This window comes from Quercus lobata, chromosome 3 (assembly GCF_001633185.2).
Source record: "Quercus lobata isolate SW786 chromosome 3, ValleyOak3.0 Primary Assembly, whole genome shotgun sequence".
Classification (NCBI taxonomy): domain Eukaryota; kingdom Viridiplantae; phylum Streptophyta; class Magnoliopsida; order Fagales; family Fagaceae; genus Quercus; species Quercus lobata.
In genome coordinates, this window is record NC_044906.1 from 60,063,184 (window position 1) to 60,135,025 (window position 71,842).

Consider the following 71,842-nt stretch of genomic DNA (forward strand, 5'->3'; position numbering starts at 1 on the left):
TGCTCAGTATTTGGGACTGCAAGCCATGGCATATACGATAACACCTCATGGAATGTCCCATAATCAAATCTTGAACTGTACACAACCTCGAATTCGCCTCTCGGAGAGAACTCATTGTAGGTTTCTACTAAATTAAGAAAATATTGTTGATGCTGATAAGGAGGTGAGAAAGAGCCACATAAAATGGCAATGATCTTTCCACTCAAGCTGTCAATTTTAACCTGTGAGTTTCAAAATTGGGTTAATTACTAAAATATTGTCCATGTGTGCATCATTCTAAGGTGTAGAATCCTACAAATATGAACAAGGAAGAGTGTTAAACATAAAATAATGTTTGTGATGGACCTGATGGTACAAGGTTTTTGAACATACAAAGTACAGACTTTTTCTTAAATTTGCAAGATTGTCATTCTCAAATAATAATAATAATAATATCAATAATATTGCATCAAAATTTTATTTGAGAAGCAAAGTAATAAAGAATTAGTACCTGTTCTCCATTGTTTCGGATGAGGAAGTCCCTTTGGGGAGTAGCAAGGAGCGATTTGATGTCACACTGAAAATCACTATCTAGTACTGCTACTCCTTCACCCGCCATGACCCTTTGTTTGGCTACTTCCAAAATGGAAAAACTGTCTTTCCAGTTGATTATTTACTTGAGTGACTGTGTGTGCATGTACCAAATGATAAACTCAAATGCTCAATTTAGTTGCAAGCCCTGTTTACCCATGAACAGAATTTGATGCAATCAATTAGTTTTAGCTCAATTTATAGAGGATCTTCCATATGAGCAGCACATGGTATATATGGGAACAAAAATCCTCAATTCTATTTTATGCTTTTTGCCTGATTTTGTTTTCCTTTTACTAGTGACTGCACCCTTTTTTTTTTGGTAGAATATTATATTAGGTAAAAGTAACAGTTTAACAAAAAAAGCATAATCATAAATCATAAACCTGGAAAAAAAAAAAAAGTTGTTTTTGCCTCCATTTGTTGCTAATCAATACTTTCTCCAAAAAAAAATTATTGCTAATCAATAGACATTATTAGTAAAATAATGAATAAAATTTTATTTATTTTATTTTAATTAATGATATTACATAAAATACCTATAAAAATATCTTAATATATCAATGACAAATTTTAGCTACAAAATTGGTAGTAGTCTAAAGGTTACAACTTTACTCAATAAAATAAACATTATTACATATCTTGAAAATCTAACCGTTGAATTGCATTTTCTTTACGTTCTCAATACACTTGTCAAATTTTGTGTCAATCGGATATTATTTACTATATGATCTACAAGCTTATATTTTATGCATAATTTTAAACTACAAAAACTTACAATTTAAATAATTTATTGATGACATAGCTATTGATATTTAATTTTCTAGAAATTTTGCAAATATGGAGGATATAAGAAGAAGATGTAATCCAATGGTGGATTTATTAAAATTCATCTCCAATAAAAATATATTGAGTAAGGTTGTAACCTAAAATTACAACCAATTTTATAGCTAAACTTTGTCCATATATTAATATCATTTATATAACACTCAAAAAGATTGTTATATAAAATTTGAGATTATACTACTTTATATAAAAGTTTAATATTACAATATTTATATTATTCTTAATGTGACCAAAGAAAAAGATATGATACTTAAAAAAGAAAAAAGAAAAAAGAAAAAAGAAAAAAAAAGATACAAATTATGGGAAAAGATGAAAAACACACACACGCATACAGGTTTGCTTTAAATTTAGAGTGTTAGTTTTTACCATGTATGTTAGTCGTTAGTTTCAATAAGAATATATAAAACAATATATAACCATTTTTAGGAGGTTGCTCTTGCAGAAAACATAAATAAAATTTCTTATTCGAAACATGAAAGGAAAAATATGTGTAATTTAGAGATGAACATAAAAAATTCTAACCAAATATTGGATACAAAAATTTTGACAAAGCTATTAGAAACTTTCATATACATAGTAAATTCCACAATCATGCGGATGCACATGCACGTGCACACACACTTGAACCACAATTGGACAAAAGCTATATTAAATAACAAAAGTGAATATCACCCACTAATTGAGTCTCCAAAAAAAAAAAAAAAAAACCCCACAAATCAAAACACTAGGGAAAAAAAAAAAATTGCATTAACTTCAAAATAATAACTACAATTTTTGAACAATAAAAATACATAAATCAATCTTTTGCCTCAAATATTGTTAAATCCTGAATTCTATTACATTAATTCTTAAGTTTACACATTCCATAATTCACCAATGAAAAAATGAAAATAATACTAAATGTAGACGTGGCAAAACGGGCGGGTCGGGTCGGGTTCGGGTCGGGTCAATCGGGTTCGCGGGTCAAACGGGTCACGGGTCAAAACGGGTCATTTTTAAACGGGTCAATCGGGTTGCGGGTCAATCGGGTTGCGGGTTGAGTCGGGTCGGGTCGGGTTGACCCGTATTTTTCAAACAATTTTTTTTTTTTTTTTTCACTTACAAAAAGACTAATATCAAACTTAAAAGACTAAGAAAGAAAAGCAACTCACATTGAAAGTGCAAAAGTTCTAAATTTATATTCAACTTCCAACAAAAGCAAAACAACTACATCTTGATTTAATGCATGGAACTTAAGCTGCTAAGCACATATTTTTTCATATACAACTTACAAGCCTTCCACCACCTTTGTCATCAAGTAACCAACTCAAAATTTCTAACAAAGCATCTTTTTTTTTTTTTTTTGATACCAAAAACAGTACAAAACAAATGACATTAAGAATTTAAGAGTTCATATACAAAACTGGATTCAACCAGGGCTAGTTCAAAGGCACTAGAGTTGCTTGCTTAGTTACAATACTTATATGATTAACTAGCAAAGAGTGAAAGAGGGCACTAAGATCATTTTGTAGAGTAAGCCACCTTGAAACAGTAGAGGGCACTAAGATCATTAACTAGCAAAGAGGGCACTAGTAGAATCCTGCCAATCCGAAGCTCTCTTACTGTTAAGGGTTGTAAAAAGTCCTCCACAATCACTTAAAAACAAAATACTTTGGAAGTTATAAATAGTTGCAGTGAGACTAGCTTCCACCATAGCTTCCAAAAGGCACCCTGTTGCAGTCCTAGCTAAACAAAAAAAGTTAGATTACTTAGAAAGATAAACTAAACAAAAAAATATTTAAAAATAAACATAATATATTAAGTAAAGAATAATAAGTAAATATTTTATAAAAATTATACCTCAATCTCAATTTACTCAACATTAGTAGTAGATTCAGCACTGCAAATATTCATACTTGCAAATTGTAGCTCAAGTTGGCCAATTTCGTTAGCATCTTCATCTACAATACAATATTTTAATATTACTTAATATACCATGAAAGCAAATCAATAAAGAATTAAAATTATATAATTATGACTATAAAAAAATTAAATTACCTTCAAATCCATATAGCCAACTTTTAGTACATAACGTAGCTTCCACATTCTCAGGTAAAAGACGTGATCGATATGGAGTAAGAATTTTTTTCCCAGTGCTAAAACTTGATTCAGAAGCAACAGTGGTTATCGGAATGCTCAAGAGATCCCGTGCCATTAAAGAGAGCTCTGGAAACCGACTGTAATGCTCTTTCCACCAAGAGAGAACTTCCAACTTTGAATTTTGCTTTTTGTCAAGTCTAGGCTCTTCTAAATACAAGTCTAACTGAGATTTTTTTGTTTTGGTACCACGACCACTTTCATAATGATCAAATTCCTAATCATTAAAAAAAATTGCAATGAAAAATAATATCACACAACATTACAATCTTTATCATTAAAAAAACATAGCACAATATATACCAAATAAAATACAATTCACTTACATCATCTTCCTTATCTTCATCATCATCATCACCAGGATCATCTACAGCACCACTAGTATGACTAGAACTCCCAACACAAGATGAAGCATTTGTAGTGGCCATAGGCTTGGGATGTTCATATTCTGAAAAAAGCTTATACAATGTAGTCTCAATGCTCTCCACCTTCATTTCAGCAATGTGCTCAATTGGCTCTATTTTCTTGAAAATATAGTCCACATAATCCAACTTATACCTTGGATCAAGAACAATGGCACAAGCTAGCACCACACTATAACAATCCCAATATTTGTCAAATTTAACTTTCATCTGTTCTGCCATATTACTGATAAATGAATCTTGGCTCTCCATTTCTTCAAGTAAGAGCAATTCAATTCGAGACACTCCTTGAAAATATAGATTTGCTGTAGGGTAATCAGTTCCAGAAAATAGAGTTGTAATGTCATTGAAAGGTTTCAAAAACCGAGTTATCCTTTCAACTCTATTCCATTCATCCCCTGATGGACAATGCTTGAAATTAGCATCTTCCTCTCCTAAACGGTTCAACACAGAACGATATCTCATAGCACTGTCAATCATATCATATGTTGCATTCCATCTTGTACACACATCTAAACGTAAACCCTTTGTTCTCTTCATACCAACTATCTTGACACATTCATCAAATCTACACATTCTACTCTCTGATCCTTTAAGATATTTCATAGTTTCTCGGATCTTAATCACAGAGTCATCTATTACTTTCAATCCTTCTTGAACAATAAGATTCAATATATGAGCACCACAACGCACATGGAAAAAGATACCATCACATAACAATAAACCCTGCTCATTAAGCTTTTGCTTTATGAAATCTTGGCAATTATCATTATTAGATGCATTATCTAAAGTAATAGAAAATATTTTCTTCTCAATCCCCCATTCTTCCAAGAAACTTAAAATTTTTTCCGATAAAAGAGTTCCCGTGTGTGGAGGTGGCATATGACAAAAATTCAAGATAATATTTTTTAATTGCCAATTCTCATCCACATAATGTGCCGTAAGACAAATATATCCCTCACTTGTAATAGAGGTCCATAAATCCGAAGTCAAACATATTCTACCAGGAATTGATTTCAACTTTTTTTTAACATCATCCTTTTCATTCTTGTAAAGTTTTAGAACATCAGCTTTTGAAGTATTCCTAGAAATGTATTTAACATCTGAATTTAGATAGCTGAAAATTTTTCTAATGCCCTCATACTCAACAAAGCTAAATGGTAAATTATGTTTAACAATAGCCTCCGCTAACATCTCACGAAACTCTTCTTGAGTTATCTTGTTTTGTAACACTGACACACTACCCTCTCCTTCACCATCTTGTTTTGCTTGTTTTCGTTTTAAACATTTAAGAAGATGGCGATGCAAGTTTGATGTTCCATGATGACTATCCGCCAAAAACATTTTCCCACACCATTGACAAGTAGCCTTAATTATCCCATTTTCATCCATAGGCAATTTCACAAATTCATTCCAAACTATAGAAGTGTGTAGTTTCTGGTTTTCCTTTGTTTTTTTTCCTGGAACACTTTTTGGTTTCTTAAACATTGATTTTGAATTAACTCTTAAAGATGGTGAAGGGCTAGGAGAAGTATCCATTATTACGGCATCATCATCGCTTTCCAAATTTACAGTCGGAGAAGCCGCTGTACTCTAATTATCAAAGCAAAATATATAATTAAAATTAAAATTCTAATCTATTTAAGACATCTAAAGAAATTGTAAACGGTTAAAATTAACATAGCTACATAAGACATTCATACATTCATCCAAACGACACAGAGGCAGAGCAGAGGCAGAGTCAGAGGCAGAGCAGTATACTATATTTGATGACACATTCATCCAAGATTCCAAATGACACAAACATTCAACAATCAAACACACATATAATTAAATATAATGTTGGCAGAGGCAGAGCAGTAATGTATTCTATATTATTATTGCTAAATCATAAATTCATAATATTAAAAAATAAATCCAAAAACTAAAAACATTTAGGGATTTAAGAGAATGATGAAAAGATTTAACTAACCTTCACCATAGTTGATGATTTGTGGTTGTCTTGTGCACCTCTTAAATGGGTCGGCAGCTGTGTGGGTGGCGAGAGACAGAGAGAAAGCAGAGGCTGAATGTGTTGCCAGTGTAGAAGGGCAGAGGCTGAATGTGTGAAGATTGAAGACTGATTCAATCAAGAAGGGCAGAGGCTGCCAGGCCAGACTGAGGACGGCGCAAGAGATGAGAAGTGGAGGAATGAGGAGAGGAACTCAACTTTCAGCTTTAGCCTTTAGGTTTCAGTGTTTTTTTTTTTTTTTTTGACTGAAGGTTTCCGTTTCACTGTTTTAGCCTTTTAGTTTTAGGTTTGTACCGTTTGTAACTTTGTTTGTATAATTAATTAATTCATTTTTGTGGCTTTGGACAATGGAGAATCGGAGTGGACTACAGCTAGCAGCCTAGCAGCAAGCATAAATGATAAAACATTGAAATTGGATGAGATTTTTTAACTTTTAATGGTTGTGAGACAGCCTTCTAAGCCATTGGCCGGTTGGTCCTTGACTAATTGACTAACCTTGTTACTTGTGTTGTGTTTGTAGTGAGTCTAGTGAGTAGTGACTTCACTGACTTAGTGACTTGTCTTGTCTTAGCCTTAGTTGTTTACTGTCAAGCATTGATTTTTTTTTTTTTTTTTGGGTAAACTGTCCAGCATTGATGGACGGTTGTGTACTGATGCTTTATTACTAATTTATTAGTTTTGATACTTATGCATAATTGCATAAAGTATCAGGACGTAATTAAAAAAAAAAAAAAAATTGCGAATTTTTTAACGGGTCGGGTCACGGGTTATTCGGGTCGGGTCGGGTTGACCCGCAAAAAAATCGGGTCGGGTCACGGGTCAACTCGTTTTTGCTTCGGGTCAAAAAAATCGGGTTCGGGTCAGGTATTTTTCGGGTCGGGTCGGGTCGGGTCAGAAATTTCTGACCCGTATTGCCATGTCTAACTAAATGTCCTTAACCATTATTTTTTTAGGTACAGTATATCATGACCACAAATTTTAGGTTTTAGATTTTGTTATTAAATTTTTATAATGGTTTTGAGCTCGTGTACAGGTGTGGTATAGGTTGTTCGTGTGAAATTGTGAAGAATGACTATATTGTATTGTCCCATCCTAATCTGATATGTTAAATAAAAAAAATAAAAAAAAATCACATTAAAAAAAGATTTAGTCCAAAACAGGTACGGATTAACACGTTTTTGCTTCAAGCCCAAAAACCTTGAGTTGGATTGGGTACTTTCCTTCGGGTTGGGTTATTGAGTTCGGATCCAATTTCAATAGATATACCAAGAAGTATTCTACTTTATGCTCCAAAGTCATAGTATACTGTGTAAACTAGTTGAGTATGTTGAAAAGTATGTAATAAGGTGGTGTTCTCACTGTGGGGACGCAAGTCTAAATATATATTGGGCCTTGGACTATGTCCGAGGAGGCACAGTGGTCCAAGAATAGATCAACAGTGAGAAAGGAGTAAGACTTTGAACTTCACAAGCAAGCTATGACTATAAAAGCTGGGAGAGGTAGGCCGAGGAGGAATATCTCCTCAGCTAAACGAAGAAGACGTCAGAAGGTGAGTTCTATTATCCAGAGTGGCGTTCTAGAAAGTTCTGTTAATAAGGATATGCACTATAAACATACAGGATAAAATGGGAGCTGAGAAATTTCCAAGAAAAAACTACTACTACCGCATTGAATGCTCTGCAGCTAACTCTCTGGCTGTATTTATGTGGAGAAGACCCTTGAACAGTGTTATCTTGGTCGCCCCAACTCACATAGGGCTTGTGAGTGTCCAATGGGACAAGCACTCAAATAGTGGCTTGGACGAACGATAAGTGGAGGATCAAGATTATTCAAAGAGAGATATATAATGTAAGAAACCCCTAATGAAAGGGAGATCGAGAAATTAAGAGAAAAATATTGTAGCAATCAAGAATTGAACTTGTAATCAAACTTGAGAGAAATATATAAGAACTGATCTTCTTGGACTGTGCTGAGGACGATTTTATTGAGAATAAACCAGTCTATCTTCATTTTCTTGTCATCCAAATCCACTTTGCTTGTTGTCTGATTTATTAAAACCCAGTTTTCCAACTCACTCTCTACAAATTCATTGTATTGGGTTTTTTGGGCCTAAGTTCATTTATCCTTTGGGCTAGGGATCCAAATTGTGTCCTTACACTCACAATTTGAAATAATATATAAATAAGGCTTAAATAAATTTTTGTAATAAATAACTAAACATCAAAATCATGTTAAATTGTTAATAATACGTAAATCTAAAAATGTCAACAGTCTTGTAGTTTAATTTAATGGCTTTATTTGGTTCTCCCATTTGAAAGAGAAAGTAAGTTTCTCACACGTGATGCACGGATAATATTATAATATTTTATGTAAGATGGTTTTGGAATATATTGTATATGTATTATAGCATAATTCTTATAAAACTTTATTAATAATGAGTTCATCATAAAAAGTAACAATTATAAATTGCATACACATATTCATTATAATTATTCAATTGAAGGAATGAGAAATTTTAAATTAAAAAAAATACAACTTCGGAGGAATGTTATAGAATAAAAATTAATATAGAATGTGTCTCTCTCTTTCTCCTTAATTCTAAAACAAAATACATATCCTAAACATCCACTGTCAATCATATCATTTACAAGTCCGGCTCCAAGGTATAACTTCAAAAAGATTCTCTCTTTTATTTTATTTTGTTTCCATCTTTATCATTTCAATTCAAATTATATAGCACAGAAAACAGTACATCAATCCATCATACATGGTCTTCCATTTCCTGGGCCATACATATAATTTTTACAAGGCAACTCAAATTTTTGAGCACCAATGTCTTCCCCTATAGCACAATTAGGATGGTATTTATAATTACACCCTTGACAACAGTAAGTCCACAAAACTCCCCCAAAACTGCACTTTCTGCAAGCGTATAGCTTAATGTTTTGGAGAACTAGATCATAATTCACATGGAGAGGATGCTTCACCTTCCTAGGCCAGTCCATTGCCATTTCCTCAGTTTGTGTTTCAACTTCTAGTATATGCTCATCAGTAAAAGGATATGCATCAGCATCATATAGCAAAATGACATCTTTTGCTTTCCTTTTTATGAGGTTGCCAGTTGGTCCAAGAGCTATGACAGCAGGGAAATCCCTACGCTCGATTTGGAAAGCAAGTTGTGCAAGATTTATCCTCCTGTCACCACATGGGAGTCCTAGCCATGGGACTCTAGAAAATAATTCATGAAAATTGTAGCCCCTTTCATCTAAGATGTGTGTTACTTCAAATGCATCATCCTTTGCCTTAATTTCATTATATACATTTACCATCAACTTTATGACCATTTCACTTCCTAAATCTCCAGGAGTGTTATGTGAGGAAAAAAAAAAAAAAAAGGAGAATGTTCTTTTGCCCACAAGATCGATCACTGGAATCTGTCATGCCGGAAAAAGCAATTGTCATTAACTAAAAGGGAAAAGAATCTGTCATCCACGAAAATGCATACTGCCAAATAAGCATATTGGAACAAATAATCGACTTAATATTGGGGAAAAAGAAGAATAGTTTAAGATACATTCATTGCTACTGAACATATGATCTTACCTTGGCTCCATCTTTATTAATCACAAAATCTTTCTCCCACGAAATAAAAACTGACTCAAGTGTACATGCTTCAACTCTTGCTCTTACCATCCCTGCAATTTCTGCATATCTTTCTGATGTAAATGGAAAAACATTATTGTATCCATAATTTTCAATGACACTAACAGCATTAGAATTAACTATCTTTCCATCTGGACCAAAAACCATTTGAACAGTTTCAGGTGGAATGTTAAAATAACAAGCCAATTTCTCCCGGCATTTGCCCTTGTATGGCACTGAAAACCATTGTGTGCCTCCAAAATGTTTCTTGAAATCATAGTAAGTTACATCAAGGGGAACTAACACAATCTCAAGATTCACTTCCTTCTTCTTCAACTACTCATAAAGGTTTATGACCTCACAATATAAGTCATATTTTTTGTAAGTTTTGTAACTTGATGAGAAGAAATATAGTCCAACAAATTTCCCTTCAAGCTCAGAGATAGGTACCAATTATACACATGGAAAGGTTCCATTTTCAGTATAGAACATGAAAGAGGGTTAAGAATTAAAACAGAATGCCACACATACCATCTTTCGGTTATATGACATCAGAAAATCACATGAGCAGGAGAGCAGAGCAGATCTCAGTGACTGATCTGTTGTGTCTGATTTATCTTCCTTTGCCACATCTTTGAAAGCACGGGTGTGGCCCGCACCCGCACTCGACGCGCACCGATGTGGCGTACAATGGTCGACGCCGCTGACTGCACGTTTGTGCTGCATCACTTTTTTTTTTTTTTTTTTTTTTTTTTTTTTTTTTTTTTTTTTTTGTGGATTCGCGCTGATTCAGGCCAAATTCACGTCGAACCGTGCTGATTCATGCCGATTCGAGCCGAATCGGATCATATCAACCAATGACCGAAACTGGCCGAAATCGGCTTCGAATCAGGTCGAAATTCTAGTAAAAATAAAAATAAAAATAAATTATGCAAAACTCACCATTTTGAACTTTGAAGCTCTCTGCCTACTGCCTCTCTCATTATCTCACTCTCTGTCTCCCCTTTCTCACTCCCTAAGCCACGGCCACTCACTTAGAAGTCAGAATCTCTCCTCTGCCTCATTGCCCAAGCTCACTCTTCATCTCTCGGTCTCAATCTCTCCATCATGAAATGTTTTAGTTTCAAACTTATGGGTTATATTCTAATTTATGAGCATCATGTTTTAGTTATTATCTACTATTACTCTTAAATTGGTATATGTTTATATAATGTGAAAAAATATGCTTAGCAATATAAAAAAAAATATAAATAAAAATATTTTTAATAATTTTTTAATTGCCGCACCATACTGCACCTGCACCCTACTTTTTCAAAAATTACCAAGACCTGCACCCACATCCACATCCGCACCCGCACTAGAATCCAAATATGCACCTGTGCTTCATAGCAATAATCTTTCCGCTCAAGCTGTCAATTTTAACCTGTGCATTTCAAAATTAAGTCAATTACTAAAATATAGTTCATGTGTACATAATTCCAAGACATAGAATAAAGAAGACCCTTGTTAAAAATAAAATAAAATAATGTTCCTGATCGTGATGGTACGAGGTTTCTTTTAAAGTACTGATGTTTTCTTAAACTTATAAAAGACTAGATCAAAATATTATTTGAGATGCAAAAGAAAAAAAAAATAGTACCTATTCTCCATTGTTCGGGATGAGGAAGTCCCTTTGGGGAGTAGCAAGGATGGATTTGATGTCACACTGAAAATCATCCTCAACTATTGCTACTTCTTCATCCTCCATAACTGTAACCGAAATACAAAAACTGTACTTCCGGATGATTATTTACCCAATGATAAACTCAAACGCACGATTTATTTTGCAGCCCTGTCTATGGGTTGCTTACAAATGAAGGAATTTGATGCTATCCAATTTATTTCCATAAGGGCTGCATATGGTATAAATGGGAACAAATATTGTCAATTCTATTTTATATTTTTATGCTTTTTGATTGATTTTTTTTTTTTTTTTTTCCATTTATATTTTCACTACCTTAATAAATAAATTCAACAACAAAAAATAAATAAAAAACACAAACGCGATTTTTCCATCATTTACAACTTATAATATGATGAGTTGTGACAAAACTTTGTAAAAAGTTGTGGTCCTAGCATTTTTTATTTATCACATGTCTCCAAAATACTATTTTTATTAGTAAGTGGGTGATGTAAAAGTGTTTTTACTGGTATCTTTGGGTCACCTATGGGATTCCTCTTTGTAATAACTTGGCACGTGCAAATGGGAGAACTGCATACACCTAAAGGAATAGTCAAAAACTCGAAAAAGTTTGAACTCGCTCGTTTGTAAAAATAAATAAATTAAAATGTTACAAATCATAAAAAGATAATTTAAATATTCATTTATGATGTGATTAAAGCCTATCAATTACATTTATTGTTACATCAATTTGTAAGTTAAAGACAATAAAAACCATAAAAGATATGCTACGTCTACAACATTTAGTATCATAATGCATTTATTGTAAACATATAATTTCTCAAACCATAATGCATTTAGTATTTTTCTTTCTTAAAAAAATAATAATAAATAAATAAATAAAAAAGGTTGTGTGACTAGGAACACCAACCACAGCTTATCACACATCCCCCCGTTTTAGGCTGTTTTCGGTCTGGATTCTCAAAAAAACACATATCCCCGTTTCTCTTTTTTGGATAGATATCACATGTCCATTTTTGTCCTTATATAACATAACGAAAGTTTAAAAAGAAAAAAAAGGGGAAAAAAAAAACATATAACACAGTATAAATTGCAATTGGAGTATAAAGTGGAACACTACCAATAAGATAATTTAAATCATTGAGTCAAAACTTTTGTAATACCGTTAAGTGTAATTATCTTTAACTATCAAATCATGAGAAATGTTACGTTTATAATATTTTCACAACAAATCCTAAGTGGTAAGTTGTTGCTGGTTTTAATTTGAACTTACCACTAAAATTATTTTTTCGTCCACTTATAACAATATGCAACTTAGTTAAATTCATCCAACTAGTTTGACAAAATTTCATATCCATGCAAGGTGGTGCAGAATAGAGCAGACGAGCGGTTTGGGCAGATTGAGTGGGTTGTTTCGCAGCCCTAATTCACATCATGTATTGATTTAATGATCTTTTGTGAAAGAAAATATATAGCTTCATGGTTTGATGATGCATTTCATTAAAATTTTGAAAGGGAACCCTTGATTTCTCAAATAAAGGTAGATGCAAAATAGTGCATGTGCGTAGAAAGAGGAGAAAACTACTTGCCCTAACCAATGATGAATACAGAATTTTTTCTTCTCTTTTTTTGGGATCATTCAATAGCTACAACAGTGAGTGGGATTTGAACGATAAATCTTTCCATTGAAAATATCAAAAAATGCCAACAAGTTTTAAGTGACCAATTGTTATTTAGGATGAATGCAAGGACTTCCTCACATATACTAAAGAATCAGCCCATCTCATTATAGACCCAAAAGAAAAGAGACAAAGCACCGTTTGTTTCACCGTAAAATATTCTCTGAAAAAAGTTTTCATCATTTTATGGTGTTTGTTTTATTGTCAAACTGAAAAGATTTTCAGTTGATCCTGTAAAACTCAATGTAAATGTAAAAGAAGTAAAACGTTTTATGCTTAAAATTTTTGACTGCATGATTTAAATTAGAACAGCAATCATTTTACAAAAGTTTTGACTCAATGATTTTTGTAAAGAGATTTCTTCGATGAACTGTTCTAATCTCTTTATTTTTAGTCTAATTGATTCCTGAGAAAAATAGCTTGGCTTTGTTCTTCTGAAATAAGACAAGTGAAGGGTAGCTAATCAAATTCTTCTAATTTTGTTATTCTTATAACTTCCATTATTCTTATAAATCCTACATTTTTTCTTTACCAGTTGAGCCATCCCTAATCAAATGGTCTTTGTCTCCCTTTCAATTCAAATAAGAGAACAAGTAATAAATACCCAAAAATAAAAGTTAAATATTACAAAAATTCTTAATTTTACATATTCAATAATTCACTAATTATATATCATCACTATAAAAGAATAAAAATAATACTAAATGTCTTCTATCATAACTTTCTTAGTAAATGTCTTCTATCATAATTTTCTTAGGTGCAGTATATCATCACCAAAATTTCTTAGGTTTTATATATATATTTTTTTTTAAAAAAAATTATATTGTTTTTGAACTCACATAAGAGTGTGATATAACTTGTACGTATAAATTTGTGAAGAAACAACTTGTTGGATTCAAATAAAAGCACAAATTTTAACCCAAAATATATATATATATATATATATATTTTTTTTTAAGCACATGTCTATATATTATACGATACGATATGATTTTACAATTCGTACGACATACACCATTAAATTGTACAATTCATGAATACTTTCGATATATTCTTTTCCATTTTTATTCCCATTTGTAGGTTTCAATTAGCTCAACTAGTAAAGTCTCTGATAGTTGTATAAGAGATCTAGGGTTCAATCCCCGCCTACACCAAAACTAATTGGTGTCTTGGTCTAATAATAAATGGCTATTATCAGGAGCGGACGACATAGGTTGAAACTCTCTCTCTCAAAAAAAAAAAAAGGATATATTCTTATTATATGGGATTTTTTTATACATGATACGATACGTATAGTGTATTATACAATTGAAACTGACAACTATGATTTATGATCCAAAATTCCAAATGGTGATGTGTTTAAAATGTGAGCAAACCTATATTAAGGTAAAAAACTTATAATAAGGCTCATTGGTCTTAGAGATGCAGTAGAGATCTTGCATTTCACATGATTTTGGAATGATTGAAGAGCAAAACCAAAGTTTATTTGTTGACAAGATATGATTATATCAGCTATCTCATGACCCAATTTTTGGGAGCTTCAAGACCCAAAATCAAAATTAGGGCATCAGAACCACAAACTACACCGCAAGCAAGGGAGCCCACTATAACCGATTAAGTTGATGATAATAAGCAGGCCCACATCAAGAGCAACCACAAGATGAGCAAATGACCCCTGAATCTGTCAAAGTCTGTTGTTCGTCTAACCCATTGATATTCAATCGAAGGGAAGATTGGTTTGGTTTGATGGGAAATTCAAATGGATAGATCACAATAAAAATCCAAGTTAAAATACAACATTAATATAAAGCTCAAATTTTCCAAGTTAAAATACATGTAGTTGCTCATCATAATCTTATTTGAAGTTGTCAAGTAATGTCTGGGAATAAAAATTCTCTTTCTTTCTTTCGTAAGGCCTATATTAGGGGATTAAATTTTGTAGCAGAACATATATTTGTTTACCATGGAAGGTAGGCTTGATCCAACTTAATGGAGGTGACCATTTAGGGTTAATTGTTGGCCACCAACGAATCAAAGGTTCTTAAATTCCAATAAGAAATGGAGACATATATGAACAAAGGATCAAAGCTTCATTAATTTCAATGAGAAATAGAGACATATATGAACAAGACCGGGAAAGCAAAACGATGTGTTTTATATGGAGAAGAGAAGTTAGAACAAGTGGCTTTAAGCTACGATGTCATGGAATTGAATAATAATGTTCTTGTAACAATATTATCTTAATTGGAATCTAATTACTCAGAAATGATATTGAGAGATTTTCTTTTAATAGGTAGATAGTGGGCTAGCTCCTCCTTTGTTCATTTCACCCCAATGGTTTATATAACGCTTAGCACTGCTCTCTAAAAATAAGAAAATAAAATTACAATTTTTCATTACATTTTCAAAAATATAAATTCTAGATAATAAAGATAAACTCATTAATCTAATACATAGTGACTAAGTCATTTTTCCTTTGTGTTCTTTATTAGAATTAGAAGTTGAATCTTATGAGCTCTGTACTTGATTCGTCCTAGTATATGTATAATGAATAATTAGGGTAACATTACTCTGCACCAAAGAATGAGAGAGAGTGATTGAGTGAGTCGCAAAGCTATATTGGGAATTATTAGAAAATTCTGGTAAAAAAACTGATTTCATTAATTAATGAGGAATTACAGAGCTTTAGTATATAAGCTGTACAGAGAAGGAAGGAATCTACCAAAACTAACACACACACACTTACACGTGCTGTATGATATCTCTAACTAACATTTACATGTGCCAATTACTAACAGATATTATATAAGTAAGTAAACTATTAGTCGTTTTTATTGCTTTTATCTAAACTACTATCGTTTTGTTCTGCAGTTTGCCTTGCATCCTTCTTTCATTTCAGTCAAGCTCATCTGCCCTTGCTTCTGTTTATTGCCTTCATTCTGATACTCCCCCTCAAGGGAAACTGCTGAGTGTATATTGATCATTCCCATTTTGCAAACAAGACTTGAAAATTGATTGAAATTCAATGCCTTAGTAAGCAAATCTACAAGTTGACAGTGAGTTCTAACATGGTTTAGTTTAATAACTCTTTCCAACACTTTAACTACATGACAGACTATTTCAATATGTTTAGTCCTCTCATGAAACACTGGATTTGATCCAATGTGTAAAATTGCCTGATTATCACAGAATAGCAAAGCTTTCCTTTTGTGTTCAACACCAATATCCTTAAGGAAATATAGTATCCACACTATCTCACAAGTAGTCATGGCCATTGCCCTGTACTTTGCTTTTACTGAGGATTTGGACACTATGGACTACTTCTTTGATTTCCATGAAACCAAAGAGTCCCCAATGAATATGCTATAGCCTGTTGTAGACCTCCTAGTATCAGGACAAGAAGCCCAGTCAAAATCTGCAAAACCCTTGATATGTAATTTTGTCTTGGATGAAAACAAGATGCCATACTGTAGAATTCTGTGCACTGCATCCAGGTGTGGCTTCCTTGGCTTGGCCATGTATTGACTCAACCTATGAACTGGATAGGTGATGTCTGGCCTAATGATAGTCAAATAAAACAACCTTCCAATCAACCTTCTGTAAGCACTTGGATCTTTGAGCTCTTCCTCTTCATATTTACTCAATCTTACATTTTGCTCCATTGGTGTTTTAGTTGGTTTACACCCTAAAAGACCATAATCACTCAACGCTTCAAGAGTGCATTTTCTTTGACAAAGGGATATTCCCTGATCTAATCTTGCAATTTCCAAACCAAGGAAGTATCTCAAATCACCCAAATCCTTTAGCTTAAATTTTTTATCCAGCAATACCTTGAACTAATCCACCTCCTCTTTGTCATTACAAGCTATCAAAACATCATGTACATAGACCAAAAGAACCATGAAACAATGTCCTTTTTGTCTAGTGAACAGGGAATAGTTTGTTTTGGACCTAACAAACCCCAGCTGAACCAAGGTAGTGGACATATTAGCAAATCATTGCCTAGAAGCCTGCTTAAGTCCATAAAGAGACTTGTTCAACTTACAAACCAGCTCCCCCTGGCTCTAAAACCCTGGTGGAAGAGACATATAAACCTCTTCAAACAAGTCCCCATGCAAAAAAGCATTATTAACATCAAGCTGACCAAGATACCACCCTTTCACTGTAGCCATTGCCAAAAGGCACTTGATAGAAACCATTTTGGGCAACAAGAGAAAAGTTTTCAGTATAATCAATTCCTTCCTTTTGAGTGAACCCTTTAGCCACCAACCTAGCCTTATGCCTCTCTATTGAACCATCAAACTTGTACTTGATTTTGTAAACCCATTTAAAACTAATTGGCTTCTTATTAGCAGGTAAAGGTGTTAAAGTCCAAGTATTATTTGCCTTTAGAGCTGCTATTTCAGCAACCATTGCCTCTTGCCATTTAGGATTAGAAACAACTTGGTAATGTAGGAAGGTTCAACAACAGAAGAAATGGAACAACAGATGTGCTTATGGGAAGGAGAAAGAAAATGATAGGAGAGATGAGAGGATAAAGGATGTGAAGTACTTGAATGAAGAGCATTAGCAATGGGAATTGAGGATACCTAATTACAGTGATAAGCTTGGAGATAAGAGGGTTGCTTAGAAATCCTAGCAGACCTTCGAAGAGGACTTGGATCAACAAGGGGCTCAGATGGTTCAACAAGTACATCTTGTACGAATTCATCATCAAGTTTATGATGAACTTGAATGACAGAATCATCAAGATGATTAGATGAGATTGGAGCAGAATGTAACGTTGAATGAGGAAGGTTTGAATCCAAAATATCAGAAGAAATAGAAGGAGGGCAAGGCAAAGGAATGGAATGAGTAGATGAAGAAGAACAAGAATTAGATTGATAGGGAAACACAAACTCATGAAACACAACATCCCTAGAAATAAAAACTAAATGAAATTGAAGATTAAACACTTTATAACCCTTCATATTAAAAGGATAACCAAGGAAAACACACCTCCTGGCTCTAGGAGAAAACTTAGACCCGGTTTTAGCAATAGTAGAAGCAAAAAACTCAACCAAAAACTTTCAAATGATCATAGAAAGGAGGTTGTTTAAAAAGAAGCCATAAGGAGTTTTATTATTTAATAAGGGTGAAGGTAATCTGTTAATCAAATAAGCAGTAGTAAGGATACAATCACCCCAAAATTGAATAGGAATATAGACTGAAAATGTAAAGATCTAGTAATAGAGAGAAGATGTTGATGTTTTCTCTCCACAATAGAGTTTTGTTGTGGAGTGTAAACACAACTATGTTGGTGTACAATGTCATTGGAACTAAAAAAATATGGCATATTAAATTCCATAGAATTATCTATTCTTAAGGACTTGATTTTGCATCCAAACTGTGTAAGAACCATAGAATAGAAAGAAGTGACAAGAGACCTAACTTCAGACTTGGATTTCATTGAGTATACCCAAGTTGCTCTGGTTGCATCATCAACCACAATTAGGAAATACTTGAAACCAGTCAAAGTAGGAGTAGATTAAGGTCCCCAAACATCTAAATGAACCAAATCAAAAGTACAAGCACTGAGTTTATTATTGAAAGGAAAAGGTAAATGTTTTTGTTTGGCCCAACGACAAACATTACAAAGATTATTACAAGATTTTTACAAAAAAGGAAAGATATGACTCAAAGCTTGTAGCTTAGAATCTGATGGGTGGCCTAATCTTGCATGCCAGAGTGAAGAAAGAGAACTATGTGATTTTGCAACAGAAAAAGGATGGAAAACATCACCCAATTTGATATTGGCTAAGAAATCAACAAGAGCAGTAAAAGAAGCTTGCTAGAAACTGTCACATTGTAACAAGTATAGACCATTGTTGATGCCCACTTTGGCAAGGAGGCCTAGTAATAGGAAGAAGCCCAACAATATAGGAGGGAATAAAGAAGAAGAATTAGCAAATTGAGGAGAAAACCATCAAACCCAAATGACATTAATAATGGCCCATAGGCCTATGAAATAGTAAAAGGGCTTCAAAGAAAGCAAGCGGGCCCAAAGGAGCTTGAAGAAAGAAGTAATAAACTCATGGGCATTATGAGAAATGGAAAGCAAGCAAAAATGGGCCAAAAGAGCCCAAAGGAAGGAACTAAGTAAATGGGGTTGGGGGAAAAGCCTATAAACCCCGAAAGTAAAGGATATGATAATTTGGGCTGAGAAAGCCTAAAAGGCTTAGCAAAAACCCATGGGAATGAAGGATTGGAATGTAACACCCCATAATTTTGATACCAATTTAATTCTTATATGTAAATTAAAAAGGAGGCCTACAATTAAATGGATTTAATTGATTTAGGCCTAAGATATTAAAAATAAGATAAATACTATAGTATATGAAGTCCAAGTAAGATGGCATAAGTAAATATATGAGCCTTGATAAACTTTTAAAAACTATAGCCTTTTACCTCTTAAGTTACATGTGTATATACATAAGAAGGTTCCTTTTGTTTCAGTCATAACACACTATTAAGGTTTTCTTTTCTTCTATGCGGCTGTGCATGGAAACCTATAGGTATGATTTTCTCATGATCTAAATTTAAGAAGTTTGAATATTCAATAGCTAGCAATTTTCATGAACCTAGACTATCATTTTTTTTTTTTTTTGGTAGAAAAGGATATAATAATAAAACTAAACAGCCAAGACAGAATTAGGACAAAGCATGTTCACACACAATCCACGGCAATCAACCTCTAAAATAGAAATAGCATCCACAGGAGGACAAGAAAAAACAGCAAAATCAATATCCATGGAAGCGCCTAGATTAGACAGGAAATTTGCGCATCTATTCACTTCTCTGTAGACATGCCTAAATCTTGACTGAGGGATTTGAGTAAGCAACTGCCTATAGTCATCCATGAAGGAGGAAATAATAGCATTTGGCTTATTCTGGTAAGTAAAGGTATCAACTATAGCTTTAGCATCCATTTCAATCATCAGAGCTTGGACATGAGCTTGTAAACAAAGAAAAAGACCATCCCGAAGGGCCCACAACTCAGCTAGAATATTGTTTGCTGACCCAATCTTCCTAGCAAAACCAATAACCTAGTTACCTTCCTCATCTTTGATTACACCTTCCCCCCCTGCCAACCCAAGACTTCCACATGAAGATCCATCTGTATTAAGCTTCATCCATCCGATGTTAGGCTTCTCCCATCTAATACTTTTTAAGATCATTATCTTAGAAGCTGTGAAACTGCATGCACATTATCTCTTTAGCAACATTTACGCACTTGGATCTCTCTCTAAAGACAACCTGGTTTCTATTTTTCCAAATCATCCAAATGGCAAATAAGAACACTTGAAGCCATTGGGGTTGCCCAATATCAGTCTTAGAACCAGCATTGCAATTAGAATAGAGCCAATCTTCTAAGCTCACTGCAAAAAAGGATGGTTCTGCTGGGGGAACACCGAGCTGCTACCAAATGTTTCTAACCCAGGGGCAGTCACGTAGTGCATGTATAATCAATTTAGATTCATTCTGACAGAGAGCACAAGTAGTATCCAATGACATCCCTCTAGCCAAAAGGCATTCCTTCACACCAATGCTTTTGTGCATACACTTCCAAACAAAAGTTTGGATTCTAGGCAGAGTATTGAGTTTCCAAATCCATTTTCCCTTGAAGGGAACCTCAAAATCAGAATCTAAAGTCAATAAATATGCTATTTTCATGTCAAATTCTCCTTTAAGGGAGAGATTCCAAGCCAATTTATCTTCAGATCTAGCAACTAGAGGAATAGGGGTAGCTTGGATGACCCTTTTTATGCAGCTTGGTAATTCTATTTGGATTCTAGACCAATCCCACCCACCCAGTTGCCCAACTTCTTTCACCTTGTTCTGAAATGAATCACGGGTCAAAGGCCCCTGAATGGTTTGTCTTAGTGGACCAAGAGTTGACCGATTGTCCTATAATTGTTATTATACTCCATATTAGATTAGGAATGGTCAATATGACTGTATGTCAGGAAAGGGTACTCCATAGGCTTTGAAATTGTACCTAATAGAGTAATAGGCTTGGACCTTATCAATTCAAGTTTGTCACCATGTGAAAGGGAAAAGGTTGCTTTATGGTTGATATTTATCTTCTTATCATCCTTTTAGTGATGTGTATTCAGCTCTAAATTATTGTAGAAGGCAGCAATGCTTTTCAAGCCTAGAATATCTTGTTAGCCCCTATAACGTAGGAATAAGAAATTATATATTATTTAAGTTAACCAATTTTCCATCCATGCACTACCGTTGTTCAGAAAATTGACTAGCAATATCTTATGTTTTGTGGCATCAAGTGATTTATGGTTGCAGATATAGGCGGACACTATAATTAGAATAGTTGTGAAAATTTTGGAAATCTGATTGACAAGTTCAGGCATCAAACGGGGCATTTCAATGCTCCCATTTATCAATTTAATAACTACAATCCCAAGTAGTGATGGTCATGAATTCAATAGCCAAGCCCACTGACAAAGCTGAAATGTATTTCAAAGAAACTAGACACCTCCGTGGGCCTTAATGATGATAGGTTAAACTATTTAAGTGTGAAAATTGATTTTAAGTGGGAAATTGTGTATTGATGGACCTATCTTTGGTGTTGCTAGGTTCTAATTCTACTGATTTGTTGTGATTCAAGGGAGGTTGGTTTCATATTTTTGCAAATAAGATGTAAGTGGTGTTTACTAATTTTGCGGATTTTCCCAAAACAATGTTGATCATTAAACTATTTTATATCAAAGAAATATGTTGATATTTTATAAATGTTTGATGTACACATTGACTATTCGTTTTATGAAAAACTTGTGGGATAACTTGAATTTATTTAAACTTGTATGTGTGAATATATCTTTATATTTTTTAGAATTATGAATGGATTATTTTTGTGAGCATATTGAATGTGTTTTGAAAACCTATGACAAGTCGTGATTAAAAGTTTAGTATTGTATTTAGTCCTTAGTAAGGGACAATTATACTGCAGCTAGTCCTTAATAAATGATGGTCTCAGAAAAGGGGATAGTGCACATTTGATAACTCCTTAGCAAGGGAGTATACTATTGAGGATCCAAAAAGGAAGCCCCTTAGCAAGGGAGTGCACCTTTAGGTTCCAAAGGAGCCTCCCTTAAGAAAAGGGATGAAAGGGAGGTTCTAGTCCTAAAAGAGGATAGCACAACCCTGTCAACGAGGCGTAAACGTTGACCACGAGAAAAGCCTATAAATTTGTTTATATGATGGTGTGTATATATATATTATGATGGCTCACAATATAAAGATATTTTTTATATGAAATATTTTATGATAAAATATTGATGAGTTACAAGTTATGAATTTGTTGTAAGAATTATTTATTTGAAAGGTTTCTTCCCACGCCCCAATGTTAATAAATTCCACTTACTGAGTTATCTCACCCCCCCCCCCTTATTCCCCCTTACAGATACATTAGAGGGATCATTAAAGTAGAGATTCTTGGAAGACAACAATTACAAATTATTTTGTGGAACTGATGATTTTATTATTATTTTTATGGTATTAAACATTGTATTGGAGAATAATTTTGAGGATGTTTTACCTTTGGTCGATTAGAGCTCTGACATTTGTGATAAGATTTTAGTTTACTGATTGCTTTTATTTAATATTTTAATGGATTATTTAGATTAAATAGACTTTTATTGCTTATGATTTTGGGGGGTTACAGGAATGGGCCAGGAATGCCTGAGGAAATGAAATGGGTTGAGAATGCCCAAAGGAATAAAATGGGCCAAGAAAGCCCCAAAGGGTTGAAATGGGCCAAGGAAGCCCAAAACAACGTGAGTACAAGCCCAATGATAGTACTGGGCTACTGGAACTAAGCAGAAAGAAAGTGTACAGCAGGCCCAAAAGAGGCCCAACAAGCACAAGTCAAATGATAACATGACAGAAACAACGAGGCAACATGGCAAAGGTGTCAGCCGACCCACAATGAAGACAAGGGTTGGATTAAAGAAGGAAAGACCTATGCCTAAGCAAAACCCAGTCCAAGGAGAAAGCAAGATACAAAGAACGAAGACCCAGTAACTCATCCACGCTACAAGAGGTTAAGAATGAGTAGCCAAACAGGTAGTAAAGACCAGACAAACCCCCAGGCCATAGCAAACGTATAAACAGCAGACAAGCCCTGGACTCACATGGAAGTGGAGCATGCACAAGGCTCAGGCACCACCCACTTGTACCCAACCAATATGGGAGTGGTGGGCCATGGGTCAGAAGTAAGAAAGGATATGGTTTAGCAGTGGAGAGAAGGAGGAAGCCTATTATGGGGTTCCCGCTCAAGCTTTTTTGGGAGAAATGTCTTGTTGGGATGACATACCACCCAAAAGAGGGAAAGATGAGCTAGAATCACTAGGTCTGTGCCATAGGGGTTAGTAAGAGAGAATGTCCACCCTTATCTGGATGAAAATGTTACAAAGAGTAAGAAAACAAAATAAAACTCTTTTGTTTGGGTATGAAATGTGGCATGGCCAGCATAGGTAAGTGGTGATGGCTGGGCAGTCGACAAACTAGTGGTGGTCTAGGAATGACACCTATACCAGGACAAAAGTAGTTAATGGGTAAAATAGTAAAAATCCATCATGGCAGGCAGTATAAAAAAGGCTTTAGCTATGCACAATAGACATAATAACGGGGGAGGGGGAAGGAGAACAGAAGAAGGAGGAAGGAAAACATGAGAGATAAAACAAGAGAAAAATAAGTAAGAAAAGGAGTGAAAGATAAAAGAGAAAACAAGAAACTTAGAAATGAAAAAGGAATCAAAAAAAGAAAAACAGAGAGTGAGCAAGAGTGTGACGGTGGGTATGGACCAATAGGCTATTCTTTTCTCTCCCTCTAATAGCCTGCTCTCTAATAAGGGTTAAGGAATTCGAGGATAAGCCATCTAGGCCCATTCTCTCAAAGTGGGCAATTTCTGTGGTGGGACTTTCTTGTGAGATTGCCCACATTGAAAAATAGTTCCCTTTCTGGACTTGACTCCATTGAGAAATCAAGCATGGCAAACTAATATTTCTTCCTTTTATTGATTAAGCATTAATATTATTTCCTTTTCTTTTTATTATTGTTATTAACTCATTTTTGCCTCATTTATATCACTGTATTATTTCCTCCTTTACAAAGAAAATAATTTAATTTTTTTTTTTTCATTTTTTGGCTTACAGTATGCATATTCTTCTCATTTTTGTTATATTACACCTGTCTACCATAACTTTTTTGTAATAGCATCCTATGTCATGGGCACGTATCCAAGGTCCTAGCAAAGGGGTTCTAGCTTGTGCACAATCTGGTTTGGGGTGTGTTGCAGTCAAGCTAGTTCCAACTCTCCTACCCCAGATCCATTGGGCCGTAACGTGGCAGGAGACAATCCAGCCTAGAGTTGGAAAAAAAGGCCCACCACAACCATCAATTGCATGTCCCACTCCAATCGTTCTCCAAAAGATAAGGTCCTATATGAAGCAAAAAGTAGACAAAAATACAAGGCAATATGGTTGAGATTTAGTGAAAGTGCTTACAGACAAGAGATTAAAGGTAAAATAAGGTACACAGAACATTTTGGAGAGTAAGGGAGGATGACAATGTAACAGTGCCAATATGTGTTACTAATGCAGTTTCTCCATTTGGCAATTGGACTATTGACTAAGTAATAGTAGTAATAGTAGTCAAAAGATGGACAGAACACACAGTATGGTCAATGGACCCAATGTCAATGACCTAAGTATTAGAATCATATGCTCTTCTATTAACCATTTGTGTAGAAAAGACTGAATGAGAAAGATCCATACTTGCCATTGCAATGGCATTAGAGGACACCACATTAGCCATAGTAGTGTTGATTGCTTCTTTCCCTTGAACAGGTGGAATTAGTGGAGAACTAGGAGTATCAATGAGAGCAAGAAGTTACTGATATTGCTATGGAGTGAAGCTTGGAGTCACTGGTCCTAAAGAAGGCAAAAAAAGCAAATCTTGGGGCTGTGAAAGAGACTTGATGTGCCATTGGATTTTTTCCCTTAAACTTGTAACTAGGAGGGAATCTATGCAATTTATAGCACTTATCAACAATGTGACCAAATCTACCTCAGTGAGTGCAAACTGGTTTATCCTTTCCCTTGTTGCCATTGTTACCACTATAATTGACTCCAGTATTACCATTAAGATTCTGTGATTTAGCAATCAAAGTAGCAATTTAACCCTTGCATTAAAAAAATTGGTAACACACCTTTGTATCTCTTCTTGGATCATTAAAGAATACACTTTATTGATGGATGGAAGAGGGTCCATTAACAAAATCTGTGTCCTTACTTGTGAAAAATATTCATTCAATCCCATCAAAAACTTCATTACTGATTCTCTAGCTTGCAAGTCATTAAGCCTCTTATTCAAATTACATGTACATTTTCCACAAGTACAAGAAGGAAAAGGGCTATAATTATGCAATTGATCCCAAAGAACTTTCAATTGAGTGAAGAAATCAGTAATGGAAACCTCACCTTGATGGAGTTCTGCAATCTCCTTCTGAAGATTGTAAATCCTTGGACCATTCTTTTGAGCAAGACGATCTCTCAAACCATTCTAAATCTCCAAAGCAATGTCTTCATAGATGATACTGGCTTGAAGCTTAGGAGAAATTAAGTTTGTTAACCACGTTCCCACCATATTATCACACCTAATCCAAGCTTGAACTGTTGAAGGTGTGGATACCAATGGAGATGACAAAGTGAGTGAGCCATCAATAAAGCCTAACTTGTTCTTAGTGAGTAGAGCTTTCCTCACTGCTTGTGCCCAAGCTGAGTAATTCTCACTACCTGTCAAAGGTTGAGTCACAAGAACTGTGCTTGGACTCTCTCCATGGTGTAAAAACAAAGGATTGTCCATCTGCGAATTTTATGTAGATGGAGCAGCATTCTCTGATGTGGGAGCAAATGAAGAAGCAGAGGAAGCCATTGATGACAAGAAAATTCTTTGACAATTTGAGAGAAAAGGAAAATTCGAAGAAAAAAAAATGACAAAAAAATTTTGGGCACTAAGAATTCAAGTTTGGGAATTTTCAATATTTCAATAATTTTCATTGTAAAAAATTGCAATCTTTAGTGTTATATTTTATAGGCAAAATAAAAGGATAATAAAAGTGGTGTAGTGATTTAATCAAACTATGTGTCCATTTGGGAACTTGTACTTTAAAAAAAAAAAATCAAGTTTTATAAAGCTCTAAATAGAAGCTAAAAAGAAAAAGATGGCTTATAATCTACTCCTAAACACACACTATAAATGTGTTTACAAAACGAGATTTGCAATCTCAAGTAGGCACGAAATATGCCTACTTAAAAATGCAAATATCTTTTTGATAAAATAAATGAAAGTGTCCTTCAATTATTCTTTTACATTCTTGATTGTAAATTATTAATTTGTTTTTCCTTTTTATTGGAATCTATCTTAAATTTTTTATTGTTGCAAAGGCAATTAAATTTAAGCAAGAATACCATATTACAAACCAATTGTTTCTCATATGAATCTTAGAAAAATGACATCAAAATTTCATTATACTTAAATAATTAATGCATCACTTAAAATAATTATTATAACAAAACAAATATGTTTATCCTATTAGTACTTTTTAAATTACTCAAAATAAATACTACAATGTTTTGTTTATAGAAGATAAAATAAATACTACAATATTGGTTCCATACATGTCACTAAAAGGAGTTGGAAAATCTAAATGATTAAGATTAATTTGAGCGAATTCACATATATTTAAATTTTGATGACTTTTGTATCAATTGTTATGAAAGCAACTAAACATCAGGAGGGATGTCATAATCTAAACCTTGAGTAATACGTCATATGGCAAAGCCTTATACTCTCCCACCCGAGATCTCTAATTTTATACACTAGTTGGTAACATGTGCAAAAAATTTTTAAATAAATGTGTAACATATTCATGCTCTATCATTGATGAAACAATTTTCCATTGTCCTTTAAAAGAAAGGAAAATTTCCAATCCTAAATAACATGTTCTTACAACATTTATTGCACCATTAAAATTATACAATAAATTGATAGTGTTTTTTTTTTTTTTTTTTTGCTAACCAATAAATTGATAGTTGTTTCTATGATAAGATATGCTTCACTTGTATGAATGGTTTAAACCTTGGTGTTAATTATAACTTTATAAGGAGAAAATGCTGTAGGTGATATTTTAATTTTCCTTTATTTTTGCTTTATAAAATCTAACTCAATTATTATTTTTTAGTTGTTACTCTTCGGGGACCCACGTAGATCCTATTGTAATTGTCCCATTCAAATTTGATACGTAAAAAATAAAAATAAATAAATAAATAAAAAACATAGATTCATGTTAGCCTGTTTTTGTTATGGGTCCAAACAAAACCTAGGTTGATATTAAATATCAAATTATAAATTTTTTTTAAAAGGAAATAACTCTACACACCGTACACAATCATATTTTTAACTGAAATAATAAAATATCAATTAAAAACAAGCAAATTTCAGTTAAAAACAAGCGCAAGTCACGATTATATATATATATATATATATATACACACCAAAGTTTAGAGAAAATCTAATTAGATTTTAATTAGATTCTCAATTTTGTGCCACGTGTCACATGTAATTTTAAATTTTGTATCAAGTGAATTACTTAGTATAAAAATCGAAGAATTCAAATATAATTAGATTTTAAATTGAATTACAATTAGAATCTAATTTTCCGCCACGTATTCATTTAGTTTTAAAAATTTTATGCGAGTGAATTATTGGATAAAAAAAATTGAAAAGTCTAAATCCAATTAAATTCTAAATCATATATGTATATATATTGTAAGGACCCAAAAATTTGTGGCGCAAGCCCACTTAGAACAATGGGCTGTGCCTTTCAAACGTGACCCAAACCAATAAAATTTGTAAGAGGAGGGAAATAACAACAACGATGGGCTCTACCCGAGGACATCTACAAGGCAGAATTAGGTTTATATTCAGAAACAAACGAGTATTAGGCTCTACACAAGTACTCCCGAGGAGACTGAGTTTGCATAAAAAAAATAGAACTATTCACTTTCTTCTCTCCTTGTTCTTCCTTCTGTTTCTCTTTTCTTTTTTCCCCCTCCACTTTTCAATGCTCTTTCCTTTCCTTATATACCTCTACCTCCATTACATCTTCACCATCCATTTCTACCTAATCTCCCACCTTTTTTGACACTTGTTACCTTCTTATCTGAAGAAGATGGAGGAAGGAATCTGCTTAGCTATAACTTGCACTGTTTAGGTCACTTCCTCATCAATGCAGCTGATAAAACTGTTGTCTATCATTTAATGCGGATGCAACAGGCTACATTAGGCCAAAAAGCTTCCCTATTGCCCACTGACTTCCACTCTTTTCAGATCCTAGCTCCCACTTAGAATACAAAAGAGTACCATGATTCATTTCTTCTCCTCCTCGGGCAACCCCCTCCCTAGGGCTCGTGGCTTCCAGCATTACCACGTCAAAATATAATTAGAAGACATATATATATTTACCACCTTCTTTCTCGGTCCTTGGACCAATGCTGTGACCCTTCAACTTCATCCTCGGTCCTCGGATACCCACATATATATATATATATATATATATATATCGAAGAGTTCAAATCTAATTAGATTTTAAATTGGATTTCAATTAGATTTTATAGCGAGTGAATTATTAGGTAAAAAAAACCGAAAGGTCTAAATCCAATTAAATTCTAAATCATATATATATATAATAAGAAACAATTGCATATTTTAGAAATATATGATTTAAAAAAAGTGTAATCTAATACCATGTATAATTTGAATCTCTTTTATTAAAAAAAAAATAATAATAATAATAATAAAAAAAGTATAATTGTGATTGTTTTTAATTGCACTTGTGTATATGCACGGGATTACACACTAGTTTAATTAAAAGCAAGTGTGAATAACTTCCAATAGATTCTCTCACGGTTTTAAGTCTGACCATCCATTATACACGGTCTTCCATCCTCTTGTAGTATATGTAATATTGACCAGGCAACACACTTTTTCGGCTACCAATGTCTTCATGGACGGAGCTATATATGGACTTGGGAGAGCAATGGGCCCCCCAAATATACTTACATATATATATATATATATATATATTTAAATCAGTATAGTAATAGGTACTAATTTTAGTAATTTTGTTCAATAAAATTACACTCTGTCCGTCCTTAACAATACCATCAATTCTTTTAAGAGTATTGTTAAGCCACGAAACTTTTTACAAATTATTGAGATAGCAAATTCTTATTATTTCACACACTTGCATTACTTTTTACTTACCAATAACCACTCATCACATTAGTAATTTATAAAAATGTTGTAGTTTTAGTATTTTCCACTTAATAAACGCCATAAAAAATTAATAGATTAAATTCAAAACAAAATATACAAACCAAAAAAAACTAGCTCAATAACAAAAATTACCAATAATAAAGCTAAAAAATGATTAAGCTCAATCAACCTATTTTTTTTTTCCAAAACAAACAACTTGGTTCTTTAAAAGTTTTAAATAAAAATCCTTTGTAATTAAACAGTAGAGTCAAAGGCTTGAACCGCCACACACAACAAGTAGCAAAGCCGCCTCTCTTAACTCCAAATCCTGGCTCTGTCCTGAATGTCTTGCCCTAAAAGCACAATTAGGATGGTATTTATAGTTACACCCCAGACTACAATAAGTCCACAAAACTCCTCCTGATTCACATGGAGCACCGTACCACATCATAATTCACAAGGAGATCCCGCTTGACCTTCCTAGGCCAATCATCCATTGCCATTTCCTCAGTTTGTGTTTCAACTTTTGGTAAACGTTCATCACTAAAAGGATAAGCATCAGCAGATTCAGCACCATATAACAATGTGAGAGCTTTTGCTTTCCTTGTTGGTCCAAGAGCTATGACAGCAGGGGTATCCCTACGCTGGATTTGGAAAGCAAGTTGTGCAAGATATAGCCTTCTGTCACCGCGTGGGAGTCCTAGCCATGGCACTTTTGAAAATGATTCATCGAATTCGTAATCTTCATCTAAAGATGTGTATTACTTCAAATGCATCATCCTTTGCCTTAATTTCACATGGAATGTTGTTTTAACCTATACTTGATCTTTTCAGGGTCAGATTAACCCGGTATAACCCCCTCTTTTTTACATGCCAAAAAATATGAAGTAATTTAAAAAATTTTTAAAAATATTCAACAATAATTGGGGTAGGAGAATTTAAACTCTAGATTACTATGCTGGAAACACTATGAAGTGTTATTTAAGTTATAAGATTCTTGGCAAATAAAAAAGAAACTTGATAATATTATTTTTGTCTTCCTTCCAATATAAATAATGAAAGAAATTAATAAAACAATCTTAATTAAAAATTAAATAATAAATAATTCTTAAGTTTACACGATCTAAGTTCCACTAATTAAGTTTTCAAGCTTGATCTTGTGAAGAAAGAACCGATGAGTGCCTGTTAGAAAAAAGACTTAAGAAAAGAGAGGATAAAAATGTGGGGAAAAAAAATCCCTTTTTAAAAATAATCAACCTGTGTGACCCCATGGATTGACCAACGTTTCAATGGGTTGACTATTTTTTATAACTGGTCCAAAAATTCCCATCTATACCAATATTTTTCCTTCAACTTTGGATGTGTTATTAGGTCTGGGCCCAATTTTCTCAAGTCCAATATATAATTTATTGTGAACTTTACCTCGTGCATGTTACATGTTCAGATAAAAAATCATAGCAAAAAAATAAATTATTTATATTGAAACTATATTTTATTAATCACTTCATATTTTTCTTTTCGATAAATTTAATAGTTACAATGAAACGAAAGGTTAAAACCTTCTCCTTATCTTGCAATACAATTCAAAGCTACCATTAACAAATGAAGGCTGTTATATCTATCTAAAATATTAACGGGTAAAATGTTACTATGATAAAAAAATTCCAATCCTAAATAACATGTTCTTACAACATTTATTGCACCATTAAAATTATACAATAAATTGATTTTTTTTTTTGCTAACCAATAAATTGATACTTATTTCTATGATAAGATATGTTTCACTTGTATGAATGGTTTAAACCTTGGTGTTAATTATAACTTTATAAGGAAAAAATGCTGTAGGTGATATTTTAATTTTCCTTTATTTTTGCTTTATAAAATCTAATTCAATTATTATTTTTTAGTTGTTACTCTTCGGGGACCCACGTAGATCCTATTGTCCCATTCAAATTTGATACGTAAGAAATAAATAAATAAAAGCATAGATTCATGTTAGCCTGTTTTTGTTATGGGTCCAAACAAAACCTAGGTTGATATTAAATATCAAATTATAAATTTTTTTTAAAAGGAAATAACTCTACACACAGTACACAATCATATTTTTAACTGAAATAATAAAATATCAATTAAAAACAAGCACAAGTCACGATTATATATATACTAGTATTATGCCCGTGCGATGCACGGCTTAGTAAAAAAACTTATATATAAATTATTATTATTTTTGATAATATAATCAAATTTAATAACAAATAAAATGGTAAAAATATTTTTAAAATTAAGTACATGGAAAATGTATATTATGTAAGTATTTTTTTTTTTGCAAAAAAAGATATTATAAAATATTTTAAAAAAATTATGGCAAGTTTAAAATTTTTAAAAGATCTTAGTATTAAAATTGTAATTTGATTATGTGTGTGTGTGTGTGTGGCACTTAAAAATCTTTCCATTCTAATTATAGATAAATTTCTTGCATATATGGCCAAAAAAAAATCCATAAATTACAAAAAATGTAAGTATTTAGACTACAATATAAATGTAAAATTTTTTCTATAAATTACCAATCATAACCACTTTAATGTTTCCATAAGGGAGGAGATAATCTGTATAATCAATTAAGAACACCAAATAAAAAAATAGTATCAATAATTAAGATAAATTGCATTATCTATTTTTTTTTTTAAATCATATAATTTAAGCAATAATTGAACTACTTTAATAGAAAAATAGAAACAAAAAAAAAATGAAGATAACTCTTCTCACATAAATCTCATAATTTCATATTGTAGATGAGCTCCATCCCAAATAGATTCAGTGATAATATTTTGACCGAAACAAATATTCCATAAATTACAAAAAAAAAAAATAAGTATCTAGACCTTCTAGAGTATCACAATCAAAATAATTTAAAAAATAGATAAATGAAAGTACATAAAGAAAAAGAAATGTAAATGTGTAAAAGTTTACATATAAATTACCCGTGTCTAACTATTTTGATGTTGTCATTTGTATCTAGCCATCTTGATATTGCTATAAGTGAGGAAATAATCTGCACAATCAATTAAGAACACTAAATCAAAAAAATACATCAATAATTAAGATGAATTGCATTATGTAAAATATTTTTAAAAAAGCATAGAATTTAAGCAATAATTGAACTACATTAATAGAAAAATGCAAAAAGTAAAAAGTAAAAAGAAGATAGCTATTCTCATTGAAGAAGCCAAATCCTTCATTTAGTAGTTCTTCACTTAATTAATTTTGGTTTTTTATGTATTGATTTTAGCATTCTTAAATAGTAGAGTGGAGTAGGTTTAGTAGAGTTTTAGTTCAACTCAATTTCTCTTGAATTCAAACTTAATTGGTAGAGCTATTTTCTTTTTACGTGTATTATTATATATTTTTTTATTAGCTGTTTTCTTTTTAAGTGTAGCTATATCGATTTTTTTTTTTTAAATCATAAAAATGTGCTCTATGTTGCTATTTTTTTTTTTAATTAAGATTTGTTTTTCAACTTTTTTTTTTTAATAAGATTTTTTTTTTCAACTCAAACGTGTGCTATGTTGCAGGTTTTTTTTAAGTAAATTTTTATTTTAATTTTTATAAAGGATTAGATAAAGAATTTAGATTGAAATCAAATAAAGATAAAATTTTGATTGTAATTAAATTATGATTTTTATCAACTTAAATTTTACCTTTTTTTTAATTAAGAATTTTTTTATAAAGGATTAGATGAAGAATTTGGATTGTAATCAAATTAAGATAGAACTTGGATTGTAATCAAATTATGATAGAATTTGGATTGTAATCAAATTATGATTTTTATCAACTTAGAAATTATAGGAGAAGTTAAAATCATATAAATGTGTACTATGTTGTTGGTTTTTGTTTTTATAAAAAATAAGGTTCTTTTTACGTGTAGTATTATTATTATTATATATTTTTTTTTTTGCTATTTTCTTTTTAAGTGTAGTTATATCTGTTTTTTTTTTTTTAATATCATAGAAACATGTACTATGTTGTTGGTTTTTTTTTTTTAATTAAGATTATTTTTTCAACTTTAACATGTACTATGTACGTATTTTGTTTTTTTTGTTACACGTGATAATATAATTTAAATTAAAAAAAAAAAAGGATTAGATGAAGAGTCTATTGATTTTAGACTTTGTTGATAACATTTTAGATAAACACAACTGCTATAGTTGTAAATCAAATATTACTTTATTTCATTACTTGATTTGTCATATTTATCCAAAAAATATGTATATATCTATTCTTAAAATCTAAAAATTTATTAAAATTTCTGCAATTTGGTGAAGCCACTTGGCGCAACCACGGCGTCTAAGCCCAACTTTTATTATATATAATATGATATAATATGATATATACACACCAAAGTTTAGAGAAAATCTAATTAGATTTTAATTGGATTCTCAATTTTATGTCACGTGTCACATTTAATTTTAGATTTTTGTACCAAGTGAATTATTTAGTGTAAAAATCGAAGAATTCAAATCTAATTAGATTTTAAATTGAATTTCAATTAGAATCTAATTTTCTGTCACGTATTCATTTAGTTTTAAAAATTTTATGCGAGTGAATTATTGGATAAAAAAATTGAAAAATCTAAATCCAATTAAATTCTAAATCATATATATATATATATATAACCCAAAAATTTGTGGCGCAAGCCCACTTAGAACAATGGGTTGTGCCTTTCAAACGTGACCCAAACCAATAAAATTTGTAAGAGGAGGGAAATAACAACAACAATGGACTCTACCCGAGGACAACTACAAGGTAGAATTAGGTTTATATTTAGAAACAAACGAGTATCAGGCTCTACTAAGTACTCCCGAGGAGACTGAGTCTGCATAAAAAAATAAAACTGTTCACTTTCTTCTCTCCTTGTTCTTCCTTCTATTTCTCTTTTCTTTTTTCCCCCTCCACTTTTCAATGCTCTTTCCTTTCCTTATATACCTCTACCTCTTTTACATCTTCACCATCCATTTCTACCTAATCTCCCACCTTTTTTGACACTTGTTACCTTTCTCATCTGAAGAAGATGGAGGAAAGAATCTACTTAGCTGTGGCTTACATTGTTCAGGTCACTTCCTCATTAATGCGGCTGATAAAACTATTGTCCATCATTTAATGCAAATGCAATAGGCTACATCAAGCCAAAAAGCTTCCCTATTGCCCACTGACTTCCACTCTTTTCAGATCCTAGCTCCCACTTAGAATACAAAAGAGTACCATGATTCATTTCTTCTCCTCCTCGGGCAACCCCCTCCCTAGGGCCCATGGCTTCCAGCATTACCACGTCAATGCTGCGACCTTTCGACTTCTTCCTCGATCCTTGGACCAATGCCATGACCCTTCAACTTCATCCTCGGTCCTCGGGTACACACACACACACACACACACACACACATATATATATATATATATATCGAAGAGTTCAAATCTAATTAGATTTTAAATTGGATTTCAATTGGAGTCTAATTTTCAGCCACATATTCATTTATTTTTTAAATGTTTATAGCAAGTGAATTATTGGGTCAAAAAAACCAAAAAGACTAAATCCAATTAAATTATAAATCATATATATATATATATATATATATCTTCGAATCTAATTAGATTTTAAATTGGATTTCAATTGGAGTCTAATTTTCAGCCACTTATTCATTTATTTTTTAAATGTTTATAGCAAGTGAATTATTGGGTAAAAAAAACCAAAAAGACTAAATCCAATTAAATTATAAATCATATATATATATATATATATAAATATATATATATATATATATATATATATATCGAAGAGTTCAAATCTAATTAGATTTTAAATTGGATTTCAATTGGAGTCTAATTTTCCGCTATGTATTCATTTATTTTTTAAATTTTTATAGCGAGTGAATTATTGGGTAAAAAAAACCAAAGAGTCTAAATCCAATTAAATTCTAAATCATATATATTTATATATATAATGAGAAACAAATGCATATTTTAGAAATATATGATTTAAAAAAGTGTAAGCTAATACTATGTATAATTTGAATCTCTTTTATAAATAAAAAATAAAAAAGAAAGTATGATTGTGATTGTTTTTAATTGCACTTGTGTATATACACAGGGTTACACACTAGTTTAATTAAAAGCAAGTGTGAATAACTTCCAATAGATTCTCTCACGGTTTTAAGTCTGACCATCCATTATACACGGTCTTCCATCCTCTTGCAGTATATGTAATATTGACCAGGCAACACACATTTTCGGCTACCAATGTCTTCATGGACGGAGCTATATATGGACTTGGGAGAGCAATGGGCCCCACAAATATACATACATACATACATACATACATATATATATATATATGTATTTAAATCAATATAATAATAGCTACTAATTTTAGTAATTTTGTTCAATAAGATTACACTTTGTCCGCCCTTAACAATACCATCAATTCTTTAAAGAATATTGTTAAGCCATAAACTTTTTACAAATTATTGAGGTAGCAAATTCTTATTATTTCACACACTTGCATTACTTTTTACTTACCAATAACCACTCATCACATTAGTAATTTATAAAAAGGTTGTAGTTTTAGTATTTTCCACTTAATAAATGCCATAAAAAATTAATAGATTAAATTTAAAACATAATATACAAACCCAAAAAAATTAGCCCAATAACAAAAATTACCAATAATAAAGCTAAAAAATGATTAAGCTCAATCAACCTTTTTTATTTTCCAAAACAAACAACTTGGTTCTTTAAAAAGTTTTAAATAAAAATCCTTTGTAATTAAACATTAGAGTCAAAGGCTTGAACCGCCACACACAGCGAGCAACAAAGCCGCCTCTCTTAACTCCAAATCCTGGCTCTGTCCTGAATGTCTTGCCCTAAAAGCACAATTAGGATGGTATTTATAGTTACACCCCAGACTACAATAAGTCCACAAAACTCCTCCTCATTCACATGGAGCACCGTACCACATCATAATTCACATGGAGATCCCGTTTGACCTTCCTAGGCCAATCATCCATTGTCATTTCCTCAGTTTGTGTTTCAACTTTTAGTAAACGTTCATCACTAAAAGGATAAGCATCAGCAGATTCAGCACCATATAACAATGTGAGAGCTTTTGCTTTCCTTGTTGGTCCAAGAGCTATGACAGCAGGGGTATCCCTACGCTGGATTTGGAAAGCAAGTTGTGCAAGATATATCCTCCTGTCACCGCGTGGGAGTCCTAGCCATGGCACTTTTGAAAAAGAATCATCGAATTCGTAATCTTCATCTAAAGATATGTATTACTTCAAATGCATCATCCTTTGCCTAAATTTCACATGGAATGTTGTTTTAACCTTTACTTGATCTTTTCAGGGTAAGATTAACTCGTTATAACCCCCTCTTTTTTACATGCCAAAAAAATGAAGGAATTTAAAATTTTTAAAAAAATATTCAACAATAACTGGGGTAGGAGAATTTAAACTCTAGATTACTATGCTGGAAACACTATGAAGTGTTATTTAAGTTATAAGATTCTTGGCAAATAAAAAAGAAACTTGATAATATTATTTTTGTCTTCCTTCCAATATAAATAATGAAAGAAATTAATAAAACAATCTTAATTAAAAATTAAATAATAAATAATTCTTAAGTTTACACGATCTAAGTTCCACTAATTAAGTTTTCAAGCTTGATCTTGTGAAGAAAGAACCGATGAGTGCCTGTTAGAAAAAAGACTTAAGAAAAGAGAGGATAAAAATGTGGGGAAAAAAAATCCCTTTTTAAAAATAATCAACCTGTGTGACCCCATGGATTGACCAACGTTTCAATGGGTTGACTATTTTTTATAACTGGTCCAAAAACTCCCATCTATACCAATATTTTTCCTTCGACTTTGGATGTGTTATTAGGTCTGGGCCCAATTTTCTCAAGTCCAATATATAATTTATTGTGAACTTTACCTCGTGCATGTTACATGCTCAGATAAAAAATCATAGCAAAAAAATAAATTATTTATATTGAAACTATATTTTATTAATCACTTCATATTTTTCTATTCGATAAACTTAATAGTTACAACAATGGAATGAGAGGTTAAAACCTTCTCCTTGTAAAATCTTGCAATACAATCCAGAGCTACCGTTAACAAATGAAGGCTGTTTTATCTATCTTTAATATTAACGAGTAAAATGTTACTATGATTATCTCACCCAAAAAAAAAAAAGAAGCGACAACCTTACTACAAACGTGCCTCTTTCTCTTAGTTAAAATCGATGTCATAAGCCTTGACCCCGTCAAGACCAAAAATCCCAAAATGCTTCTCGTACTCTTCTCCACCCTTCTTGTTCTCATCAAACAAATCAAACAGGTAAGCTTCCATTCCTGTCTCCGGCCTCCGTGGCGTTCCAACATCGTCTGCCGCCCGCCTCACCACGTTCCCGTTGTACACCGACGCATTTTCATCACTCGCCGCCTCGCCAGCCTTCGTTGGCCACCCCGTCTCGGTCACCACCACCGGCACTCCCTCGAACCCCACCTTCTCCATTGCAGACACAAACGCATCCACACTCGCGTCAAAAAGATTACTATACGATAATGCACCGTCTCTAACTGTATTATTCTTAGACTTGAACAATGCGTAGTCCAAAGAAACATGGTTCTTGTTGTTTATGTAACTGAAGTAGGGATACACGTTTACCATGAAAGGTGAACGGCTATCGTATAGATATTGTACGAGAGGGATGATAGCAGATTCAATGTACGGGTCAAAGGTTGCTGCAGATGGAGGGTATGAATTTGTTACGACTGAGGCTGCTTGTGGTGATGAGAGCTTGATGGAATTGGTGAGGTTAAGGGTTTTGAGAGCTTGGTAGAGGTTGAGAATGGCGGTGATGACGTGGGGGGTGTAGAACGGGTCTTTGAGGAAGACCTCGTTGCCTACAGCAATGTAGCGGACTTGGTTGGCGGGGATGTGGGCGAAGACATTGGATTGGAGCCAGCTGAGGGTTGTGGCCTCTTTGGCATTGGCCAGGAAGGGGAGGAGTTCGTTAGGCACGCCAATCGTAAGGTTGATTCCGGTACCGGAGAATGATTTGAGGGTGGTGGGGTCAATGTCGAAGAGGCGGACGTATTTGATGCCATTGGATTTGATGAGGTTGACAACGGAGGAGGGTCGTGGTAGATTGTTGGCAACACGACCATAACATATTCCAATGGGTGCTGCACCTGCATGCCCAAAAAAAAATGTCACAATTTTATACTTAAATAGAAAATAATGCGTTATATATGTGTGTGCGTGCGCATGTTACATCTGAGTAAATGTAATAAAATGGAAGGGTTTGAGAAACCTGTTGAAGATGGGAAAATGATTAAAAGGAGGTGGATTGAGATGAGGGAAAGAGAGAGGTGCTGAATATTAATTGTTGACATTGTATATTTGTGAAATTTCCTTTTTTCTTTTGCTGAATTGAATTTGTGAATAATTGAACAAAGGATGGGATTGGGGGGGTTAAATTTATATCTCAGAATGGAATTTTGGTGAGAATTGATGGCGTGGAGAAGATAGAAATTTGGTTGTGAAGTTTTGTTACAAATTTGGTTTGAAGTGGTTTGTGTGGCTTGGCGCATACAATGGTATTTATCTTATTATTAATTTGTTACTGGTTAGTTCGTTTAGGTGTTGTAGGATGCATGGTCGTTTAGGATCGCATATTTTTATGCAGGGTTTGCTGTTTTTAACAATTAAAGTATGTCAAGTGATCCCACTTTGACTCTGGTCCATTGAGCAAACAAACCTTTGAACAAGCCATAAGCCTGACAAGAGTCACACATTAGGGGTGAGACACCTTTCAAATTTTCCAACTGGTTAGAAATAAGTTAGGATTTATCTAACATGATTTTCACATAACTCATCACTCACTACATTTTTTTCACGTATCAATCATAAATTTTTTATGTTTTAATTATAATAAATATGGAAGAAAGAATTTATATAAGTTCTGTGAGAAAATAGACAATATCACTAAATTACAAGACTCTTGACTATACCGATTATAATGTTTTACTTTAATAAATAAGAAAAAAAAAGTTTACCTATAGTCTTTCTCTCTTCTTCTTTTTTTTTTTTTTTTTCCTCATTTTTAGGCCTAATTAATAAATGTTCTTAGAACACAAGTAAATACTTCCTCCGTCCCAGTTTGTTTGCCCTCTATTTGGGATGTCCCAAAATATTGTTATGTTTCTAAAAATAAAAATCGTTAATTTACTAATATTCCTATTATACCCCTACTTTATTTTCAAAATTATTTGAAAAGAAACTAACAAATATTTTTTAAAAATCAATCTAATTGGGGCAACTTTTTAGTTGCCTCATTAAAAATAACTCTTTTTAAAAAAAAAAACTAATAATATTATTTAAGAGTAATTTTGTAAACTTATACATTTTTATAAGCCAGACAAGATAATAAATTATGTTCCCTTAAAAAGTTTGACTTTTCAAACAGGACAAATAAATTGGGACGGATGGAGTATAACATTTAATGCATATTTTATCCCACTCTTATAGGTCACAGAGTACACTTTCATAAAAAATAGATAATTAGTACATAAATACCATTCTCTTCCTTTTTCTCAAACTTAGTTTAAAAATCAATTTCTTTGTTTAAACTTCTCATGGAGAACAACAAAAATCACAATTCCATTAAAAACATATATATTACAAAATTAGCAGGGCTGCTGCTTCCATTTGTTATGTGTCACAAATGGATAAAATCACAAAAAAATCATCATTTTTTTTAATGGAAAAAAGAACATGCAAAGTGAAAATTCCATTCAATGATAAGATTTTTGATCCAGTCTTCTTATTCAATGTCAAGTTATAACTTGTAAAAAAAAGGCTTTATAAGATAAACATAACTTTGAAATTCAAAAGAATCCTATATTTACCTACTACAAGTAAAGTTGATTTAAAGCCTAAACTAATAATCACTCCTACCATTATCTATTTACTTTATTCCTAATAACAAAAATACAATATCAAAATGGTATAATTAAAGAGGAAAATAGAGGCACGTCACAGACCACTGTGCTGTGAATCCATTGGCATAATGCCAGTAATCCAATGATCAGCAGAACAATGCAATCATAAAGCAATAAAGGACTGTCAATTGGTCTTGCGCTTGCATAAAAAGAGTGGCAAGGTCACCTTTATTTCTGTGCCTTGGAACGTCTGATTCATTGGGTCCCTTGTTGAATTTTTGTACCAACTACCAACATATTATGAGTACAGTATGATTATAATATCATTGCTCTCCAATCATCAACACAAATGATAAACTCAAGCCGCTCATACGACTCTAGCAGAATCCTTTTTCTTTGAAAAAAGGGAAAGGAATAAAGACAACAATTAGACGAGTGACCCCATTAAAGCAGATAAGCTTGAGCCTGGGGGAAATGGTACATAATTAATTACACAGATCCCAATTTTGAACCACATAATCTATCTTTCTTTAAAAAATATCTGCAAAAAAGCCTAGAATTCTTCACCAAATGAGAGGTGCACAAATTTTCATGTAAATAGAACGGTTCAAACCACTCTTACACACAAATCTATGAAACCATCATTAATTACGGCTTTACATACCAAATATGAAACATGCGCAATTCAAACAATCAAAATCAATTGAACTCAGGCCACTTAAGTCCTAGACAGGGTAAAATGGATCAGACTCATTTGATCCGATTTGTTTGATCTGTAATTTGTTTGACCCGTAATTCAATTGACCCATTTAAAAATGATCTGTTTTGACCTATGATCCGTCTTGACCCGACTCGCCTGTTTTGTCATATCTACCAACATTGAGTAGAGTGAGATTGAAGTGTAATTTTTATAAAATATTTACTTATTTTTCTTTACTTAATATATTATGTACTCCATTATAGTTTGTCATTCTTTACTTGACACTTTCATTTTCTCTTCCTATTTTAAATAGATCGAAGATTATACCAAAATTAGTTTCTAGAAAACTAGAACAAGAGTTGTACCAAATTTGGGTATCAATTCAAGTGTTTAGTGGTAATTAGTAACAATATCATCAGTGAGAATTTAATCACAGTTAAGGAACTTATAAACAATTGACTAATTGCATCTATTTCAAAAAAAAAAAAATGTTTGAAAAATACGGGTCAACTCGACCCAACTCGCGACCCAACTCAACCTGCGACCCGATTAACCCGCAACCTGATTGACCCGTTTAAAAATGACCCATTTTAACCCGTGACCCGTTTGACCCGCAAACCTGATTGACCCGACCCGTCCGTTTTGCCACGTCTACACTTGACCCAACAAAGAAACCGTATATGAATACACAATAACATCTATTTGTATGCATGAGTTTCACCGGAGATCATCCCACTCCAATGATTAAAAGAGAGAGAGTCTAAGTAAAATAATTGCTTTTCTTTCATGGGGGCCTTGAGATCTAAAAGTGTGCTGTTCAAAGGAGCCAAAATCTTACTTTCTCTCCATACAAAGCAACAGCAGTACCGAATCTCCCGCAGTAATCAACACAAGGAATATCTTTAGTAGTCTCTTTATTAAAGAAAGTTCCTCCTTTATTGAATGCAAAACCCCCCACATATTTCAATGGAACAACACAATTATACATAACCCTTTCACACAGCAATCTAATTGCTTGTTTCATGAGTAAACCAAAAAACAACCTTTGTCTGCACTCAAAGCACAAGAGCTGCAGACTAATACTAAAACCAAGCCCCTCCCCTTTCTCTTCTCTCAACTAAGCCTAAAGATGTCTTTGCAACAACCCCAGCAGCAACAACCCCAGCAGCAACAACTCCCTCAGCCACAACAACAGCCAGTTCTGGTTTACCCCAATACTGTCACTGGGGAACCACCTTCACACCATTCAAATGGGTCATTTGGGACAGTTTTTATTGTCCTTGCTGTGATCATTGTTGTATCAGCTATAGCTTGCTTTCTTGGCAGGCTCTGCAACCGGCGTTACAACAAACAAAAACCAGCAAAGCAAAACCACAACTTTCGTCCCAAAGATAATGGGGACATTGAGTTTGGGTTTGGTAAGAAGAAAGTTCCAACAGGCAAACCATCTGGAAATGGAGGAAGCAGAGGGCACAGGCCATTTGAAAATGGTGATAATAGCAGAGGGCATAGGCCATCCGAAAATGGTAATCATCACCATCACAACAGAGGTGAAATGAGGCCAGGTGGTGATCATGAAGGAGAGCCCAGAGCCGGTGCATGATGATGGTATAGAAAATCAAAGATCAGGAGCTTCCATATGATATAGTTATGTACCTGGCTTACATTTCTATCAAAATCCTTCTGTTTTTTATTTTAATTTTTCTTCTGTATTTTCATATCTCCAGTGTCCACCCACAAGGGCCACAACTTGGAATATGTAATTACATATGGTGGTGTTGTGACATGCAATAGTTTTAATTAGCAAGGGTGTTTGAGCTGAAAAATCAAGAAATATATATCTACCTTAGAATATATATATATATATATATATATATTAGTTACTATAAAAGGATTCAAATCCTAATTCTCCTGATAAAGAAGAGTCGTCTTTGATTACAAGGCCCTTGACTTAGACTCTGCACCTTCAACAACAAATTTTTTTATTACATTTAAACTCGGTCCTCTTACAATTAAGTACACAAACTTTCAATTGTCACATTTGACCCTTTAAGGTTTGGATTGAACGAAATTGTTAGGATTCTGTCAAAATCCTTCTCAACAATTCAATTTTAATTCAAATTTTAGGGTCAAAATAGAACAATTGAAATGTTTTGTAGAACTAAATTGTTATATGGCCAAACTACAAGGGAAGAGTTTAATTGAAAGTTTGTCCACAAAATACAATATATATTAATTTGGATGGAACCTAATGATTATATTTTAATCCAAACTTAGGGGATCAAATGTAAAAATTAATTTTTTTTTTAATAAAACTGTGATTAAACCAAACCATAAGAGTGAATTGTAATTCACTTTTTAAAAAAATATAAGTTTAGAAAAATTGTCTAAAATCTTTCAACATCACCAATAAATTATCCAATAATTACAAAACTAACCTTTTGAGGTACTTGCTAGATGGTATGCAACTGTCATTGTAGTTCATCAAATGACTTGTCCAATTCGTGTATATGTATTTAGGAATGTGCATCAGTCAAGCTAGGTAGATTGAAGGGAGATTCTTAATTGGCCTAGCCAGGACGAGTGGAAATGTTTTCAAACCGATACCAAACCAAATGAATTAGTTGAAAGTATGGATGGATTTAACATAGAATGGAAAGCATGAATTAATTAGATCTCGTTTTAGCTACATATAATCCTTTAACTCTATAACTAAGAACTTTGGAAACCAACGAAAGACCCTAAATACAAGAAGTAATATAAAGTTGCTAATAATCTGGTTAGACATGCAATAAATGTCCCAAATTCTTAGTGTAAATGGAAGATATCCCACCACAGTTTCAACATGTAATTCAAGCTGATATAGCTGTTTTTCTTAATAAAATTCTTAGTCTTTTCCTCCAAAAAAAAAAAAAAAAAAAGTTTCAAACAAAAAGTACAAATAGTAAGTAGCGATATAAATATATTACACATGTATATGTAGGCCTTGTCATGGATCCAAATTCTGATAAATATACGGCCCAACCCAACTGATAAGCTCTACTAAGCCCATGGAGGGCAGTGCCACGTTGAAGCTATAGCCATCTTTTTTGAAATGGTTTAAATTTTTTATAAAATAGTAAAGTTATGGACTATTTTACAAATATTTTTACAAGTCGGTGATATTGCTATTGATTATTAGTAAGTAAAAGTAATGTTAGTAATGGACTCATAAGAACCAATAAGAATTTGCTACATCAATAATTTTGTATAAATATTATAAAATAGTTTGTGATTGTAGAATTACTCAAATTTTCTTTGACCCTCTCAAATCTATATATCTTGTGACCCAATAATACTAATTAATTCATAAATACTCTCTTTTCTAAATGAACCTTCTAATTTTATAGCTTCTGGTCTAGTGGGTTTGTAAACATTAGGATATACGGTATTATTGAACCAAACAAAGCAACAAACAATAAAACCAAAAATTGCTAAAAAATTTGTGTCACATTCAACTCAACTCCTTTTCTTTTCTTTTCTTTTCTTTTTTTTTTTTTTTTTCCTGTTTATTATTGTTATGGATTTTAAGATCTTCATGCATTGTGCAAAATGTCTGCATTTTCCATGATTGTCGTTTAGCTAAATACGGCCTTTCATTATTGTACCGTTTAGGAACAATACAGAATTGTACCTGTTCTGGTGAAACAGAGCCAAACCGTGTAATATGCCATTTTCTGAAATTCTTGTCCTACAAGTATACATGCCACTTTTTGTTTCTTTTGTAAAATATAAACATACCACTTATTTGAAACTTGTGAAGAAAGTATTAGTATTTGCAGTTATTATAATTAATAACAGACTTATTACGTTTTGTAATTTTAAACTACAAAAATGATGTTTGGTTTTAGAGTGTTACTGTTTCATTTACAATACTTTAATAGGCTTGTAGCGATGTCTATATTAACTTTGTCATTTATTTTTATTTTTTTTTAAGTTAATGAAGGCTTTTTTTTTTCTTTTTTTCTTTTTTTTGTTGATAACTGTAAATGAAGGATTTGATTCTGAATCAAAGCCCACGTAAAGGATCAGAATACCATTAGTAGATCACATAGGTTTATAGCTGATTGGTAAATTGGGATGATTGACAAGTAATCTTATTCTTAAATGTCATTTCTTTGTCAAAAACCCAACTTAACAGCCGTAAAAGCACCAAATAGCACTGCATGAATTCAATTGGGAATTACCATAATTTTGTTTTTCCTTCAATAATCTAAGATCAAAGACCTCACATATTGAACATGAATGCAGATCAAACTAAACTCATATATTAACTAAGGAGCCAAAAAAAATTTCACCACAATTAACCACAACCCTCTCCATTTAATTGAAAATTGAAAGAGTCAATTTCATGATTAAGAATCTAATTTATAGGGTGTACTTTTTTTTTTTGGTGCAAAGGATAATAGATTAAAACTAAACCAGAACAGAAATCTTAGAGCAAAGCTAGTTTTGGTACATCCTATTGAAGTCATCCTCAAAAATAGAAAGCAAGTCCACAAGTGGACTGTCAAAAATAACAAAATCTAAATTATGGCTCGAACCCATCCTAGCAAGCTCATCAACACAGCAATTCGCTTCACAGTAGCAATAACTAAACCGGACCTAAGGAAGATTTGAGATCAGTTACCTACAATCACCCAAGATAGGAGACAATGTTATTTACATAATTAGGATTGGCCAAGACATTTATAATAGCTTTAGCATCCAGTTCATTCTCAACACAATCAAAGTTACAATTGCTGCAAATAAGAAGTCCATCTTTGAGGCCCCAGAGCTCGGCAATAAAGCTATTGGTGATCCCGATTTTTCTAGCGAACCCTTTAATCTAGTGAACATTATTTAAAATGAAGAAGATGGTATTGATTCTTATTTATATATATATATATATACATAAAGAGAATGGTATACATGCTTCAAAAATGGTAAGCTTGTATTCATTTTCCAAATAATAAAGAATGAAATAGTGATTATGTGCTGTTATGGGTTGTTTTCACAGGAGCTTTTGAACCATTCGATGGTTGTTTTTTATACCAACTCTAGTAATCGGTCAAAAAACACACACACATGACACATTCTCACTCTCTCTCTCTCTCTCTCTCTTCTGGCATCAGATTCCCACTGTCACGGATTTGCAACTGACTACTACGATACCCTCCCAATTGAAAAGCACAGAGTGTTGGCATTGTCGCGTACCATTTTGCCTCAAGTTTGGAGACTTATAAAGGGAGACATATAATAAAAGTTAAAAGCTCCTTTGTACTCATCCAAATTAAAGAAAGAAAGAAAGGCTTTTAAGACCTGGGACTCTACTAGTACTCTTAGCAAACTCACAAACAAACCAAAATTGTTGTAAATGGAGACAATGAGGGGTTTGGAGAGAACAGTGGAGTGGCTTAGACCCTTTGTTCAGACAAAGACCTGGGACTATTGTGTTGTTTGGAAACTAGGAGATGATCCATCTAGGTAGTATTACTATTAGCATATTGTTTTACATTGTATCAAACATTTTCAACTAGACCCAACATCAGATTTTGACACTCTTTGCTCTTTTTTTTTTCTTTGTGGTCACTGATTATTGTAGGTTTATTGAATGGATGGGTTGCTGTTGTAGTGGTGGTTATAGATTTGTTGCTAATGTGAAAGAGGAAAGAGGTGTGGAGCATCATTTGAGTCCTCTTTGCAAAGATGGTCACTTCCAGCATCCCATAAGCACAAAGGCTTGTGAAGCTCTTGCTCAACTTCCTTCTTCTATGCCACTGTATTCTGGGTACAACCTTCTTTCTCTCTCTCTGAAAATCTTGACCTTTCATTCTGTGAATACATGATAAAGATACAATGATATGGAAAACTGGAACCAGGGTTCATGGTGAAGTTGTCATATCAACCCAACCCAGGTGGATTTGCGATGCCAATGCCTTGGATTCAGATATTTCAAACGTGGGTACACCAATATCTCTCTCTGTGAATTTGCTTTCAGATAACAAACTGATGAAACCAAAAAGAAAGTACATACTCCATCCTATGGATTAAACAGTCTGATTTTCCAAGAAATAAAATGTTCAAAGAGTAGGCTTTTGCTTCCTCAGGTCCCAAACACAATAACTGAATTTCAATTTTTTTTTTTTACCAAATATTTTCTTAGCAACCAAAAGGAGCTTTAGGCCATTGATATGGGCTTGAGGCTAATCACATATTCCAGGCTCTAGGCTCTAACATATATTTTTCCTTAAGTGTCCCTCATCAAGTAGTTGATGATATGCTTGAAAAATTGACTATACTACGAAGACATAGAAAACATGGGACATCCCACAGATTTGTTACATCATAAATGGCCATATCTGAAAGGATCATTATGGATTGAGACAGACCATTAGAAAACATAGAGGTGTTACTGGCTACTTAACTAAAAATAAAATTTTATTTTGACAGGACAAACTCGGAACCCGAGTTCTGATCCCAGTTGTTGGTGGTCTTATTGAGCTCTTTGTCGCAAAGCATGTAAGATTAGCTTTGTGCTTAATTTAATTTCAGCATTATAATTGAGATATTCTCTTCCTGTCTATAAATATATAATTCTTCTTTTCAGCTACCAAAAGACCAAAAGATCATAGAGTTCATTACAGCTCAGTTTAACATCTCTTTAGACCAAGATGCCAAGAGTGTCTGGAACACTGCCAATGTGAAACTCAGTGAACATCATCTTGCTCCATTGCCTGAAGAGTACTCACAACATTGGCCTGGAATACAAGCTCTTTCTCCGGTGACCCAGTCCAGCTCCTATCCTAGTGTTGAGGGATTATCAAGTGGATCCACTCGTTCCAGTGAATGTCCATTTGACTTAAATTGTGGTTATATACCACTACATGGTTCTATGAATCAGTCAATTGGAAAATCTTCTGGCTCTAAAAAGCCTGAGTACAATGTGAGTTCATTGAAGACAAAATTGGCATTAAATTGTGGCAATGTGGTAGAAAAAGAGAAGGAAAAAGTTATCCAGGAACCAAAAACAAAAAAATTCCATTCAAAAAATCTCGCCACAGAGAGGAAAAGAAGGCACAGGATTAAAGATGGGCTCTTCACTCTACGTGCTTTAGTCCCAAAGATAACCAAGGTTAAGATGATAAATACTTGTGAAATACTATAATAGTGAATTGGTCTCCCTTTTTCCACCCAACTTGGATGTGTCTCTCTGTATTTATTCAGCTTTTATTCTTTCATTTAATGAATTTCTAGATGGATAGAGCTGCGATTGTTGGAGATGCAATTGAATATATACAAGAGTTGCAGAAGGAGGTTGAGCAACTTAACGATGAGCTCAGGGAAATGGAAGAAGAGGACTGCGAAAAGAATAAAGCAGAGTTGAAGATCTTAAAACCAAACAGAACAAATGGTGGCACCACATGTTTTGCTCCTACTGAGCAAAAACCGGAATCATCCAGCCTTGGAGAAAAGAAGCAAACAGAGGTATGTAGTGCTAGCATAACCTTTAGCTGTCACTTCCAATGTCTTTGTCCAGTTTATTATTGCAATATGCCTCAACACCTTTGGCATAAACCTTTTCTTAGGTGCAAGTGGAAGTGAGCCAGATAGGCCAAAGAGACTTCTTGATTAAGATCATCTGTGAGCAGAAGCGAGGTGGGTTTGCGAGGTTCATGGAGGCTATAGATTCCTTAGGACTTCAAGTAGCCGATGCCAATGTCACCACATTCTGTGGCCAGGTCTTGAACATTCTCAGAGTTGAGGTAAGATTCAAGTAAAGACATACCAAAACGGTTTTAGGTGATGTGAAAGTAATGGTTTATTGCTAAAATTCCTTGGGATGTTTTGAGCTCAGTGGGAAATATAATAACTTCATTTTGCCTTTGCATAGCATCAGCCAGTCCTTATTTATTTACATAGCACTGAAAGAGCCAGCTTGTTAGGGAATACCATCATAACCAAAACCATAAAAAATAATAATAATAATAATAATAATAAACTGAGAGAGAGAGAGAGAGAGAGAGTAAACAAGTCAATAAATTTATTTTAAGTAAAACAACAATGTATTCATATTGAATCCTGCTTAAAATTGCATAACACATCCATTTCTCCTTTTGCATGATTGTTCGTTGGATCATCTGTCTGATACAGAATAACATTGTATATTGCCCAGGCAAACACAGACATTAAGCCGAAGAAGTTGAGGGATGCTTTGTTCGAGCTAGTAGACTGTAGACTATCACAATAGACGGAAGATAGAATGTGTGGTATTGATTTCAGAAAGCAAAGGGTATGACAAAGTTTTGACACCTCCTCTAACCATATAGTATCACTCAATATTGCATGATCATTGATACATCAACTTTGAAATCCAATTTAGTAAAGTAGATCTTGAAAATATGAAAGTAGAAAAGGGTAAAATTGCAGCTTTCTAATTTTGTAGTTTTTCTTCAAGTCGGTTTATGATAGATGGAGCTCATCAAGTGTGTCTTGTACATAACTTTCTTACCTCTTGTTTCATTTGCGAGACATTTAGGCATACTACTTTTGAATTTGAGAATTTTTCCCTCCTGTGTTGCCTTTTGTTTCTTCTCAAGCGAATAACTTGATTATTTTGCAAAAGAAACTACCAGCATGTTGCAACTTCTACAGTTCATATATTAAGATACAGGTAATTTCTTCTGGCAAAAAGAGTAGAAAAACACGATGATAATAGTAGTAAATGATATGCATCCAATACAGAAAACGCTAAATCATTTCACCATGATAAAACGTTTATCACAATAAGTATTCACACAAAAATGAACGGTCTCGCCCCAGTATCAAGACATTGTTGGTATTAAAATTTACCTTCTGAGTATTACTTAGTTTAAGCTTCCCCTACTCTGCAAATACTTTAAGGGACTAAGTGATATACCAGGATTCACCAGAAAAGGAAAAAGGGGGAAAAAGAAAAAGAAAAAAAAGCTTTACACACTAGTTAAGTCAGATTAAATCAAACAAATGCCTCTCTTGCAGATATTGCCTTTTCTAGTGCCCTATATGGGTCAAATATTGTGCAGTAGAAAACCATTTGGAATCACACGTAGTTAAAACCGGCGGGCACTGCCTTCTCTTGTGCTGCCATATCGTTGCTCACCACTACGTGCATTAAAGGCTCGAGTTTCTGATTCAGAACTTGAATATTCATCCTTAAGCTTTGGCATTTCTTTAGAATTGTATGGTCCACTGTATGGTCCACTGTACGCATCAAGATCTGAGCCGTCACTGCCAAGTGCCATCCTCCTAAATCTCATAATTTCTTTATTGTATTGGCCAGAATCATATATTGTGCTCTGGCCATATTTCACCCCATTAGACAGATCAGACATTTCACCTTCACTGTCCAATGCTCTTACCACCTGAAATGGAGAGCCCAAATAGTTTATTGTAGTCAGAGAACTACCACAAGAAGCTTGGAGATGGGAATAAGTTTTATAAGAAAAGACCTATATTAGTCATAGAAGATTAGAACTCAAACTGTATTGAAAATAGAAGAAAGGGTAAAGCTGATGTAGAACTAACCTTATGTCATTTAATCCCATTAAGCATATTTCTCTCTTAATGTTATATGTAAATAAGAAGCATGAGATTGAACTGGCAACAACAAAGAGAAATCACAAAGTGCTGTTTATTAGTATTACCTGCGCCATGCGTGGGCGTTTTGGAGCAGAATGCCTAATGCACGCAGCAGCTGCCTCGATCATTCTGAACATTTCAACCTCCACATACTGCTTTTCAAGTCGTGGATCTACCAATGCACCAAAATCACCAGTTTCAAGGGCATGAATTAGATGTGGACGAGCCTGACAACACATTTTTCAAAGGGAACCAAGTGAATCATAAGAAAAGAATTACCAGCATCATTCTAACAGATTAAATGTAAGTACCCAAAAATAAATAAATTCTATGATTCAAACCCTCTACTCTAGATACCAAGAGATGATATAGGAAATCATTACACTTAAGTATTTAGGACCTTTTGATCGTTTATAAGGTCAAAGAGTCTTCATCTGTTGGACATGGTCAAATGAAACATGGACTTGAAACAAATCCAAACTGACCATAGAAAGTAGCTCTGAGCCACGTCAGCCTCATAATGCATAAATATGATATCAAAGAAGATTTTTAGCCTAGGCAGCAGTAGCTTTTGGTTTGCCTAATATTGTCCTTCTTAAAGAAAAAGCCTTCACAAATTTGTTTTGATCACAGCATGTCAGTTTTCAGAAATCAGGATTGATCATCTCATACAGATTCGGAAGGTGGTTTTTTTTTTTTTTTTTTTTTTTTTCGATGGGGGAAGTGGGAGGGGGGAGGGGGGAGGTGGATTGTATGTATAGATTCAGCAGGTTACAGAGAAAAATCCTGGGCTGTCGTCAAAACCAAACCCCTGGCAATGCTAAAAATTTATTATAATTTTTATTGATATACAGAACTGAATTGAAGTTTTTGTACCAACTCTCAAATATACATGTTATCAATTGCAATTGTAAGGGTGCAATAGGGGTGTATTGGACTAGGAAATTTGCATTCATTGAAAACAGAAGGCAATGGGAGACAAATGAGACACCTTCAAGGTAAGCAAAACTGTTTTACAAGAAAACATACAAGGCATTAGGGAAGAATTTAATTTAGTCACTCCATTGTTTTTCTTGAGATATCCATGTGACAATACCAAAGTGCAAGAGAGGTAGCTGACATGGAAATACTTCTACTAGAATAAGCATACTTTATCATTTTCACTTTTTTCAAATATGAAGTAATAATATTGGCCAAAGTTAAACTTCTTCCATATTTCAGGCCCCAGGGTCACCAACATTTGAAAGAAAACTAGAAGTAAAAGGACCACTGGAAAGAGTGTAAGTTAGAAAGTCCATCATTCTTCTAAATAACTTGAAGAGTAAGTACAGTGATAATTCATACCCATTCAACCAAACTCTCATCTCCCAAAGGCTGCCTTGGGTCAACAGGTTTACGCCCAGTGATTAGCTCTAGAAGCACAACTCCAAATGAGAATACATCTGATCTGTCTGTTAATTTTCCACTCGATGCATATTCGGGTGCCAAGTACCTGACAGCCAAATTGAACATTGATTATGCAAAGACAAAACCAAGTTTTTAAAATCCCTTTACTATTAACTGAATAAAGCCAAAAATTATCATGTAATGGATCCAAAATGGGAGTTTTCTCTCTTTAGATTCAAGTCTGTCCTCTATATCTCAACCAATCACTTCCTTGCCTTCTAAAGGAAGTGATAGATTGGATTGTTGTAAATACCCATCCTGGCTAAGTTCTATTTCTCAGAATGTGATGGAGCGCCACTGGGCAATAACTGAAGGTCCTAAACCCCACCTCTGTTTCACATGACCACATATCATGACTGTTCGAGGTATTTGCCATTTTTAGTACTTCAACTAGCTTTCTCTGGAATTGTACTCATGAATTGTAGGAAGAAAAAAAAATGGAACAGACTCATAAAATGCTTCAACATTGTAAAAGTGCCAAGGTGTTCCAGACATTCAAACCTACCCAAATGTCCCCATGACTCGAGTGGATACATGAGTGTGAGTGTCATTTGCTAGTTTGGCAAGTCCAAAGTCTGCTACCTGTGCTCAAAGCAATTCTCAAATTAAAACCTGTTAGAGAAACATCATTGGTAGCATCAGAAGAGAAAAAAAAAATTAAGCAAAGAGATCAAAACACATGCCTGTGCCTCAAAAACATCATCCAAAAGAATATTTGCCGACTTAATGTCTCTGTGAATAATTTTTGGATGGCCTAGAAACAAGTGACGGTGAGAAGAAATAATCAGATAACATAGTTATCCCACAGTTAATTAAGCATTGGACGGTTATATTAGATCGACAGGAGTTCATAAAAAGTTAATATGACCTAAATTTTACTGGTGAACTGTCTTTACATTATGGAGGTGGGCAAGAAAGTTAGATTTCAATTCATTGAAAAAAAAAAAAAAAAAAAACAACTATGATCACAGGCATGGTCAAGCATTGCTAAACAAAAGAAAATATTTAAGAGAGAATGTTTTTGTTTTCAATAAGCACGAGTACAATAGTCATGATAATGCCAGAAGAGATACATACAATCTTCATGTAAATATGCCAAACCCTTTGCAGACCCTAAAGCAATTTTCATTCTTTTGGTCCAATCCAACACTGGCATTCCTTGACCTGACAGCAGATACCAATATCATACTGAGAATTATGAGTTTATGACAATGATTGATAAGGTGAGAAAACAAGAATTTGCCCTTACCATGCATATGATGCTCAAGTGTTTTATTTGGAACAAATTCATATATGAGCATTCTTTGTTGCTCAGAGATGCAATAACCCACCAACGAGACCAAATGTCGATGATGAACACGACTAATAATCTCAACTTCAGCCCTGAATTCCCGCTCCCCTTGTCCACTACCTGCCTTGAGCTGCTTAACAGCCACCACTCTTCCATCAGGTAGCTGACCCTTGTAAACATACCCAAACCCACCCTCACCAATAACATTTTGGCGAGAAAACCCATTGGTTATCTCCATCAACTCTTCATAGGTAAAAAATGACTTAGTAGCACCTAGGGAATTCGAGTCTGGTGCCCCTCCTTGTCCTTGGTATGCATTCCCCCTTTGACTCCCTTGACTACTTCCAAATGAATGATAATAGAGATCTCCTCCATTATTCCCCGTAGTCTGTGACTGGTTGTAGTAAAATCCATCTGTATATCAGAAACGCCAAAATTAATAGATCATAGAGACATGTAGTATGCAATTCGAATCCTCAAGAACTTCTTTTTACCTGTTTTCACCGCAACACTATTGGGGGGCATGTAATGGGAGGTATAGATCTGAGCTCGCCTTTTCCTCCGTCTTGTGGTTACGAAAACGACTGCAATTAAGGCAATGATGAACACTCCTGCTACCGCCACCCCAACATAAGTAGCAGTAGTAGTAACAGTTTCACTCCCACTCTGTGCTGGTGGTGGTGGGCTGGAGCTAACCTCAGTAGAGGAACCTACAGTTTTGGGGGGAGGAGGGGACAGGCCAGAACCAGAAGGGGATGACCGAGGTGATGGTGATGATTTGGCTGGAGGGGGTGGCTGAGAAGTGTTCGACGTCTTGGGTGGTGAACCAGGCGGGTTAGGCGAGGAACTGGCAGTTGGAGGAGGAACAAGGGTATTAGATGGAGGTGGTGAAGTTGGCTGAGAAGTAGAATTATTATCAGTAGGAGGAGGAGGAGGAGAAGAAGGAGGAGGAGAAGAAGAAGAAGGTGGGGATTGTGACGGAGGTGGCGAGTTTTGAGAAGATCCATTATTATTAGAAGGAGGAGGTGTAGGAGTAGGAGTAGATGGAGGAGGAGGAGGAGGAGATTTTTGTGGTGGTGATGGTGGTGGAGGTTTTGAATTTGATGGTGGTGGAGGTGAAGCCTTCGGAGCTACTGTATTCGATGGTGGTGGGGGTGAAGGGGGATTAGAACCTGAGCCTGGAGACGAGGTAGGAGGTGGGGATTTTGAATTTGAAGGCGGTGGAGAAGAAGTAGTAGGAGGAGGAGGAGAAGGAGGAGGAGGACTTGAACTAGGTGAAGGTGGAGAAGATGAAGAATCCACCGGTGGAGGAGAGGAATTATCAGGTGGGGGAGGAGGACTATCTTTCCCTGATCCCTCTGGTGAAGGGGAACTAGAGACCAAAGAACCCAGCGTTTCCGCTGAGTCTGCCATTCTCCTTAGCTTAACAAATTTCGTTATTTTGTGATTGTTTTTTTTTTTCTTCCTGCCAAAGCTTTCTTCTCAAATGCTTTCTATCGAATCTTCTCCTTCTTCTTTCTTCAATTCTACAAACATGGATTCTACATTTCTTTCTTTCTTTCAAATGTTAATAAAAAATATAAAATAAAAACTACTGCTCTGAGATTTACAGCAGAAACCACACAATCTCAATCACAACAAACTACAATATGCTTAATCTGCACACCAAGAAAACAAAACTGAATTCTAAAGACACAAACTTGAACCAAACAAAAACGATAGGAGAAAAAATGAAACCTGGGTTATGTGTGAAAAGTGAAAATAAAGTTGAAGCTAGATCAGAATGCGTGGATTCGCATGGTGATGATGAGCCATTTTCAGAGGGGTTGAGGGAATAATGGTGAGAGAAGGGAACGGCTTCAATGAAACGAAGTCAAAGAAACTAATAAAAGACAATCCAACAACAACAAAAATTGCAAGAAATTCTGGTTCTTACTTCTTATTAAGGTAAAGATTTTGTCTCATTTTTGGTTGGATTGGACATTGGAGCGCAGTATCCTTTTCGGTTTGTTACAAATTGTTACGTCCCAACTGTCTCGCTGCCTTTGTTTTCTAATGGTGCAAATTCTCCTTCAATTTCGGGTTACCGCGCAAATTAAGAATAACGGGTTTTGTTCTGCCCGGGTTTGGGTCTTTACCCGGAAAGGAACCAGCAATAAATAATATCCACTATAATCTTGCCACATCTCTCTCTCTCTCTCTCAAGAGTTTCTGAGTCAGTAATTAGTTTCTGTTTAAAAAAAATTTCTGACTCAGCAATTTTAAACAGGTAAAAGGCTTTTAATGGAATGGTGGACCATATCACTTGTCCACTATAAGGACCTTATAATTTCTCTAGTCTCTCTCTCAAGAGTTTACTAGTCTCATCACATGCTCTTTGCGCATACAATGAGGTTTTTTTTTTTTTTGTTCTAGTGTCATAATTTCCTTTTTTAATATAAAAAAAATTGGCTTTTTTTTTTATTTATTTTTTTTTTTTTTTATGGATAATTTTGGCGAAGTTTGTTTTGAAAACATATATTAGTATGAGAGTATCCTATTTTATATGCATTTTAAGTGGAGTTAGAAATATATTTTTACCAGGTTGTTCTCAAGTCTTTTCTCTGTTAAACATTACGTTTAGGGGGTATTTCTAAACCACATAAAAGTTCAGTTTAAACAAGATAAGCTCCTTAAATAGTATAGTAGTATAGATATATATGATAAATTGTAAATTATACCCCTAAAGTTTGAGGGTATTTAAATTTTACACTATGAAATTTCAAATTTTGGAATTTACCTCTGAAATTTTTTAGTGTTTGGATTTTTCACCTTGATATTTCAAAATTTTGATTTTATACCTTGAAATTTCAAGGTGTTTGGCTTTTATGGTCCAAATTATGAAACTTTAGGGAGAAAAATCTAAACACCCATAAAATTTAAAAGGTAAAATCCAAATTCTGAAACATTAATGTGTAAAATTCAAACACCCCAATACTTCATGGAGTAAAATCCAAATTTTCAAACTTCATAGTGTAAAATTCAAATACTTCTAAACTTCAGAGGTATAATTTTTTATAATGTTGTAAGATTTTGTTGTGCCTCTAAACTTTCTTTTTTTTGAAAAAGACCTCTCATTTTTGGGTTTCAATATTTCTTACTAGATAGATTCAGTGATACATAAAATTTCACAACTTTTTTTCATAATTATTAAGGTTTCATGTTGTGTTTTGTGCATAGTAAAATTGATAAACTCATGTAAAAATAATACCAATTACCATTTGTCAGTTCAATTAAGTTAGGAAAATTGTGATTTTTTTTTTTTTTTTTGGTTGTGTGTGTGTGTGTGGGGGGGGGGGGGGGGTTGTTGTTTCTAGCCTTATTCTTGGGTCTAAACTAAAGTCCAAACCCCTAGACTCCGATTTTATTGTTTTCTGGTCCTTCTGGAAGATCAAAAACCTTTATCTCGTTTGAATATGGAAGAGTTTATAAAGGAATCTTCTAATAACCAAGTGATGCACTCATTCTGATCAATTTTGACTCCAAATTCTTTTTATAAACATTTTGTAGTTTGCCTCCTACAAAGCAACAACTGCACCTAATACCCATTTTACAAAGCAAAAACATTCAAGAAAGACAATAGTTATATCAAATTATCAACCAGTTCTGTTACTCAAAACTACATATGTCACGCCCCGAACCCAACTATAAAGATAGGCATGTGACAACTGCCGCACGCTTATATGGTAAGCACCCTATAAGTGTGCAAGACCTTCTTAATAACTAAAATTTATCCTCAAAAATTAAATCAAATAAATCCAAAATACCTAAACAATTTATTTATGAATAGATCTCCAATAATTTAATATGAACAAAATCCAAACCTCATGTGCATAATGTCAATTGGCCAATAAATATAAAACTATTAGAAGACCATCCAATCCCAAAATCACTAAACTTCTTTTCCTACTCACAACACAATACCAAAACTCTCAAAACTTGCTATTCTTCACAATCTGAAACTGGAGGGGAAAAAGGGGTGAGCTGACAACTCAATAAATAACCAAATTTTTAATAAGTTCTATCAAGCAATAGATCTATAAGGTAATACTAGCCTCCTCACACCTGCTTCGCGCATGCGATGAGGTTTTTTTTTTTTAGTGGTCATATTTTGTAAAACAAAAATTGTGTTTTTTTATTATATATATAATTTTTATTTTAAAAATCTAATTTATAAGTGAATAAATCAATTTGAAAAATAAAAGGAGAGTAGTCCTATTTTTTAGACAATGTTTTAATGGGAGTTATAGTTGCATTTTTACCGAATTGACCTTTAATTTTGTCTCTACTTAAACATAAGGGTGTAAGGGCATTTTTGAACTAAAAAATGAGGAAGCCAAATAGGAGAAGCCCCTTAAATAATAGTATAGAAGATGTAATATGAGTCTTCAAAAGTTATGATATACTATGTGTTTTCAAAAATAACTAAAGAAGTTTCGTAGTCTTAAAATAATAAGTTGCAAATAGATCACATACTTTAATCTTACAAATATATCATAGATGGTTTAGAAAGTAGTCAATTTTTCATATATCAAAAGTTATAACTTACAATAGGTTCCAAAAATACATAAGCAGTTTTAATAACTCAAAATAGTTCAAATACTCAAACATTTCCAAAATCAAATATGTAGTTTTAGGGACTTAAAATAGTTCAAATATTCAAACGTAATTCATATTCTTAATAATCTTATGACTATAGTCACGCTATATCTCTGTGACTAGACATCAGAGTACCAATGAATAATCTTCATTGGTTGGGTATCAAAGTACCAATGAATAACTCTCATTGTTATTGGTTTGGGTATCAGAATACCAATGAATAACCTCCATTGGTTTGAGTATCAAAGTACCAATGAATAACTCTCATTGGCTAGGTATCAGAATCATTTCATAGTTAGATTGTCCATAATCATATATATGAAATCATAGTTTCTAACAAAAATATATCTTATTCAAGCATGTATATAAAAATCATATACTCAATCTTAAAATATATTTATAATAATCTTTTACTTGAAATCAGTAATACAATAGAAATAAAAATTCTAACAATTATAAACAATTTTTCAGTAGTTAAAAATACATTAATATAAACAAAATAAAACCCAATTAGGATAAGGTTACTTACCTCCCAAAGCCATACCAAAAGAAACTTATCCCTAACACTTCTTCTAAAATCCTTAGATATCACCTAAAACAATTTTGCAAGTGTAAAAATGTGCTCCCCCCTAGATCGAGGGTTTTACATGGAGTCGCCACTTATTTAATTTAAAAGGAAAAACAAGAAAACCTTTAATGAAAAATACTTATGTTGTATTAATGTATATGAAAATTTACATCGAATTTTGTAACAAAAATTTACAATGCTTTTTGTCCTAGGTACAATCTAAGAAAAGTAAATTACATTACTTTATTTCCTAGTTACATTCTAAAAAATGTAAAATTGTATATACAAGAGCATTGTCTAGAACCCTTGATCTTGGTTCGGAGGCTAATTTACGAGATGGGAAGAGATTAAGCACCTATCTTGCCCGGTAAAACCAGTCTTCTAGGTTAAGGTGGCCAATGTCATGTCATGTCAAACAAATACAAAGAATATGTAATATAAACATGTGATTTGTAGGAATTGTAAATAAATATGTGTTAGGGGAATTTGACATAAAGAGAAACAAAAAATAAAATAAAAATAAAACTTGTTAGATAATAATTTTAATGTAAAAAATAATAATAATAATAAAGGTAATGGCATGTTCATCCAAAAGATCAATATAAGTAAAGAATTCCTAGCCTAGACATGTTCATCTAAGCATGTGAAGGAAAAACAAGATTGTCATGTTATTTGTCATCAACATAATTGCAAAGAGAAACAAATAAAAAATAAAACCTTTAAGCATATTTGACCATCCAAGCAATTATGAAGAGAAGTAAAGGAAAAACCCTAGACATGTTTATCTTGACAAAATCAAAATACTTTGACATGTTTTGTTCAAGCATTTAAAAAAAAAAAGTAAAACAACAACCTAGACATGTTCATCTAAGTATTAAAGAGAAAGTTGTGTTTTAGCCTAGAAGTGCTCATCTAAGCATTCAAAAGAAAATTGTGTATTAGCCTAGAAGTGTTCATCTAAGCATGTAAGAGAAAACCAATAAGACATATAGGCATGTTCATCCAGGCATAGCATAAAAGAAGTGAATAATGATTTGTAAGCATTTATTCTAGCATGTATAAAGAATTTAAAAAAAAAAAAAATTAACTACTTACCAGCATAAATTAAAAGGGGAAGTGATCACTTAAAGGACTAGGGAGAAAGCAAGGAAGTACTAAACTACAACCAAAGTAAGAACATTGGTTGTTTAATAGCTTTTCTTTTCTGCTTTCTCACTAGCTCTCTGGAGGGAATTCAGGGTCCAGAAAATGGAAGAGGTCTTCTCTATTTATAGGGGAAGGGATGGCTTAGCTTTAAAGCTAAGTTATTAGCTTTCTTCTGAAGCTAAGGGAGGAGATAATCTGTTTAAATGAGCTGGGGACGGATTTGGTGTTGATCTCCATTCAAATTTTGAAATGATGCTGCACCTGCTTCGTATTTTGGCTCTAATTTTCCGCTCAAAATTCCAATTGATTCAAGATGGGTGTTTTTTGAAAGGAAATTCAATTATCTATAATTTTTTCAGAAATAGAGAAAGCCAAATTTCAACGTTATCCATGCCAAAAATGTGTTTCAAATTGCTGCTGAAAATAGAAACGTCTTTTGAGCATTTTTTGAATTTTTTCACAGGATGTATCTGTTTCTTTATCCAATTTATTTTTCAAAAATATTTCTTCTGAAGCAAAGGGAAAGTATAAGTCTATTTGATAGGCTGGAACAGATTTGATGTTGAACCCATTTGAAATTTTGAGAGAAAATTGAAGATAATGCTGAATTTGTGTTATCTTCTGCACCTGTTTCGTTTTTTGGTCATAACTTGCTGTTCAAATTTCCAATTGATTCAGGATTGATGTTTTTTGAAAGGGAATTTAATTCTCTACAACTTTTATAGAAATAGAGAAATCCAAATTTCAACGTTTTTCTGACCAAAAATGCGATTCAAGTAGCTGCTGAAGATAATGACGTTTTTTGAGCATTTTTCTGTTTTTTTTTAATTTTTCATGGATCATGTCTCCAAAAAAAAAATTAAAAGAGCAGATAAGATGCCATAAAGAAAAAAAAATTTTATTATTTCTTAAAAAAATGAAATAAAATGAAATCCAATCAAAAATCACACTTAATTAATTTTAAATTAGTTCTTGTGAGAACCAATCAAAATTAAGTGTTAAAAATAGGATGTGATCAGGCCTATCATGTAGGCAAGTCATGATCATTGAAAATTGTTTGTATGATAACTTTTGATCAGGTGATCCGATCAAAACCTATGACATACTATTATGATCGTTAGAGCATCAAGATTTGTTTTGTATCACAAATCTGAAGATCTACTGGTTGGTTAAATGCAAGTTGTAAAATGGGGTGTCTACAGCAAGTATCATTTACTCAATACTCAAATAATTTAAAAATGACTTATAACGGTATCAAGCCAACAAAGCGACTACTAAAAATATCCGATAATTTCTTTTTACTATCCCAAAGTAAAAAATTCTTGTACATATCCTCTACTGCCTCTAACAAAACCTAGGCTACAGATTGTCATATAGGATCAAAAGCATAGCTTAGACCATGTTCCATGATCACTTGCTGGCTTCCCCAAACGCCTCAATTACCAAACCAATGAACTAATAATAAAAATAATATTAGAAGGAAGCTGGCGTTGGCGCATTGCTTTGTCAAGGGGATTATTCTATGGATTATATATTTATATATATTTGCCACTTGCGCCTCTAACTTTCTTTTGGCATGAGGACAAATCACACAAATCAAGCTCTGACTCAAGCTTATTATGGAAACACTCTTCTTCCTCTACCAAATCAATAAACAAATAATAATAATAAATCACAAAGAAATTTTTTTTTTTTTCTTTTGGTTAAACAAGTACTTGTATAAACAACAAGAGCAACTACAAAATGGTCAAAGTATTGGCAACATGCCTATAATAATACAACTCATTCCCCCTTAAAAAAAAAAAAAAAAAATACAACTCATTCCTATCAGCTTCAAGTAATATATTTAAGTCATCAGAGGGAGAGGTATCAAACACAACAAAATTCTCCAACAAGGAACAACCCCTCTTAGCCAAAAGGTAGGCGCATTTATTTGCCTCTCTAAACACATGCCCCACCCGAACCTGCCTAAACCTGGCCATGAGACACCTGCAATTATGCAGTAAAGTAGTAAAACTTCTATTAGGACAGTTTGTATTTTGGAGCATCTCCGATTCTCCACAATCACCTTGGCATCAAGCTCTATTTCTAGCTGGCTTATTCCTAATTGAATGGCCAGATCATAAAGAAGTTGGTGTTCCTTGTCGTCAAGCGTTTTTTTTTTTTTTTTACATCAATCCGGTACTATTCCTTTAAGAAAAATTATGCAGAACAGACCCATACGGCCATGCCTAAAGAAAGTATCACTATTAGCCGAAATACTCACATAAAAAAATATATTCTAAATCCATAAAAAACCTAAATCTGACAAAAATTGAGATTTCTTAGACTTTTACCTCAAGTGTGTCGTCAATCTTTCACTACTTGAACAAACTTAGAAGTTCTCCTTCAAAAAATATCTAATGTTATTCTAACTTAATTAGCTTATATATAACGAGGGTTTCAACCTAGTTTCTAAAATCTCCCTCAGTAATATTAATTATAAAATTGACCCCACAAAAGATTTACTTAAATACCCTTTCTTTTTCTTTTTCTTTTTTTTTCGGGTATTACAACATATATATATATAAAAGGCCAATGGCCTATGGCTTTAGAGGTATTTCTATTTCTTGAATTCCACTGTAATGGCCGAGATATTTCCTGAATTTCATTTTTGGTTAAAATGGAGACTTTCGTGACCTATACCTTTAAAAAATATCATATAGTTAGGATGGTCAAATGTGTGGGTTTGAAGTGGGCATAATTGAATTGGGTATATAAAATTCATTTACCCATTAAAATTCATTTAACTAATTACTTCACCACCGCACACCCTTGGTACAATGATCACTCCACAAGTATAAGTGTTTGTAGGGTGTGAGGGGCAAGGACCGGGTTTAAGTCTCTAAAAAAGAGTTTCATACACATATACACTTAGATTAGGCTAAAATAGAAATTCTATATTGTAAAAAAAAAAAAAAAAAAAAAAAAAAAAAAAAAAAAAAAAAATAATTACTTCTAACTCAAATCCAACTCAACTCAATTATTATAGATAAACTTCAACTCTCCTAATTACCCAATTATCAAAATTACTAAAATACCATTAAAGTAAAATCTCCAACACTTTCATAGATTACCTTTTCCACTAAGGCTGTGTTTGGTTCGTGTAAAGCATTTCTGGAAAATATTCCATTTTCCGGAAATGCTATTTTCCTGAAAGGAAAATGTTTTCATGTGTTTGGTTGCATTTCAAAAAAAATTTCAAAAAATATTTTCTGGTGTTTGGAAAAGAAGAAAGAAGAGACAAAACCCAGAAAAACACGAACAAAACCCAGAAAAAAAAATCATCAAATCCGGTCAAATTGAGAGAAGAAGGAAGAGAGAGAGGCGACTGGGTTCAACAAAGGGCGAGGTCGCACGACGGAGGAGAAGGCGAGATCGGCGCGGTGCTTCGCGAGATTGCGATCAACGCTAATCTCGCGAAGCGTCGATCGCGATCTCGCGAAGCACCGCGCCGATTGCAATCTCGCGATCGGCGCGAAGGCGAGATCGCGATCGACGACGTGATCTTTCTCCCTCGGCGCGGTGCGTTCACGAGTGTAGGGGCCTTTTTTTGTGTATGGTGTATTGGGCTGCCTCCTGCGGTAATGGGCTGGGCTGCCTCCTGTGGTGATGGACTCGAATATTTCTGAGTAAGGGAGTTGGGGCCGGTCCAATTGTAACTCAACTTGAGCCGGTTTGTGCACAAACTTATGCCTTGTCTGCCAGGAGTGAACTTACGGCAAGCAGAACTGCTGCAGACGAGTTACGGCAGGTAGATATAATAACAGCCAAAACAGAGTATTCTGACTATTTAAATAAATGGTTATGTATTCCCTATTAATAAAGCATGGTTACAATCATAATGATATCAATCACAGAGAAAAATGAAGAAAATAATACTAGCTAATCAAATGGGCATAAATCAAGTTTTAAGCTTAGTCTGCCGCAGTAAAACCAAAGAGGAGAGAACGCCTCGTCTCAATGCAAATAATCCCCCAGGAAAAAGATCCTGTCGTGGGGGTTAATGGCTTTGAGGGAGTCGGACCTGAATGGTTATTGCCCAAAAAGAGAGAGTCCTTGTTTACGTTTTGGAAGAAAGTAAGATTTGAAGGGGGAGAGAGGGAAACTGATCTATTGGTGCATGCCCATTGAACTAACTCTCCTTTTTCCTTAGTTTCCTTTCTATTCTTCTCTGTTTTCTTTCTTCTCTTTTTTCTTTTCCTTTTGCTCTGTTTTTCTTTTCACTCCCTAAAAATACTCTGTTTTTCGATCTCCTTTACAGGGCACGACAAGAACCTTTTTATAGTGCCTGCCGTGACCAAGGTTTTACCATTTTGCCCCTTAACCGCCTCTATCTGGTCTGGGCGTATTTGCCGACCACCAGAGGTGTGTGCCACTCACTCTTGCCAAACAGAGGCAGGTTTCATTTCCCCCTCTACCACAGCACTTCTTTCCTGCCACGGTATAAATGCTCTCTCCCTCCACTCTCAAGGCATGCACCCAATGGTTCCCCCTCAAATTTACCTCTTTTGGGTGGTCTGTCATCCCAGCAGGACGTACCTCCCAAAAGGGCTTTGGACAGGAGCCGCAAATAGACCTTTTCTCCTCTCCCCACCACCAAACCATACCCCCTTTACCTCTTACCTCTGGCCCATGGCCCCACCATGTCCTATATTGGCTGGGTACAGGCTGATGGTGCCTGGGCCTTGCGCGTGCTTCCCTTTCAGATATGTCCAAGAGTCTACCTGCTGCTCATGCGTCTGCCGTGATCTGGAGACTCTCCGTCTACGTTTCCTGACCCTTCATGTGGGCTTTTCTTTGGTTTCCTGCTCCATTCAGGAGCTGGGCTTTGTATGATGATGGGCCTTACATTTCGTTGGCCTACTTTTGACTTTCTTTATTGCCTGCTACGTTGAACTGTTATTCCTGCCATAATAATTTAATCCTGCTGGACCTCTTTTTGGGCCAGCCGTTCATCCCTTTTCTTAATGGCCTGTTATGGGCACTGTTTTGCTTTTACTCATGGGCTCCTATGTCCCTTTGGGCTTTCCTTTGGGTATCCATGGCCCGATTGCTTTCTTTGGGCTTCCTCGGCCCGTTTGCTAATTCCACACTCCCATGGGCTTTTTACTAACTTCATTGGGCTTCCCCAGCCCAATAACCTTATTCTTATCTTTGGAGTTCATGGGCCTGCCATAAACCCCTTACTCTCTTAGTTTGCATTGCCTTGGGCCTACGGTGGCCCTTTCTCACTTTTCTACCTCATACACTGCCCATGGGATGCTATTTCTTTCTTTCCTGGCTTCTTTGAGACCGTTTGCCTCTTTAAGACCCATTTATTTATTTGTTGGGCCTGTGATCCATTATTCCTGCCGCTTGGGCCTAATGGGTTTTTTCTATTTATCCTATCAATTCTTTGTAGCCCTCATTATTGGGCTTTTCTGTCTGCCTAGGCTTCCACAAATGGCCCTCAACAGCGAGATCATTCTTTCTCTCTCCCGTTCTCCCTTTGCGCGTCTGTGAGTTCTCTTTGCGCGTCTCCAGTTCTGAAAATCATTTGAAGTGAAAATAGGAACGGAAATGAATTTCCATGGTCAACGCTGCTTTTTTACGGTCAACTGAAAATGATTTCCGGAAAATTCAATTTTCAAAACCAACTAAACAGCCTATTTTACAGAAAATGATTTCCTGAAACTATTTTCACCCAAAACAAACACACCCTAAATTTTCAGAGAACACAACAATATTATAAAAATAAAAATAATTATAAATTCTATTTTACCTCAGCTTTCTCGGCAACCAAACAGGAAATCAAAATCGAAAACTAATATTACTAACATCAAAAGCATTAACAGAATAACAAATAATTCAACTAATCAATCGTCTCAGAGATAAAAAGCTCATGAGAATCATCAAAATAAAAACAACAACAACAACAGCAATAATAATAATAATTTAAAAAAAAAAAAAAAAGTTTAGCAAATCGGAGGTGGTGGCCTAAATCGGAGGTGGTGGGGCAGTCCCAAACGGAGAGGACTTGGATCCGATCCCAGGTGACGTTGCTTCTAAAATGCATGACGAAGGTGGCGTTGGTGTAGGTGTCGTCCCTTTCTTTGAACCCTAGAAATTTAGATCTCCATCTTCGTCTTCAACGTCCGATTAGGGTTTTGCAAGAAAGAGGGGGAAGACATGGACGATAGTTGTGCTATGTGTGCCGATGCTCTTGAATGGGTTGCGTATGGAGCTTGTGGCCACAAAGAGGTCTGCTCCACCTGCGTCGCTCACCTCCGCTTCATCTGTGAGGATCGTCGTTGCTGTATCTACAAGTCCGAGTCCGACGTCGTTTTCATCACCAAGGTCAAGTTTCCTCTCCTTCTTTTTTTTTTTTTTTTTTTTAAATTATAGAAGTTTGGTAGTGAAAAAAAAAAAAAAAAAAAAAAAAAAAAAAAAAAAAAAAAAAAGAATACAATTTATACATTCAAAACAAAAGCCTTAATCCTATAAATATGAGAAGTTTTCTTGTGAAAAAAGAAAGGAAGGAATAACTACCGAATAAGAAAAGAAGATATCTATTAACATGTCTTTTTAAGGCAAAAAGTTAGTAGGACTTAATTTGAAAACCCAATTAATCAAGGGATAATAGAGATACAAATTATTTTACAAAATTTTTTACAAACTGCTAATGTGGTGAATAACTATTGGTAAATGAAAAAATAATATTAATAGTGGGTCTAAATGAAAACTAATAAAAGGTTGGTCATATTAATAATTTGTTAAAATGTTGCAAAATAATTTATGGTTGTAACATTACTCATTAATCAAGTAGGTGGATTTTCTTTCTCAAAAAAAAAGTAGGTGGCTTTTGTGTGGATGTAATCTAGACACATGGACAAATTCCATCAATGTATACTAAAAAGCCAATTATATAGGTTAAAGATTACTTAGAGTTTTTAGAGTAACTACCGTATAATTCTTAAAATTTTATTTATCCATTTTCAAATGGTTGGATTAAATTTTACTATATCATCAATAAATTTTACAAAAAAAAAAAAAAAAAAAAAAAAAAAAAAAAAAAAAAAACAACAACAACAACTACTACTACTACTACAACAATAGTTAACATTCTGTATAAATGTTAACATCAAGATAAAATATAATCTACTCATTTCAAAATATAAGATAGAATTATAGAAATTCCATGATGGAGTTACATTAAGAACTATTGAGAATCATAATCCCTTCATAGTGAAGTGATCACCTTAATTCTAGAACACCTTAATCATAGTGACAACATATATAAAATTTACTTTTTAACCTATAACAATAGGTATTTTACTTATCATCAAATATTTAATCAAAAGTAACTAACAAAATCGTACAAACTGTTTCTCCATTTGTAAAGTTCTAAGGCTAATTGATACGATCCATTATTTTATAAACGAAATTAATCTTTGATAAAGTTTAAGAATCAAAATCGTAATCCTCTTCTTTGGTTGATGCCCATGGTATAAGCAAAAAATAATAATAATAATAATGGCTGCATATTTGAAGTGCCTTTGATTTCCGTGTGCTGAGCGCAGAGCCACAGGCACAGATCCACCCATGGGAGAGGGCAGGGCCGGCCTTAGGCCTAGGCCACTTAGGCCACTGCCTAGGGCCCCCTATTAGACGAAGGCCCCAAATTTTGGGGCAAAAATTGCTATATTTTATTTTTTAAAAATGGAGATATATAAAAAAAAATTAGTTTTATAATTTTCCTCTACTTTCAAGAAGTCCCAAAGTATTGAGTAATACTAGAGATAATACAACTTTAAATACATGGGTCTTACAAATAGAGTAATGCTATAGTTTTGCAAACTATTTTACAACATTTTTACAAACTATTGTTGTAGCCAACTTCTTACTAGTTCTCATCTAGACTCACCGATAACATCACTTTTTTATTTATCTATAATCATTCTTCACATAATCAATTTGTAAAATTTTTTGTAAAAGAATTTGTATCTCTAGCATTTTCCCTTACAAATATATGTGTCATTAATCGCAAAAAATAATTCATATAGGAAATGCTAGAAATATTATTAATTTTACTTGAAAAATTTACAAATTGATGTGACAATTAATATGATATGTGGTCGTCAATAACCTATTAAATGCATTTTTGAATTATTTTTGTGATTAATGATACATCTTTGTAAGCATCATGTTGTAAAATTTATAATATCCCTAACATCATTCATTTAAATACTTGTTTATTATCTTCTTGAAGTGTCACTAATTGCATCTATTTCTACATCATTTGAAAGTTTTTTTTAGTAAAATTTGTTATATCTTTAGCATTTTCAAAAAAAAAAAAAAAAAAGCATATTACAAAATAAAAGGAATAGATTTTGTTATAAAAAATTATGATATTAAATATTAATTAAATATTATTTAAGTAATAATAAAAATGCCCCATTTAAATATATTGCCTTAGGCCTCTAAATTTGTTGGGCCGCCCCTAGGAGAGGGTAAAGATTTTTATATAAAAGGTATTAAAAAAATCGTGATGCACAAGCACAACTAGCAATACCAATAGATGTCGGTTTCTCAGCCGTTTATTCTCCAAAAAAATAAAGAATAAAAAAGATGTCCGTTTCAACTTTTTGATAGCTCTTTCTAAAAAAAAAAAAAAAAAAAAGTTAAATTAATGTTTTTGGTTATCACATTATTCATAACTCATAACACATCACTCATTATTCATAATTTATAACGCATAATTTGTAACTCTTAACTCAAATCTGTTACCCAGTTTTCTCCTAACCCATAATAATTTGTGTTTGGCACTTCATAACTTAGATTTTTTTTTTTTTTCCCTCTCTTATAAAAGCAAATTTAACATAGTTGTTAGTCCGTTTGTCAAAATAATAAAAGTTTGTTCTCAGTTTCGACAACTTAAACTCAATTTTTTGAGTATTAAGTTTGAGTTTGGAAATTAACCCAAACAAACTGAAATAGGGTGGGGCCCACAAATTTAGGAATTGAGTTGTGAAAAATAAGAATTGGGTGATGAAAACAAGCAAACCAAACATAAGCACCTCCTCATTATCCAATCCCTAATTTCCACGGTTCTTGTTGCACATAAACTATTATAGATAGTTTTGCACACACTCCATTTTTTAACATAAATTGTAACTTCAAGTCATGATTTTCAAGTTCAAAATTGTGATTTCAAATTACGGTTTCAATTTTAAAATGAAATTTGTGTAAAACTATGTATAAAAGCTTGTGCGTAATAACATTTTCCTTTATTTATTTTGCTTGTTTTTGTGATAATTTCTAAATCTTCCAACCCACTCCCTATTTTCTACTATTTTCCTTTAGGTAATATTTGTTACACAGGAGTGATTACACACAATTTTAGACATCCTATTTTTGAATTGAAATTATAACTTGAAGTCACAATTTTCAAGTTTAAAATTGTAACTTTAAGTCATGATTTCAATTTAAAAATAGGGTGTGTATAAAACTGTGTAACAGCTTGTGTGTAATGAACACAATCATTATTATTTATTTATTTTGCTAGTTTTTGTGATAATTTCTAAATTTTCCAACCCATTTACTAATTAGGGAATTGTTAATGGTCGTATGAGATTAAAACACTTCTGTAACTTGAATCTAATAAAGGGTAATGATTGAAGAAAAACTAGAATTGCTTTATTGATTGTGTCATTGAGAGGAGAGAGAGAAATATCGAGCAAAACTTACATTAACTTGGTTCATTCTAACCGTTTATATGTGCTTGCTAAAATTTATATGCTACGTATATAACGAAAGTCCTTAATGATTATATATTTATGATAATAAATTTATTTGTTACAATGATTCATTCAAGTTTATATGTATTATAGTATTAAATTAAAACTTAGGCTTACCCTAAACTAATTAAGATTAAAATACTTGAATTGCAAGTAGTAAGGTTACTACAAGTAGGATTAGGACTATTTTACTTGACTCTTAGAGTAGAGTTATATTTTTTTGGAAGTATACAACATAAATATAAAAAAAAAAAAGGACTATTTTACTTGCGCTACAAGTAAGGTCATTACAAGTAAAATTAGAATTACTTAGGTCTAGTACAATGAACATGGATTAAGGTAATGGATTTAGGCTTTGACTAGTAATGGACCTTAATATCTAAACAAGATCAATTTTAAGTTTTCAATAATGAATGTGCATGCTGAAATTTAAAAATAAAAATAAAAAATTATTTGGTCAAATTACCCTTTAGATTTTCCAAGAGCATTATTGATTTCTCATTTCTCATGTTATTAGATAATATTATATATTTATAAATTTTCTATTCATGACTCTAATTTACAAAAAATAAAGTTTACATTCTTTCTGAATATTATAACTTACAATTCTTTAATATATAATATAATGATGTGGCATATTAGGATTAAAAATATGAAACTTGGGTTTTACACCACATCTTTATAGAATTTAATTTCTTATAATTAATATGAGAATTATTCTATATTAAAAAAAATTAAATGATAATTTCTTGCTAAAAAAGAAAAGAAAAAGATATGCATGATTATACATTAAACTTAAAACTTACGATGAAAGTAAGCGTAACAAAGAATCCCAAAATCAAATTTACTTATTTACACATCATTAAATTTTTACTTGCCTCTCCCCAAAAAAAAAAAAAAAGTCGACTTTTACAAAAATATCCAAAACACCCGCAAAGTGAACAGTAACCGACATAGTGCTTTCAGGGGCATTCCAGTAACTTCGATCAAAGAGTCCAAATCTCCCACGACGTCAAAGAAAACGTGAACAAAAACCGATTCTACTTGGCACCGACGGCACGAAATCCGTAACCTACTTGGCTTAGCTTAGCTTCGCTTCAACCGCCTTACAAAGACATTTTTGTATCAATATTTCATGGCGGTTTTCTCAGTGCGCCCATATATATAAATAACCGCTAGGCCTTTCTTTTCTTTTGTTCTTCCTTCTCAAGAAAATCAATTGCTTTCTCATTCTTTCAAAGATTTTCTCACTTTTCCTTCAACAAGTTCTAGACTTTTTCTCTCTCTTTTTTGTTTGTAAACAATCTTTTCTTTTCTTTTTTGTGTCAAGGTAACCTTTTTTTTTCTTTTTGACACGAACCCAATTGATATTTCGTACCACCTTTTACTTTTTTGTGTGTTATATATCTTATGTATGCGTTCTAATTGTATGTGTGTATAAATTTTGGTTGAACAGAGATGGCACAAATTGAAGTTGAAGGCCAAATCTCTTTGACAATTGATGATGACGAAATTTCAGATTGTGGGTCAGTGTCCGATGAAACAAGCCCTCCTAGCGATCCCTTTTGGTGTTTCAAAAGAGATGGATTGGTTGAAGTTTCAGAAGGGAGTCCTGAGCATCACATATTGAGGGGTAGTTTTCTCGTGGGCATGAGGCCTGTGGCTAAGCAAACCAATGTTGTGGCAATACACAAGAACTCTTCTTCTAGTTTGACGAGGAAAGCGAGATTCGATTCTTTTCAGCTTTTCGTGGAGGCCGTGGCGGAGAAGTGTGGTGGCAATGCTCAAGAGAGGTATGCATGGTATGGTGGTACGAGGGAGGAACTTCTTGAAATCGTGAAACATGGATTCAGTCGTTGTGGAAAGCCTGTACATGGCCAGTCTTATGGTGTTGGTGTTCATTTGGCTTCTGCCAAATATCCGATGGAAGAGTAAGTCTTTAATTTTGTTTCAATTTCTTTGTTAAATTTGTTGTTTCACATAGATTGTGCAATGTCCACTGTTTTCTTTTCTTTCTTGTAGAGTCTAATTGAATATAATCTTGTAGTTGTAGTGGTCAATTCAATTAGTCGGTTTACGTGTTTGGGAATAGAGAAAACAAAATCCTCCATTAATTAATTAATTAGTTTAATGTCCCTTTCTTGGTGAGGAAGCAACATAAAATTTACGTGTTGTATATGTAGTTGTATAATGTCAACCGTGTGGAACAAACGTGTGCTTCTAGTGTGTAA

General features: G+C 33.5%; 9 protein-coding genes across 9 annotated transcripts in view; 3 read left to right on the forward strand and 6 right to left on the reverse strand.

Moving 5' to 3' along the window:
* Window positions 1-598, reverse strand: part of LOC115981181 (probable nucleoredoxin 1) — a 3,991-nt gene extending 3,393 nt beyond the window's left edge. The window contains exons 1-2 of the mRNA XM_031103350.1: window positions 491-598; window positions 1-221 (exon numbers count right to left, since the gene is read on the reverse strand). The exon at window positions 1-221 is cut by the window's left edge and continues 259 nt beyond it. Coding sequence (XP_030959210.1) covers window positions 1-221; window positions 491-598 — 329 coding nt within the window. The remainder of the gene's footprint in view (window positions 222-490) is intronic.
* An 8,140-nt stretch (window positions 599-8,738) lies between these two features.
* Window positions 8,739-10,353, reverse strand: LOC115981182 (probable nucleoredoxin 1). Its single transcript, XM_031103351.1, has 3 exons — window positions 10,159-10,353; window positions 9,589-9,963; window positions 8,739-9,287 (listed from the first exon to the last, which is right to left on the reverse strand). Exons 1-3 carry the CDS (start codon window positions 10,351-10,353, stop codon window positions 8,739-8,741), a joined length of 1,119 nt encoding a protein of 372 aa, XP_030959211.1.
* A 5,951-nt stretch (window positions 10,354-16,304) lies between these two features.
* Window positions 16,305-16,649, reverse strand: LOC115981183 (uncharacterized mitochondrial protein AtMg00810-like). The gene has a single exon (XM_031103352.1). The coding sequence runs from the start codon at window positions 16,647-16,649 to the stop codon at window positions 16,305-16,307; it is 345 nt and encodes a 114-aa protein (XP_030959212.1).
* Window positions 16,650-29,792: 13,143 nt separating this feature from the next.
* On the reverse strand, window positions 29,793-37,257 carry LOC115981184 (probable nucleoredoxin 1). The gene is made up of 4 exons (XM_031103353.1): window positions 37,185-37,257; window positions 36,372-36,676; window positions 36,221-36,281; window positions 29,793-30,115 (listed from the first exon to the last, which is right to left on the reverse strand). The coding sequence occupies exons 1-4, from the start codon at window positions 37,255-37,257 to the stop codon at window positions 29,793-29,795; spliced, it is 762 nt and encodes a 253-aa protein (XP_030959213.1).
* A 356-nt stretch (window positions 37,258-37,613) lies between these two features.
* On the reverse strand, window positions 37,614-38,948 carry LOC115982790 (glucan endo-1,3-beta-glucosidase-like). Its single transcript, XM_031105503.1, has 2 exons — window positions 38,736-38,948; window positions 37,614-38,613 (listed from the first exon to the last, which is right to left on the reverse strand). The coding sequence occupies exons 1-2, from the start codon at window positions 38,815-38,817 to the stop codon at window positions 37,649-37,651; spliced, it is 1,047 nt and encodes a 348-aa protein (XP_030961363.1). The 5' UTR covers window positions 38,818-38,948; the 3' UTR covers window positions 37,614-37,648.
* A 3,074-nt stretch (window positions 38,949-42,022) lies between these two features.
* LOC115981976 lies at window positions 42,023-42,901 on the forward strand. The gene has a single exon (XM_031104437.1). The coding sequence runs from the start codon at window positions 42,195-42,197 to the stop codon at window positions 42,666-42,668; it is 474 nt and encodes a 157-aa protein (XP_030960297.1). The 5' UTR covers window positions 42,023-42,194; the 3' UTR covers window positions 42,669-42,901.
* Window positions 42,902-46,380: 3,479 nt separating this feature from the next.
* LOC115982650 (transcription factor bHLH90) lies at window positions 46,381-49,642 on the forward strand. The gene is made up of 8 exons (XM_031105302.1): window positions 46,381-46,570; window positions 46,689-46,874; window positions 46,966-47,044; window positions 47,537-47,605; window positions 47,694-48,218; window positions 48,341-48,571; window positions 48,673-48,849; window positions 49,260-49,642. The coding sequence occupies exons 1-8, from the start codon at window positions 46,461-46,463 to the stop codon at window positions 49,332-49,334; spliced, it is 1,452 nt and encodes a 483-aa protein (XP_030961162.1). The 5' UTR covers window positions 46,381-46,460; the 3' UTR covers window positions 49,335-49,642.
* An 87-nt stretch (window positions 49,643-49,729) lies between these two features.
* On the reverse strand, window positions 49,730-55,439 carry LOC115982651 (proline-rich receptor-like protein kinase PERK13). Its single transcript, XM_031105303.1, is given in 9 exon segments — window positions 49,730-50,487; window positions 50,770-50,931; window positions 52,049-52,196; window positions 52,656-52,732; window positions 52,834-52,904; window positions 53,224-53,263; window positions 53,265-53,314; window positions 53,400-53,855; window positions 53,936-55,439. Coding segments are annotated over 9 exon segments (2,235 nt in total). The 5' UTR covers window positions 54,855-55,439; the 3' UTR covers window positions 49,730-50,175.
* Window positions 55,440-70,670: 15,231 nt separating this feature from the next.
* The window catches only part of LOC115979276 (probable inactive poly [ADP-ribose] polymerase SRO2), a 3,200-nt gene continuing 2,028 nt past the window's right edge, over window positions 70,671-71,842 (forward strand). The window contains exons 1-2 of the mRNA XM_031101260.1: window positions 70,671-70,941; window positions 71,068-71,542. Coding sequence (XP_030957120.1) covers window positions 71,070-71,542 — 473 coding nt within the window. The 5' untranslated portion in view covers window positions 70,671-70,941; window positions 71,068-71,069. The remainder of the gene's footprint in view (window positions 70,942-71,067; window positions 71,543-71,842) is intronic.

Bases quoted from the DNA above. Each gene is read 5' to 3' on its own strand.
- LOC115981182 (XM_031103351.1), bottom strand. From the start codon at position 10,353: ATGCAGCACAAACGTGCAGTCAGCGGCGTCGACCATTGTACGCCACAT. The intron at 9,964-10,158 runs GTATGTGTGGCA...CTTTATGAGTAG, and splicing joins TGTCATATAACCGAAAGATG to TTGAAGAAGAAGGAAGTGAA. The intron at 9,288-9,588 runs GTAAGATCATAT...AATGAAATTAAG, and splicing joins TTAATAAAGATGGAGCCAAG to GCAAAGGATGATGCATTTGA.
- LOC115981183 (XM_031103352.1), bottom strand. From the start codon at position 16,649: ATGGAGCAAAATGTAAGATTGAGTAAATATGAAGAGGAAGAGCTCAAA.
- LOC115981184 (XM_031103353.1), bottom strand. From the start codon at position 37,257: ATGGGAGTTTTTGGACCAGTTATAAAAAATAGTCAACCCATTGAAACG. The intron at 36,677-37,184 runs GTTGATTATTTT...ACATATCTTTAG, and splicing joins CAATCCATGGGGTCACACAG to ATGAAGATTACGAATTCGAT. The intron at 36,282-36,371 runs GTACGGTGCTCC...TTGTGCTTTTAG, and splicing joins TCCATGTGAATTATGATGTG to GGCAAGACATTCAGGACAGA.
- LOC115982790 (XM_031105503.1), bottom strand. From the start codon at position 38,817: ATGTCAACAATTAATATTCAGCACCTCTCTCTTTCCCTCATCTCAATC. The intron at 38,614-38,735 runs GTTTCTCAAACC...TTGGGCATGCAG, and splicing joins CATTTTCCCATCTTCAACAG to GTGCAGCACCCATTGGAATA.
- LOC115981976 (XM_031104437.1), top strand. From the start codon at position 42,195: ATGTCTTTGCAACAACCCCAGCAGCAACAACCCCAGCAGCAACAACTC.
- LOC115982650 (XM_031105302.1), top strand. From the start codon at position 46,461: ATGGAGACAATGAGGGGTTTGGAGAGAACAGTGGAGTGGCTTAGACCC. The intron at 47,045-47,536 runs GTGGGTACACCA...TTATTTTGACAG, and splicing joins TGGATTCAGATATTTCAAAC to GACAAACTCGGAACCCGAGT. The intron at 47,606-47,693 runs GTAAGATTAGCT...TCTTCTTTTCAG, and splicing joins AGCTCTTTGTCGCAAAGCAT to CTACCAAAAGACCAAAAGAT.